General features: G+C 24.9%; 1 protein-coding gene across 1 annotated transcript; it reads right to left on the minus strand.

The window, feature by feature from the left end:
- Nucleotides 1-28,627: 28,627 nt before the first annotated feature.
- On the minus strand, nt 28,628-46,636 carry LOC147068680 (uncharacterized). The gene is made up of 5 exons (XM_085951880.1): nt 46,045-46,636; nt 45,157-45,969; nt 44,514-45,051; nt 43,655-44,279; nt 28,628-28,633 (listed from the first exon to the last, which is right to left on the minus strand). The coding sequence occupies exons 1-5, from the start codon at nt 46,634-46,636 to the stop codon at nt 28,628-28,630; spliced, it is 2,574 nt and encodes an 857-aa protein (XP_085808006.1).
- Between the last annotated feature and the right edge of the window lie 25,453 nt (nt 46,637-72,089).

Raw genomic sequence — 72,089 nt, forward strand, 5'->3', positions numbered from 1 at the left:
TGAATTCTGTATTTGTTTTATCATAAAGTGCAAAATCTGTATTATGCCATTGGAGCAATTGAATGATATGAAGTTTTTATTTCTGATACAGTTGTTATAAGTAACTACATCAATATATATTTTTATAAGCCTACGCTTTCAGAAGTCACTATGATTGGTTTAAAGCACAATCAATGATTTTAATCTTTTTAGTTCTGTTGTAGCTAGTGTCTATTGTGTATTTGTTACTTTCAGGTGTTTGTGAAATCACATTGCATTCATATATTTATAAAGATTTGATGCTGAATATTTATCTCAAGTATTATGATTTTTTTGTTCAAATAATTTTATTCACTAAAAAATAGGATGGTGGTGGGATTTTATTCATTATACTCATGATTTTTTATGATTTTTTCATCCAAAACTTGATTCAGGATATCTTGTATTGATTCAGTATCTTTTAAAGCCCCTTTTGTAAATTTTTTAGTATAATTTTATTTGTTTAGTCTATTTTATTTTATTTTATGCTTGTTGGGGTTCGTTATTATATAGTTAGTGTCTATGCTATTTTGTCATTTAAATTCCATTTAAAGTTTTTATTTTGTTCTCTAAACTTCTAGATTCTAAATTTAAGCCATTTATTTTATAGCATTACTTATATAATCATTTGAAAGTTATTTTAATCTCTACCAGATCTGCATTATTTTTAAAATGTGTTTTATTCATCTAAATATTGTTCTTTAGCCTAAATAATAAGTTTGATTTTTATTCGATAATATTCATTGCATTTTCAGGCACAATATTGAGCTTTTTTTATCAGGAGAAATTCCTTTTAAAATTGCTATTTTATATGAAAAGTATTTGCTAGACTCTATCGCCAATTTTCGATCCAATCAAACTAAAAGTAATTTAATTTTTTTTTTCAATTTTTGAACATATAATATTGGTTAGTGGCATATATTAAATATGGTTTGAAGCTTCTATTTTCGCCACCCTTAAAAAAACATTATAAATCATAATATTTCCTAACATTTGAAACAAGGTATATTTCCCATGCGAAAATATTGCACTTTTTCAAAAAATGTAATGCAATATCTTATATAATATATGATAAGCTTCAATAGAGTGATATGTGATATTTAAAAATTAAAATACAGTAATATTATATTTTTTTAAGGCTTGAAATATGATTATTTTAAAGGTTTTTGTTCTTTATATCAACTTGCTTATTTTCTCTTATGTATAGAATATTATTACTTTCGACTATCTTCCTCTCTTCTAAGTTATATTTCATTACTTCTCTTTAAGATATCTATTTATTCAAGGATCAATCTCAATTCCAAGAATTGTATATATTCCTTGATCTAGTTCGTGAATTCGAGGTTCCATAGATACTATTTATAATACTGTTAGCATACACTTCAGGTCGTTTGCTTAAAAGTCTTTCAGTTTTGATTTTATTTATCGTTTTAGAGCTGACTTTATATTTGATCCTTTTGTAATTAGTAACCTTTATTTTTTGTAAAGTTAAGTGAAAAAATATTAAATAATAATTTAATATGAAAAAGGTATATTTAAATTTGTGTAGTTGAACAAGTAGTTACGGCTATTATTGAGATAAAAGAAAAGAGAAGGAACTATATTCTCTTATAAATATTTTCTTTACTTCTTCTTTTGATCAAGAGCTCTAATTTTCTTTGAAATAATACAAAGACTCTTCTTTTTTTACCTTTTAGACCCTTTAAAAATATATATGTGTGGAATACGGTACCGTTGGTATAATTTAAGTTATTATCTATGATATGGGTTATTTTTCATAATAAATTATACTGTCTAGAATAGCTTGAGAGTCTATAATTGGAGCTATTGTATAAGAATTTTTATAAAAAAGAAAACCTTTAAAATGCCATCTTTAATTTTCTCGTGTTTTCACATGCATATAAATTAAGAACATTTCTAGGTTATCGTTTTCGATACGATCAGCATTTTTTATAAAGCATGGTTAGATCGACAAAGTAAAGATGTTCCTTATATACCCAAAAGATCACTAGGAAATTTTATCGTGGTGGATTTTATATGTAAAGATTTATTGCTTTTATATTTGTATTCTTATTAAGCAGAATAGATGAATCTATTGAGTAAAAAGTCTTGCATGAATTCCAAATTTTATAAGCACTTTCAAGGTATTTTTTTATGCTTTATCAATCCCTTATATAAATGAAGAATCCTAAAAAAACAAATTATATAAAAGGGAGTAATTTTGGGAAGTGAACTGTCAATCGTATTTATATATTGATTATTTATATTTATTAACACATATTTTTCTAATAAACGCAACTCATTGCACATGTCATTAGAATCATCGTAAATATATTGATAACAAACGTGTCTTCATTATGAGAAGTTCGTTCAATCTTTCGCATGGATTGCTGTTGGATAGCTTTAATTCTTTGAAAATCCTAGTATTTTTCTAATAATTTTTAATAGTAAAGAATAAACCTGTTTTGATTTAAGAGGAATATTAAACTCGATTCTAACTCTACACTCAAAAAAAATAAAATTCGCCATATTTGATGAATTTGGGGCTATTTTGTTTTTTAAATAGTCTAATTATGATAATTAAGAAAAAAACGCGTTGAGATCATAATACTTCATTTATCAGACAAGGGGTTTAAAATCCCGGACGAAGTAGAAGCATACATGTAAGATCTCTCACTTCGAAAGACAATATAACTCATCGCATTTGAATGAAGAAGTGTAGTTGATGAACATAGACCAGGTGAAGGTGTCAAAAGATTGAATCAAGAATTTGTGCAATATTCCTAATGAGCTAATCACGTCTATAAATAGATAAAATTCGAAAAAAGAAAATTAACCAATAAATAAACGTCAAAAATAATAAGACCCAAAATTGCCTCTGAAGATATAAATAAAATCTAAATTATAGCATATTTCAATACCAATAGGAACCAATACCTTAAATACTATTTCAATTAGAATGGCATCATGCTGCTAACGAAAAATCAAGAATTCGTGGTTCATAATTCTTAAACCACGAGAATAAAAATCAAACGAAGGAAGGAAGAAATAAATCAATCAATTACTCAGATTATTTAAATTCGATAAAAACATAAAAAAGCAACACAAACATCACAAAAACAAATTATTAGTTGTTCAAAGAGCTCGGTTGTTAGTTTAAAAAATCCATCTACAGTCAATAAGATGTATATTGAACTATCCAATTTATTAAATTTATAATCAAAATTTTACACAATAAGACCTTTTAAAATACTTAGGAAAATATAAATACGGGCATCTTTTTGTTTGACGGCGATTTATTTGAACTGAAATAAAATCATTATATAAAAATTTGCATTGTAACGAATGATTGTCACGTCAGAAATATACACAGTAGATAAAATTTAAATTGCCTGTATTCTGCTTCTAAATTGTTTATATAATACAGTATATGATTTTCAACCATAACTTTCCTATGTATGTTTTTTTTCTTCCAAGTCAACAAAAAATGGCATGAATAGTTGTTTTTAAACAGCAAGAATAATATTTTTTATGACATCATGATATTTCTTTATATATTTATCAACCCTAAAACACCCAAGATAAAAGTCACATTTATTATATATATTTTAAATACAATAGTACAATTCAATTTGACTCTATGAGATAAAAATCAACACCTAAACCCATAAATAATGTTAAATACAGAAAAAATTGATTTCTTTGATAAATTTATAAATTCGAAAGCTTTATGAATTAATTCTTTGACGCTTCAAGCGTGTAGAATGCCTCGATAAGTCTAAAAATAACTAAAGAAATTATTAGAACGAAGAGTTCATATAACTTATCTTAAAAATAAAAAATTAAAACAGTAAATATAATTTAAAATAATGAAGTCCTATGAAAAAGTATTGTTAAGCAATTTGATCACCAAATCTTCAAAAAAAAGAAACAAAGGAATTTCAAACCTCGACAAAAATTATGCGAACATAGAATTATTATATCTAAATAAAATACCATTTCTATCTAAAATCAAGATAAAAAGACGTTTTAAGAAAAAAGGAGGTAATATTTCACGAAATAACAAATGAAAATATAAATAATATTGTAAAGAAAACACCAATAACGATAAAAATATCACTAAAACAGTTGATTTTAAGATAATTTTACGAAGAAGATAATGCTCTAACTTATAGAAATAAACAGATTAAATTTTTATAACTTAAGAAGCAAATTCATATAAGAAAAAATATACATATAATATTGTCGCGGCCCAATAAAATTCATGGCAAAAAAAAAGATAAAAATACACTCATAAATATATATAAGGCCTGTAAAATAAAAATAAATATTTGATTTTAGAATTCAAACTTGACTTTTTATCGATTTGTCCTTTTCTTTTCTCAATATTGAACTGTATTATAAATGAAAAAACGGTTTATCAGAGTTTTCGAATGAAATATACAGCCGAGTATATGTTTTTTGACGTAATTGTCGTTTTTATGCTTTAAAATATTTCACATGTTTTATATAAATAGAGTCTAGTTATTTACTGTTCAGTTCATCATAATGTTTCATCGATATTAATTTTAATTTCGCTTTAGGCGTTTATCGGTTTACAAAATTATACGATTTTTATTAAATTCGTGCAGTTTATAAATACATATACTTCTAGCATCTATTTTCTTCGCTTTAAAAACGCACAAAAGAAAGAAAATTTTGACTTTTATTAAACACAATTATATATCAGGATAAACAATCCACTTTTTATTTATCGTTTTTAGACATTTAAAATATCTAAATACCGAGTAAAAAGTATTACTAGCAAATAATAATTATATTAGTCGAATTTATAAAAAGTTATTTACATTTATGCAAAATCTACTATGATAAATATAAGATTAATATAATATATTTATTGGGCGTATATTACAGATATATATTTATTCCTTTAAACACAGAAATCTATCAGTTTGTGATGCTTCTATATTGAAAAAAATTCTTTGATTAATATAACGATAGAATAATATATAGTGTTATTTTGAATATGTATTCATTTTTAAAAATAATTCACAACTAGGAATCTAGTTACAAAAACAATTATCAAAAAATACGCAAAAATATTTATATATAAATGAACGTGAAAAAACCTATCAAACAGTCGATGTATAAATTTTCTTTTTCTCCATTGAAAAACCAAAAAGCCGAATTAAAAATTGAACTAAGGATTAATATTTTTTCATTAAGTATTGTATTTTAATAGATAGAATAGATCTGTAAAAGCATATTTACTTTTTTATAAAGCGAATAGAAACCAGCATTCATTTTTTCGTCATTTTTTAATAAAAAAGAAGCTGAAAATTCATGCCTGTATACTTACAATATTTTTATAAAAACATAAAGATGAAATGTTCGGTTCTTCTATTAACAAAAATATATTTGATTCACCAATCATCGTCGCCTGATAATAACGAATCTTCTTGATGTTCTTCGCTGTTGCTTTTTTGAGGAAAGTCTCTAACTCGTCCATTAAAAATAAAAGTTAAATATACATTTATGAAAAATATAAACGTTGAAAAAAAACAAAATCCAATGATTTTGGAAACAATTTTGTGATTATAAGCCCATTGGCGAACCCACCAACATTCTGGGATCTGGTCAATAGTAATTGAGCTGATCTGAATATCTTCCTCAATATAAAATTCCATATCGATCGTATCTTCTACTCCATATAATTTAATATATTTGACAAGTGATTGATTTGAACTGCACAATCTTAGTTTAACAAATAAATAAGTTATTAAAGTATCAATCAATATAAAAAAATCATCTTTGAAAATCATGCTAAAGTGTAAATAATTTCTTTGATTTTTTACATCATATCGTACGAAAAATCCAAGTTTCTTCATATTTTTTTGTGTTTCTGGTACATCCAAATTTAAAAATATACGTTCACCTTTCTTTCTTATTACTCTAGCTGAAAATGTTGTTTTATAAATATGCCCTATCGTAGGATCGAGGATCTTCGTAGGTAAAATCTTTGGAACTATCTGCAATACATTCGGGCACATAAAATTGTATGCGATCAGCGATAAAAGAGATGAGGCGAATGGTATTACTGCAATGTTTATGATTAAGAACCGAAATATCAGGCGTGACTTCATGTTGTTGATCATTATTATTATAAGGAGTAACAATTTAAAATTAAAATAAATTTCTTTGATTAATTTATCTATTAACATAAATTGACCATTAATTTTGACAAATAATGCCTTTTTGCGAATATAACAGGTTTATTTATATCGTAATATCGTAAACAATTTTCAACTTATAGTTAATTGTAACTATTCATTTAGACCAAATTCAATTAAATGAATAATATTTGTTAAATTTAAATAAAAATTTATGTCCTTCATTTTCGGTTTAGATTTAGGTGATTATTATCATATGTAGTTTGTTTTTTTATAATAAGTTAAAATATAAAATCCAGCTTTGTGCTCAATTCTGCCATATCGGCTGTTCTCTAAACTTCTTTATTTCGAAAGAATATTGCGCCTCATCACTCTTATTTACATTACCAAATATAAGGTCGATACAATATCTAAAACATAAAATATATATTGAAATTATCTTCATTGTAATAAATTTTAATTGCTTTCTTTTCAAATTGAGGATTAAAAATTCAGATATTATTAAACTTTTGCTATTTCAACAATATTTCTTAAATTATTGCTTTGAAAAACAATATTGATGCTCACGTATCTTAAAAAATTCATTTAGAATTAAAAACCACAGTGAAATTAAACTGAAAATATCCTATAGAATGTATAAAAAAAGAAATTTTATATGTTATTGTTTTGTTAACCATATTTAGAATATAAAAAATATATGGAAAATAGATAATACGCCATAGATTTGAATTATCTGAATTTTTTCTTTTTGATATAGAAGTACGATTCTTCACTAAAAGTTTACAAGGTAATAAGTTTTATCAAAAAAAAATGAACAAGTAGCAATGAATGCATTAAAAAAAGAAATTTAAATCTTATATCCTAGGTTAGATTCAAATAGTAGCAAACGCAGCAAATATAATTTGCTTTTGCATAATTATACTTTTTGGATTGAAAAATATGCATTAAACCCCGAACAAGCAATGAGTTATATTATTTTCATTATTAAATTTTTGATTGTGAAACGGGCACGATATAAATGAGAAAAGAAAGAAATGTGCAACTAAACTTAAGTTTTTTTTCTTTTAAAACATGAAAAAAATTCTTTGTTTGCTAAAGCGTTCACTTAAACATCTATTTTATTATTTATTTTGATTTTTCTTAGCTTAATTTGATTTTTACCTATTTAATCTTATACAAGTAGAACTTTGGAGTTCTATTTAGACCATAATTCTTAATTCATTCGCATCAATTAAATCTTCCACAATGTATCTTCTTCTCTCAAGACTTATTAGTTCAAGCGTCTTCATAAATCCCAACGTTTGTGCGTATGCATCGGTTGGCTTTCCTAAATAAATTTATATTTTATACAAGATCCCGTATGAATAAGTAAATGTACATGAAAGAAAATAAATGTTTATAATATCGTTATTAGAGATAAATAAAATCTTTTAAAGGCTCTAGAATAAAAATATAAATTTCCATTTACGAACATAGTACATTCCTTAATATAGAATAGATCAAAGTATATAATTTACGAAAGTACATAAATAGAAAATCCCGCTTAAAATTTCAAGATCTATTTGTATCTTTACCGAAGTTGTGCTAGTTATAGCATTAAGTTGTAAAGCAAATCCAATTTTAATCTTTTATTTTAATCCTTGGTAGAATCGAATCACCTATTAATTTGAAAGATAATTATATTCAAAATAACTTGGGTTGCTGTTGGTTTAGAAGAGCTTTATAAAGTGGCCTTTATTCAAACCGAAACACCTGCTTGGATTCTTATGAAATTAATTGAATGAGAAATACCCGCAAGGAGGGTGGGAGTTCAAAGCCATAAAACGACTGACAAGCCGAGAAAAAAATAAGAGAGTGCTTTGTAAGAGTAATAAAATACCCCGAAAACAAAGTAACGCCTGTTCCGTTCAGAAAGCAATTGGGTAAGTGCAGAGGGATTGTGATAGCATAATTAACCACCGACGGAAAGTAGATGGAATCCTACCCCCCTACATATCGACTACTCCCTAGTAAAACAGATCTAAACTACGAGAATCAAACTGGTGAAAAGAAATATAAAGAACTATCATGAAGTTCATCATATAAGAAAATATTCTTAATAGCCACAAGCGAACTTCCTAAAAAGAAGATATATTCGATAAAATAAATAAATAAAAAGTAAATTCTTTCAGAATTAAAAATTCAAAATATCTTGATACAACAAAAAGATGACCATCTAGTTAACGAATAGCGTCAATTACAAGTTTACCACGATATTAATATAATTCAAATCCCGAAATCGTAATCTCTTGCAACACTGTTAATACTTCAACGTTTTTAATTGAGTTCTTCACGTAAAATATTTTGGAATAGAATATTTTTAAAAATTGCAAGTTATGTGAACAATAAGGAGCAAGATTACCTTTAATAAACATAATGATGATATATGATGAAATAATCTTTGACTCTACAACAGAAAAAAATAACTTCAATCATTTTCTAAAGTAATTTGATAAAATTTACTTACTTTACAGGTGGTTTTTTTTAATGCGAGCGAACGGAAATAACAAATTTTCAATCATGTGTTAAGTTGCTTCACTTCATATATTTGCTTATTCAGACTCGTGGATCTATTGAAATATTACAAAAAGATCACACATAATTAAGATGTTTTTAAATATTTTGATACTTGATACGATTTAATTATAACCCTTAAAATGGATAGAAGAGAAACGGGAACAACTATTTTATTTTTTGGTGTCTTCTTCTTTTTAATCGGATTTATACTTTTAATGGACAAAGCACTAATGTCAGCTGGAAATATATTAATTATAATCGGGACAGTCATACTTGCAGAAGCCAATTTTATGGACATTTTCAAGGCTAAGAATATCCATGGTGCAATAACTTTTATTTTTGGTGTATTTGTATTGTTCAAAAAGCATGTATTCCTTGGTTTTATTTTAGAGGGAATAGGCATTTCCATCTTATTTTATGACAAGTTGCCAACATTGAAAGGATGCGCTAGAAAAGTTATAATGAAAACGGTAAAATTTATTCGATAGTTCAATATTTATATCATCAAACCAAAAACATAAACTTAAAATAAATCACATTTCAACTTTTAAAACAATCACTTCTATTAATTTGCCGAAAATAGCTAAATTTAAATATTTGTGTAGAATAAGAGAAAAAACGTATTTCATAATGTGGTATAGTTTAACACAAAATACTACAAGTCGCATATAAATGAGTTACAGGTTACAGGTGCAAACAGAAACGGAGGCATGTGCACAATCAACTGAGTTGAGGAAGACACTTGAATTAATAACACTTGACGAGATAAAAACTATGGAGAAAGTTTGTGAAAAATATGTGATTTGCACAATAAGTAATACAACCATTGATAGACCATCTAATTTTTTTGCTTGGTTGAAAGAGAGTAAAAGATAATGAGATAAAACAACCAAAAATTTCTTTTTACTTTCGTATATACAAATATTTACAATAAAGCAAAAAGCATTTGTATTGAATTAATCATTATTTTTTTAAAAATAAACTAGCAACTATATCAACTCTTTATAATTTTTTTTTATCAATTTTTATTATTACAGATAGAAGAATAACATTGATAACACCTATAACCATTAATAAACAATACTCGTCCTACCAGTCTTTTCTTATTTAAAGACATATTATACCAAGTTTTCTGCACAATAATATCTTTTGGGTGTACGACTTGGCTTCTACTGGTTGATTTTAATTCTTCTTATATGATTTAGAAATATTTTGGAATTCCATGACTACAAGTAAATTCCAACGAAAAACAAAAATTCATAAAATTTTTCGTATAATATCTGATCTATGAAATTATATCTTTACTAACCCTTTAATGATTAAAGATTTAAAATATAGGAAAAATAAAATACACAGATGCAATAAAAATTCTTCAAATGTTATAGTTGAGAACAACAACTCTGTATTAGCATATTATGTAAGCAATCTGTATTGATTTCAAAGGCTGTAATACAAATAATATGCATTAACGTAAAATATAATATGACCTGAGCTGTATTCTATCATTAATCCAGTTGTGCAAAAATGTGTCTTTTCAAAAAAAATGATATGTTATTTATAATATGTTGTTATGATCATAGAGTTTAAAACCCTCTTTATTTCAATAGAGCAACTTAAAAGTAATTTTAGCTCCTAGGCCACAAATCAAGTAAAAAACGTAATTATAAACATACCAAACTCAAATAATTTAGAAAAAAAAATTTAAAACACGAACTATCAAAATGCACCTTATAGAATCAAAATAAAAGCATTTTGAGACACAAAAACACAGACAAAATATTTCATAAATAAATATAACAAATGATTATGTGGGATTTAAATGAATAAAAATATAACGATAAAGAAAGTAAATTATAAAAAGATTTTTTAGAGTCTAAAAATTTCTAGTAACAAATGATAACACTTGAAATACACAAAAATTCAGTTAATTTTGTGCAATAAATTGCATTATTTTAATAAAAGATTGCAATAAACTAAGATAAAATTATTCTTGAAACGTAAAAATACAGGCATTCGCATATTTTATTATCTTTTAGCCATACTTAGATAAATTAATGTTTATTAGCAAAGTAAAATATTGTATTTACACATGATATATGCAAAATATAATCAATTATTATATTTCTTTAGGATTAAGAACTAAAAATTTACACATTCACTATCATATGATAAAATATCATTAATGCTTATTTTCCAAAAAAAAACATATAAATTTAACCTTATATTTGATAGTTGCGACAAAAAAGAGCTATTATTAATAGAATATAGGGACTTATAAAGTGGTCTGTAAACAGAAGAGTTGATCAATAATCAAAGAAAGAAATACGGTGAAAAAACCACAAAGCGATAATACGAAATCTTAAAAAAATATGTTTTCCCTTCAGTGTAAAATAAAAAAAACTAAAATGTGTATGGGCATAAAAATCACACAGGAAATAATTTATTTACTTAATTTTTTGCTTCGTTGGCAGGGTTTTAATAATAAATCACGCCCACATCTAGAATGATATAATTTCTAATCAAATTTAACAATACGAATCACCATTTTCTAAATTTCAGAATTATGATTTTCTGTTATATTAAGATCAATCTAGCATGATATAAGCATTATAAAACTAGCTCTTTAAGTTGTTAAAAACCATCTATGGCATACATCTAAGATCGAGGCAACAAATACGGTGAATTTTATCACAGCATTATTAGAAATATTTTTATAAATTTTATTTAAATTTAAGTATTCTTAAAATATTTAAAAACATTCTGCGCGGTACAAATATTTGTATTATATGAAATGGGACTCGCCAACGAAATCATCAATATCTATTTTGCGCATTTACAAATAGAAATGACACTAAATTGTCTTTGTAAATTTACACATTCGATTATTCATAATTGAACGAATAAAATAAAATACATTTTTGTTTTATTTCATAGAAAATAATTATTTGTTTAATATAGTATTGAAAAATATAGCATCAAAGCTATTGTTGAATCCCTATTGAACCACAAATTATATATCCAATTACCGATATTATATCCTTCATCACTGCAAATAATTATGCTTTATACTTTTAGCACAATCTTTGTCATTAAAAAATGTAATTTCTGCTTTTTTATTTTGAAGTCTAAAAAATAAAAAGTATATAACAATAGTTAATACATACGAATTCTTTTGTCTAATTTACTTGTGCTCAAGAGAAAAAGATAGAATACCAAGTCCTATTCCAAGGGGAGATATAGACAACTAATAATAAATATCAAAAATTATTGGTGTGGTTAAAAATTTTTTTTTTGGGGTATAGGAAATGTAAACTATTGTCTTGTTTGTTTTTTGGTATATAAGAAAATTGCAAAAAAAAACTTTAATTGCTAAAGATATAAATCATAGAGAAAGCTAATATTTTTATAAATTTGCCCTAGATAATCAAATTAAGTATAATATATCAACCTAAGGGATACAATTTCAATATTCACTCAAAAATAATTAAAGTAATAAGATAAATTCGGACGAAATTGCTAAGTATAATTATATAAAGTTCTGCAGTTAAATCGTATATATTAAAGATATTATAATATCGCAAGAAGTTTGTGGTCTCATACAGTTGCAATGAATGAAGATTTCATAAAAAGACAGTTAAATGTAGTAAGCATATCAAAAATAAAGTACATGCAAAGATATTAGATCTTACAACAAAAACGCGTACCTGTAAAAATACAAAAAAATATAAACAATTAGTATAGTTTTTTTTCAAGACATTACTAAAAGTTTTATACATGCTTTAAGATTGTGAATAATTAAACACGAGGTACTGAATGTCGCAAATGCATGATTATACATGAACTAACAATCAAAGATGAAAAGAAATGTACATTTTTCTACAAATGATAGCACAGATTAAAAGGAGAAAAAGTAAAAAACCAGATAAGAGCATACTGTTCCTAGATAGTTTTATTTCAATAATTTTCAAGACCACGTTTACACCATCTCTAATTGAATTATTTATGGCTCAATGTATATATAAAAGATTAATTTTTGCATTCTTTTAGTATATAAAAAATTCATCTATTCTTTAATAGCATAAAGCAATAAACCAAATAAAGAAAATAATTTAAACTAGAGAATTTAGACTAGCTTTTTGCCACATAGGTTCACAAAAGAGTTAGAGCATTGAAGAAGATTTATGAGAAGAGGATATAGTAAAGTGACAAGTTTATACGTGTACACGAATAAGCAAGCAAGTTAAGATTCAGAAAAATAAAAAATTACAACGCTGAAAATGTCCCGTAAATGATATTCTTCATTACTTTCTTTATTTTTGGGACTTAAGTTTATACAATATTCTAGAATTTTAAACGAAAGTCTTTTTTACAATAAACTAGGCAAATAGAAAAAACTTAAAATGCACATTTATATGATGCTAGTCACGCACGTTCTCTATTTAAACCGAAATCATAAAAATAACAATTTTTTTTTAAATGAAAATTTGAATATTTTTTGTATTTACTGTATGAATGAATGTTTTTTTTGTCAACTTAGTACGAACATCAATTTAAAAAGGCGCTGTTTAGGCCACTTGATTTATATTTCAAGTTAGAATTTTTGCTTTATTCATTTTTTATATGCATCTGCGGTTTTGTTACCTACAAACTAATAAGTGCGAAGACTTTCAATATAAAAACTAAAATTTTTGTCGTTATAGAAAATAATTTTACGCTTATTAAATATTGATTAGAAAAAAAGGCAATAAAAATAAATAGCAAATAATATTTATAGCGGGTTGTGATGCTATCATCGAACAGTAAAGCTACATTTTTTACAAAGAGGTGTTTTTATGTAAGTATTGTGTTACGAAATAATCAATAATAAATTTTAAATTCAATGACTGCATGTCCTAGAATCTTAAAAAATAAATAGATTAAAAATGTCCTCAAATTTTAAAAAACATAAAAAAGCGCAAAAAAACATATAGAAACTTAAAAGGTTTCAGTTTTATGGCTTTCAGAGTGTGGCTACAGGTTGTATGACTTTTATTCAAAAAATAATCACCCAAAAATAAAATTCTAGAATTGCCTGTATAAAAAAAGATTATACGACAAAAAATACTGATAATTCGAAGTTCGAGGCTTTTAAATACATGAATTTCGCTTGGCTTGTATATAATTTTTTTTATCCATCTATATTGTGACGAGCGTATTATTTTATTTATAAACTACACAAAAAAATGAACTTTCTTTATGCACAAATTCTGTTTTTATATAAAAAACATGTAATTTATTAACTTATAAATTTTAAATGATACTTTCCATGTATATTTTGCTATATGAAAATACTATAATCATTTATATCCTCAGATGATAGAATAAATGCCTTTTTCAATAAAAAATTCAGTTTAAGGTTTTTAACTCCACTAACACGCGCAACAATGAATTATAAGCCATCGTGCACGATCATATAACATTTTAAATAGGTTATTTGACCAAGATTTTAAAATATATTTATCATCTATGCATAAATATTTTTTATATCCCTAAAATACATAAGATAATGAGTTTTGAAACTTGATTTAATTTAAGTATTATATACAAGCAATAATGTACGGAGTGTAAAATTAAAATTATCTTTTAGTAAGATGAATTAGAGGAAGTAATTTTTTATGGTGTCTTTGCTTCTGAAGTATTGCGATAAAGACAAAATTGAATATATCGGGAGCGACAAGACAGTGTAAAATACTATAGAACCATATATTGAATGCTTAATTCGTCATTTTTTCTTTACCACCATGAAAATAGTATTTTGAGAAAAGTGGCTGGTCGAATGAAGTTTTGAGCTTCATATTTATCTAAAAAGATAATATTCGGTGAAAAGAGAAAATTTAATCACATAAGATAGAACAATATATCCCATGAATAGATTTACCTAAAAGTGTACACAGAATTTTTTATGAGTCATTACAGTAACTGATTATTGTTAGATAAAAAATTTTTTAATACTTTAACTTGTTTAAAAAACTCTTTAGAAATACTGGAAAATATAACATGAACCAAACTTATAAAAGTAGTTTATTTTTTCGTTTTTTATATTTCATAATTATGATATTCATATATAGTTAGATTTGATTTTCTCATATTTAAATTTGTCAAAATAAAAGTTTAGTAAGGCAGTATATAACAGATCTACTTCCGAGTCTATGGATCACATCATCTTTAGAAAATTACGAAAATATTTTATTTAATAAAAACTCATACATTCAGGAATTCCTCTGTTTCTATTGTTTGTGCGTGTGCTTTTGCACCATTTGATATTCCTATAAATTTAATTACGACTTATGGCATTTTATTGCATTTTCATTCCATGCTATGACGTATTGCACTATTTGTATTTTATATCTGTACAACATTAAGGAGTTTTAATTTGCTAGTAAATCATATTTTCGGTATTTTTAAAAAAAATCAATCAGGCATTGTATCCGTTATTTGTGTCTTGCTATAGATCAAGTCGTTCTTTTTATCATTTCAAAGCCATCTAGTATATTATATAATAATTTTAAACAATTTTTCTCTAATTTACATCGTTATATCTGCTAGTTTCTTTAAATATTTTCATGAACTTAGTATCTTCTAATTTTATCTGATATAATGAAATTTTTTTAGCATAGCATTTTGTACACATATTATAACTATGTTCAATTTGCTTGTGTAGACATGGGGGAAACAATACTTTACATCTGCTTAGGGGTATTTTAATGTATTTAGTTTCCTCTTCACATTGTTGCTTTCTTTCTTTTCACCTAAAAACATATTTCTATTCATATTTAAACGACACTATGCATTTTATTAAGGTATTTTGCTGGCTATTCATCACCATCTTGACAATCCGGATATATTAATCATTAATATCTCTGAATGCTAAAAAGTTTTAGAAGCTGCTGTAAATATTTTTTCATTCCATCAAATTTTTTTCTTCTTTTACTCATTCGTCTTTATACATAGCCTGTATAAGTTGTGCTTAGTCAACAGATACAAGATTATTAAGGAATAGAGTCATTTGATACTTCTTCTATTTTAAATGCCGCTGATATAAATTGTGTTATTACTTTCTGAATTGCCTGTATCTTGTTTATAAGTAAAAGAATTTTTTTTATTATAGAAATTTTATTATGATAGTTTTTAGCAATTCTTTTTTGTAGAGACTAAATATTTCTTTGTCTGCTGGCTATAGATTTATAAATTATTCGGCTAAAACTTGGCTTATATTACTCTCTTTACTTATAAAATCCGACATTTTTTTTGTCCTTTTCAAATATTTACCAGAATATCATTTAATTTAACTGATTAATTAGTTAAAAATTCATATTATGACATGGTGTAAAATTTCCCTTAAAACTGATGATCTAATAATCAAAGAAATAGGTGTTTTAAACATTTGTAAGAAATATACATTCAAATCCTTATCATCTCAAATGTTTTACGTAATAAAAGTATTTATTGTCTTTGAAACAATATGTTTTAAAGCGATAATTTATCCTAATAAACTTGGTAAAATGATTTCATGAAAAATCAATATCATACAGTAGAAGCTATATTTAAATTATATAATAGCTAATTACAAAATTTTAATTTATTTAATGATTAAAAGATTCATTTTCGTGTGTCAATAAATAATTTATTGCAATTAAATATATATATATATATTTTATTGGGCTTATTTATTGTAAATTATTATTTTTTTCTAAAATTCTCCGATTTTTTTATAGCCATTTAGTGGGTAGAAATACACTTGATATATTTATTTCGAGGTAAATTTTGGTAGATTTTTTTCGTATAGTGCAAAATATTATTTTTTATTTGAGTAACGTACGAGATTTAGGGCATCATGTATATCCAACCAGACCCTAATCACGCATCTTACGATATATTTTAGTCAAAAAAAATGATGTATATTTTGTGTTAAAAAAGGCGCTAAAAAACACTAACAAATATATCCAGATGTACTTAAATATATTTTAATATTATTTTTTGTTATTGTATTTTAAGAGACAAAGTTTTTATAACTTTTTTTTGAGGTTTAAACTTTGCGACAAATTTTCTTTATTATTTAGATAATGTTTGTGATTGAACATTACTAAGATTTTCTTGCATAAATACCTTAGCATTATTATTTTTTTACCAAAATTATCGATTTAGTAGACGCTTTTTATGATATATTGTTAGTGATATGATCAGTCTTTTTTTATGCATTTTTAAAACATAGGCATACTTTTAGGATTAAAAAAACTCTCTTATTCAGGGCATATTTTCTTACTTTCGAAAGAGCAATAAATAATTTATTTAAATAGCATAAAAATTATTATGAAAAACCATAATATTATAAAACAAATAGAAAGAAAAAAACCTCTTAATTTGTTTTCTATCTATGATATATTTTTTTTATATTTAAAATTCAAAATAATAGTCATAAAGTTATATTTAAAACCAAAGGAATTTTAATAGACATTAATAAATTATAAAAATATAAATGAAGCATACTATTATTTTTTTGAAGAGCTTAAATAACAAGGTTGTATATAAAAAATTTATTAGGGACCACAACAGGGATGAAATAAAAGATTGAGGCTAAAATTTAGGTTAAAGCATCAAATTTAAATCAAATTTACTTTATTTATTTATGTTTTACTGTTTGAAAAGTTCACTTTATATGTTAGGAACTATTGCTTAACTGTTGCGTCTATCTGTGGGACTCCACAGGCACTTCTTATCACCCGTAATTACCGTGGATTGAACCCTTTCTCATAGGGGAGAGACATATTTTAGGGGGAATGTGATTCTATCTACTTTCTTCTCAAAAGTATACAAAGATACAAGCACACTATACACTTACTTATATCCTTGCTGACCGGTTTGAGATCTTTTTCCATGCTGGAGGCACAGTTCAACGACTTACACATCAACATTCAATTTATAATGGCTTGTCAATGCTTCATGGTTAGTCTTTTATTCTTCACTGGTCGCTCCCTTTTGTATTTTCATTTAGAGTAAAATTGTTTGAAAATTAGTGGGTGGAAGTGGAACCCGCGATCCCTCACAAGTGTCCGACTTGTAAGGACTCAACTATACCGCCCGGTTAGAGCAATAAAATAAATTATTTAAAAAAAACATACAATGAATTGATTCTATATTAGAATGGTAATAAAATCGTTCGCAATTATTATAGGAATATAGATTTCTAATTCCCAGATTGAAAATTGTGATTATCAAAGAAATATTTACAGATATAAATAACGCCACATTATTTTTAGGCTTGATTCAATTAAATAATTTTGAATTTTTTAAAATTATCAGAATGAAAACAGTATTTTATTTATTTACGATGGTACTTCGATTTCTGCGTATCATTAACACTAGTGCGGATGTTATTTCTCGCGACATAAAAATACTTTTTCAAAAAAAGTTCAATCATACAAAAACCTTAGATTTAATTTGCGCTAGATTTTATCTATTCCACATTTCAAAATATATTTAATGGTTTTATAAATCATTTATTGAGTCTTTCCAAGTTCTTTTTTGGTGATTTTTTCTATCAATTAATATAAATGCAGAGTCTCGATGTGATAAATTTTATATTTAGTGTATTTATTACATTCGTGCATCGAATAAATGTTTTTTAATATTTTTAAAATGTTCTGGTCGTATTTTTAGACAAACTTAAATCAAATTCAATAATTTAATCTTTTAAGTCATTTTTTTGTTAAAATTCTAAAATATTAATTTTATTCTATATTAATATGTCTTGGTTGCTTCTTTTAACAGAATTTATCGCCTTCTGAGGTAATTTCTTGCGAGTCTTAATTTTTAGTTTATGAAAAATATAAGCCTAAAAATGTTTTGATGATACAATAAATCAGAAATTGAAAAATAAAATAAAAATAACTTGATGTTTGCATTTATAAAAAAGATAAAATTCTAATTTCGATGCTTCAAAATAATTTTACCCTTCTTAGAGGGTAAATTCATTCTCACCACGTATATAACTGGGTTTTAAACGCGTTTTATGAATTTAAGATCTATGATCATTTATAAAAAAATCGTGTTGATAGTGATATCAACATTTTAGCTTTAATAAAATACCACCTAAATGCGTATATTGGGTACATCATACCCATTTTGATATAAGAAAATTATGATTTATATAAACATAATTATTATTTATTTATGGGTTAATTTTCTTTTTATCGATTTTATCGATTTAGACGTGTTCAGCGTGTTGGGAATATTGCACAACTCCTTGATGCATCTTTTGACACCTTCCTCTGATCTATCTTCATCAACTGCTCTTCTTCTCTCAAATGAGATGAGTTCAAGTGTCTTGCGGAGTGTGAGAGATTGCATGTATGCTTCTACTTCGTCTGGTATTTTTAACTCCTTAACATATTTTTTATGATATTTTGTGAACACCCCATCCCAAGTCATCACATATGGTATTATTCTTGTTTTACATTTGTAAATTAAACCAAGTTCGTTTGCCAAGATGTCATATTTCCTATATTTTTCATTCTCAACTTCAGTCAAGTTATCAAGGCTCGTTATACCTATTTCGATCAGCGTAATCATATTTTCTTTTTTATCGTATAGAAAAATATCAGGTCTATTTTGTTTGATTAAAATATCTGTTTTGAATATGATTTATATAAAAACTTTAATTTATAAGTAAATGAATCATTTCGGAACATTTCAACCAAGCGAAAAACAAAAAAACCATAGAAAGCATATAAGATTAAAGATCCAAACTTCGGACAACATTCTACTCTTTTAGATATAATTACAGTAGATTTTTTTTAATAATATAAGATTTTCGAATTTGAATCATATTTTGCAACCATATAACGAGATACACATTCAATTGTAATTTTTGAAAATTATTCGGTTCGATGTTTAAACAAATCCAAAAAAATTGTTTAATCTTGAAATCACAGATATAAATAGTATTATTTAATTCACTTAACAACAAAATCATGTATTAATCAGCTGCTTTTCATAAAATGAACAGCTTTTAACAATACTATGCATAAATTTGAACGAAATTTTACATTTAATCGTTAACTTTTGAAAAAATAATAATATGTTCAGATTTTAAAAACAATCGAAAATACCTGAAATATTATTCCTTTGATGAATAGTTGTTAAATTTCTTAAATCATTTATAATTAAGAATTTAGAGGAAATCACTATTTTTTATATGAAAAATAGATGCAATGTGTGATTTTCATGTCCTTAAGATGAATTTCTAACACCGTTAGCTTTTTATCGGGTTCTATTTTACTTGAAACTAGTAAAATATATAAATTATACACCCATGAAAATCAATATTATTTTCAGAATATCTAAAAGCATATAAAGTATATAATCACGCTTATTAAGAATTATGTAAATTTCAATCGCCATTTATATTTGCATTTCATTTGGTTTTTTACGTTTTGTATTTTAAACTCGATAAAAACGCTCCTAGTAATATCCAAATCTTAAAAAAAAATACAGGCATGCTTATGAATATATACTAATTTTATATAATTATTCGCTTAAAAGTTTAAAAATTATTTTATATCAGAGAATATATTTACAATTAAAAATTGATAATCTCCTGTGTTTATATAACTAAATTTATATAATCGTGCATGAGTTTATTATTTTAAAAGAATTGTGTTTTGTGTATCTTAAAAATATATGATGTTTTTTTTTGCGTTTAATCTATTTGCAGGAAAAAATCAGACATTTGTTTAGTATGAAAAAAATCTTGTTCAAGGAGAAATTTTTTCTATGCATGTAAAATGCATCTATTATGTTTAAACTCGATATTTAAATATATTTTCGCATATAGAGCATTAGTTTTCACTGATGCAAGTTTGGATGATTTATCAGTTTGAACAAAATACAATTGATTAAGAGACTATTAAAATTTGTATAACAAAATGTAGGAATACACCACAAAGGCTTTGTTGTATAGAAAAAAGAGAATATAAAAAATTGTATTATGGCTTACATATAATACATTTATAAAACCAAAGTTCAAGTAAGACTAGCATATTTTCGATATAGTTTGCAGGAAAAAATTATTTCTATACATTTTAAAATATATTTTGCGTAAATAGCACGCCAATGTATACGAAAATTGTGTATAAAAAGTGAATATGCTTAAAAATTTTTATGTAATATTTGTCTTGCCCCTTTAATATAAATTAGTATATGAATGAATACAAAGATAAGAGAAAAAATCCGTGAAATTATATAAAAATTGTCGTTTTAAACTTATTAACAACTTATTTTAAATGTCACTTCTGGCTCTTTCATACATATTATTTAAAATATACAAAGTCGAGTGTTAGAATTCTTGTTTCAATAAATAGATATTTAGATTTTAAAAAAACGTTTTTAGTTTATCTATAATTTCATTTAAATTTTCACTCGCTTGAAATATTATATAAGAAATAACTACTATATATAAAAAGCTTCATATTCTCTTACGAGAAGAAGTTTCTTATATGCACGCACAAAAAAGAAATTTCTTAGCTGAATCTTGCATTTATTTTTACTATATTTCGTGTAGGCTACTTTATGGTAATTTTTTCAATTTTTGAAACAGTTTTTTACGTCTGAATGGCTTCTTTATATTTTATTTGGATTTACAAACTCAATGTGCTACGCAAATAGCATAAAATTATAACCTAATAAAATGGATTTTCATAAACATAAAATGCAATATAAATTCTTTACTATATCTATAATATACTTATTATCCAGTTACTTTTTACTATAAATAAATTCAATTGTCTTTATTGTTTTTATTTTTATTCCTGCAAGATTCTATTTCTAAGCTGTGAATCTGAACCTAATTTTATATATTTTATTAATACAATATATTATTATACCCTTAAAATCATAATAAAATAAGATTATATTTTCTAATAAATATTTTGGCAGACTTGCAGTATTTAAAATTTATCAAAGGTTTTTTAAAACAAAGCAAAACTACCCAAACGCTTTTTTATTACAGAAATATTTTTTCAAGGCAATACGATTTCTACAGCTCATTTTTGTTTCGGAATTTGATAAAGAAAAAACATACAAAAAGCAATATGATCATGAAAAAAACCAATAAAAATACTTTCATTTTCTTACTGACGACGTTCTTGTCGACAATTTCTTTTTTTTCAATCGATGATGTTTTCATGTCACTAGTTAAAGTTTTATCGGGCACCTTATTAGGTGTTTTCCCGTCAAAGACCCCAGTTCTATTATTTTTAGCTTGATTTTCCGCCGTTTCAACAGACTCAGTTATAGGTGTTTCCCCGTCAACGATCTCATTTCTATTGTTTTTTTTACGATGAACTAAAGTTCTATCAGACTCCTTTATAGGTGTTTTATTGTCAACGATACTATTTCTATTAGCTTCTTTTTCAGTTTCAGCCGTTACAACAGACTCCGTTATGGGTGTTTGCCCGTCAAAGACCCCATTTCTATTAATTTTAGCTTGATTTTCTATGGTTATAGCAGCCCCCGTTACGGCATTTTTATTTTTTTCATATTTTGATGGACTAGTTGAGATTTCAACTTGTTTTTTTTTGGTATTTTTTTTTCCTCTGCGTGTATATATTTTATTATTTGCATCAACTGGTTTTTTATTCGTGTATATGCAAGTGTTTTCCAGACCTTTTAAGATTAGAAATATAAATTCTTTAGAATTAATAATCACAGTTTCGCTATTTTCCACATCGTACTTTAGGCCTATATCAGTTTTTTTTCCACATTTATTTTTTCCTGTAATTTTACCGGAGAAATGTGATATACACCCATCTAAACATATTAATGGTGCGTAAAAATCGGTTTTTTTTTGAATACATTTTGGGTTGCCGGTATATACATCCCTATTGATATTAAAAAAGACAATTTGTTCCATAGTGTTATTCTCGTAAATTGGATGGTCATATATCTTAACGTATAGAAAAATAGTCTCTTTGTGACGATCTTCTATTGTTAAGTTATGATATTGCGAAATTATGCAACATTCCATAAATTTTCTCACATCCTGTGGGATTATATTTATATATTTCATTTCATTTACTTGTTCAGTATCTTCTATTTGAATACAAATATTATTTTTTCTACTAAATAAAAGATTATATGATTTTTTATTATTTAAATTCAATATCTTCAAACGAAAGTCATCATAATAAAGTATTCCATTGGACTTTTCTTCCTTTATGGTCATATTTTCTGGAAAATAAAAATCCACTCCAAATTTTTTTTCACCGGGTCTCAAACCGATATCACTGTCAAATATTTGGTAGAACTCAGATTTATCAGAGCCAACATAACGTTTTTGATCTTTTTTGAAATAAGGCGGATCGACTGGTACTTTTACGTTATTCAATGATTGATATATTTTTCGCTCAAAATCATGATGTATTTTACAAACTATACCTATACACTTGTGATTATCCTTGATTGTATATTTTATCAATTCACAATCAGAAAATTCGATAGCTTCGGGTTTAATTGGATATATAGAAATTCGGTTTTCAGCATAATTGTTACCTTTATAGTAGTTTGGTCGGTTTAAAGCCATAAAATTATAGATGTTTATTTCATTTAAGCTTAGAAAATTTACACTGCTAACATAATATTTATTCAGATCGCGCCCATAAAATTTGTTTTCAATATTAGAAGTTTCTTCCAAAAAATCACAGGGCAGAAATCCCATGCCACTTGAAGTATTAGAACCCATGCTAGACTCTTCAAGTTCTATATTTTCATCTCTCATCACATCGTCTGTGCCCACTTCTTTCCTCGAAATTATTCTTGGAGTCAGAAGAATCAAATGTAACAATATAATTTCAGAGATCAATCTTTTGCTGTGCGTTTTCATCTTTTTTTATAAATCCGTCGTTTTATTTTTTCTTGTGTTTATTTTTTAGATTAACTTTGGCAGAAATTGAAATGAATATAGATTGAGAGGGAACAAATTTACAATTTATATTTTTAAATTTCTTATCGAGATAAATAACGGGGGTTTTCTAAAAAAGGAATTATTTTTTTCTACCCGGTGTTTTGTAATTGCCATATAGGAATTAATATATTGATATCGTGTGTAAATTATAAATTTAAAAGTGTCTTTTTTGAACATTTATTGCTGTTTAACTGTTCTATACACAACAATCATTACAATTTTCGTAGATAAAACTTTATTTAAACAACACATTTTTAGAACTTGTAACTAAAAAATCAAGTCGATGCTCTAAATCGAACCATAAAAATTTTATTTCCTTCGATTACCAATAAAATCTGAATGCTGTTCATCTAAAATATCTATTAAAATTTGTTTCGACATAAAACAAGAATAATTTAAGGACAAAAAATATATTTGATCATTTAAATAAAATCACATTATAATGTCAATTTATTGTGAATAATATACAATTCACTTTAAATATGAGAGAGAAAATCCATGACTAACATATTCCTATTTTTTGTAATGCTACTATCATTTAATAAAGGAGTATCAATGGTGCATATATCAGCAAATTGGATTTCAAATGTTATGATAATCTCGAGTCGCTTCATTTTCGAAACTTTTAATTAAAGCGCATCAAATTGGTTATAAATGAGCACTTTTCTGATTATAATTTTAAAACAGCTTTTTTCGTTATCGAAGATAATGATTTCCAATATTCCTACATAACAACTGGAAGTAGATTTTAAATGGTTTTATATCAAGAAAAAATATTAAAATTAAAGTATTTCTGTCAAGTTTGTTCAGTTTCTTTAAAAAGCAACACTTTTTTTAATTATCTTTGACTGTCATTTTTAATTTTAATAACATTTTTTAGCTTGAAATTAGATGAATGGAAAATAATTTTAATTGTAATTCATGAATTTAACTGTCTATAATACAAATAATTGGGCTATAATACAATATTCTGGCGATTAATAAATTCTACTTTTTATAGCTGTATATATTTTGTTATATATTGTTTCTTCATCATTAAAATAATTGAATTATTTCATCTAATATCGTTTCATTAAAAAATGAAATGGTTTCTGTAAAGTTGAACGGCCAGAGATTACAGGTAAAAAAATTATTTACTTTCAATATTATTTTAGTGGTATTTAAATATTATGTAGTGTTTTTACTGTATATTTTAGAATTAAGCCTTCAGAATATACGTTATCTGTATTGAAATATAAAATCACCATTTAATTAAATTTTCGTGTAATTTACAAACATACAAAAACCATATTCTTCATAAAGAATTGTTGCGAGGCCTTTTGTTTTTCCTTATATTTACTTTTATCGAACTATATTGGCTATAGGTCTCAGTGTTATAAGTTCCTGCAGTAGAAATATTAAAACATAATGGTTTTTATGAACTGAGTCGTTTAAGAAATATAAAATAAATTCACCCATGCATGATACCTTTTTAAATTATTATTCTTGTTCAATTTGAATTGAAATATTTTTTTATGAAATAATAATTACATTGTGCCTTGTGCATAGAATAATGCATAAAAACTACTAAACAATAATAAAAAGTTGACTTTTGATCACTAAAAAATATCAAATAAAAGGTTTTAATATAAAGAAATAGATTGAGAAGAAGGTAAGATAAATTTGTCTTTCTAATACCAAAAAAATTGTAAGCTATATAATAAGTATTATAATAGCCGGATTTTGTACGAAATAAATAATATGGGCCTACAAAAATTTAATCATATGGGCTACTTTCACCACGATTTAAAAATATAATAATATATAGAAAAAACTAGAACTAATTTTATTTATTACCTTAGATCTCAAAAAAAAGTCATATTTATTCAATTATTATGCATGTTTATGTTATACTCTTTTTGTCAATGAATATATAATTTTTTTAATATTTAAGCAGACTTTTATTACACTTTATGCTTTTTAGGGGTTTTCTGTGATTATTTATATTCTAATATGCTATTTTTTTTCTATCTAGCATATTTGGCCTTAAAATTTTTATAGTATGATAATTTGCGTAATATTTTTTTGCTTTTTTACTGTATTAAAACCCTGTTCTTTTAAATTAATTTATTCCTGTACTTCACATTTGTTTACGTTATATTTGACACAATTTATAATTTATTTAATTTTATTTTACAAACGTAAATATCTTTCTTTGAATAAACATGTGCCAGTTTTTACTTTAAATCACTAAATATCAATTTAATCCGATTCTAAAAATAATTACAACGTTTTTGTATTTAAGGTTTTTTTAATTTTTCAAATAAAAATAACAAACAACAGAATTTAAATTATATTTTGAAATCTAGTTGATTTTGATCGGCACTTTGAATTCTGTACATATTTTATCATAAAGTGTAAAATCTGTATTTTGTCATTGGGGCAATAGAATGATATGAAGTATTTTTTTCTGATACAGTTGTTATTAGTAAATGCATCAACCATATATTTTTATCAGCCTATGATTCAAGAAATCTTTATGATTGGTTTAAAATACAATTTATGATTTTAATCTTTTTAGTTCTGCTGTAGCTAGTGTCTATGGCGTTTTCTTACTTTCAGGTGTTTGTGAAATCACATTTCTATCATATCTTTATAAAAATTTTATGCTGAAAAATTATCTCAAGTATTGTGATCTTTTTGTTCACATAATTTTATTCTATGAAAAATTGACAGGTGGTGAAATTTTATACATTTCATTCGTTCTGCTCTCGATTTTTTATGATTTTTTATTCCGAAACTTGACTCGGGATATCTTGTGAATTTTCGTATCTTTTAAAGCCCATTTTGTCATTTTTTTTTGAAGTTTTAGTATAATTTTATTTGTTCAGTTTATTTTAATTTATAAATTCATGAGGTTCGTTGTTATATGGTTAGTGTCTATGCTATATTTGCTATTTAAATTTTTACTTTTATCACTAAACTTCTAGATTCTAAATTTAAGTCATTTATTTTATAATATTACTTATATAATCATTTTATAGAAATTTGTATCTCTACCAGGTCTGTATTTTTTTTAAAATGTGTTTTATTTATCTAAATATTATTCTTTAGCAAAAATAATAAATTTTATTTTATCAGATAATATTCATTGCATTTTCAGGCTCAATATATAGCTTTTTTATCAGAGGAAATTCCTTTAAAGATTGCTATTTTTTATGAAAGATATTTGCCAGACTCTATTGCCAATCTTCAATCCAATCAAACTAAAAGATAATTTAATTTTTTTTTATTTTTGACTATATAATATTGGTTAGTGGTACATATTAAATATAGTTTGTAGCTTTTATTTTTGCCACCCTTAAAAAAACATTATAAATCATAATTTTGCCCAACATTTGAAACAAGGTATATTTCCGTTGCGTAAATATTGCACTTTTTCAAAAAATGTAATGCAATATCTTATAGAATATATGATTAAGGTTCAATAGAGTGATATGTGATATTATAAAATTAAAATACAGTAATATTATATTTTTTTAAGGCTTGAAATATGATAATTTTAAAGGTTTTTGTTCTTTATATCAACTTGCTTATTTTCTCTTATGCATAGAATATTATTACTTTCGACTATCTTCCTCTCTTCTAAGTTATATTTCATTACTTTCTCTTTAAGATATCTATTTATTCAAGGGTCAATCACAATCCCAAGAATTGTATATATTCCTTGATCTGGTTCGTGAATTAGATGTTCCATAGGTACCATTTATAATACTGTTTTCATATACTTCACGTCGTTTGCTTAAAGGTCATTCAGTTTTGATTTTATTTATCTTTATAGACTTGACTTTTTATTTGTTTCTCTTTGTAATTATTCTCTTTAATTTTTGTAAAATTAAGTAAAAACAAAATATTAAATAATAATTTAATATGAAAAAAGGCATTTTTAAATTTGTGTATTGAACAAGTAGTTACGGATATTATTGAGATAAAAGAAAAGAGAAGGAACTATATTCTCTTATAAATATTTTTCCTGCTTTTTCTTTTGATTACGAGCGTTAATTTTCTATAAAATATTACAAAGACTCTATTTTTTTTCTTTTAGACAATTTAAAAATATGTATGTGTGACATACGGTACCGTGAGTATAATTTAAGTCATTATTTATGATAGAGGTCATTTTCATCATAGTAAATTATACTGTCTAGACTAGCTTGAGAGTCTATGATTGGAGCTATTGTATAAGAATTTTTGAAAAAAAGAATTAATTTAAAAGGCCATCTTTAATTTCCTGTGTTTTCCCATGCATATAAATTAAGAACATTTCTAGAGTATCGTTTTCGATACGATCAGCATCTTTTATAAAACATAGTTAGATCGATAAAAATATAATGTTACTCGATCATACAGTAGATTTCGCATAAATTTTATTGTGGTGCATTTTTTTTGTAAATATTTACTACTTTTGTATTTGCATTCTTACTAACCAGAATATATGAATCGATCAAGTCAAAAGTCTTGCATGAATTCCAAAATTTATAAGCACTTTTAAAGTATTTTTTATGCTTTATCAATGCCTTATATAAATGAAGAATCCTAAAAAACAAATTTTATAAAAGAGGGCAATTTTGGGAAGTGAACTGTCAAGCGTATTTATTTATTGATTTTTTATATTTATCAACACACATTTTTTACTACACACAGCACACTGCACATGTTATTTGAATCAGTTAAAATATATTAATAACAAATGTGTCTGCGTTATGAGAGAATCGTTCAATCTCTCGCATCGATCGCTGTTGGATAGCTTTAATTCTCTGAAAATCTTAATATTTTTTCGATAATTTTTAGTGGTAAATTTTAAACCTGTTTTCTTATAAGGGGAATAGTAAATTTGATTCCAAATCTACACCTAAAAAATCAAATTCGCCATATTTGATGAATTCGGGGTTATTTGGCTTTTTAAAAGGTCTTTTTATGATAATATAAAAAAACGCGCTGAGATCTAAATACTTCATTTATCAGAATCAAGGAGTTTAAAATCCCAGACGAATTAGAAGCATACATGCAAGATCTCTCACTTCGCAAGACAATTAACTCATCGCATTTGAAGGAAGAAGAGCAGTTAATGAATATAGGCCAGGGGAAGGTGTCAAAAGATGTATCAAGAAATTGTGGAATATTCCTAATAGACTGAAAACGTCTATAAATTGATAAAATTGACAAAAATAAAATTTACCAATAAATAAATAAATTTTTAAATGTTTTTCAAATAAACGTCAAAAATAATAAGACCAAAAAATTGCCTCTGAAGATTGAAATAAAATCTAAATTCTAGCTAATTTCAATACCGACTAAAACTAATGCCTTAAATACTATTTCAATTGGGATGACATCATGTTGCTGACGAAAAATAAAGAATTCGTGGTTCATAATTCCCAAACCATGAGAATAAAAATCGAAGTAAGGAATAAATAAATCAATTAATTACTCTGGTTATTTCAATTCAATAAAAACATAAAAAAGTAACACAAATATCACAAAAACAAATTCTTCGTTGTTCAAAGAGCTCGGTTGTTAGTTATAAAAATCTATCCATAATCAAAAAGATGTATATTGAACTTTATAATTCATTAAATTTTTAAAATTATGAATCATAATTTTGAACAATAAGAATTTTTAAAATACTTAGGAAAATATAGATGCAGGCATCTTTTATTTGGCTGCGATTTATTTGAACTGAAATAAAATCATTATATAAAAATTTGTATTGTAACGAATGATTGTCACGTCAGAAATATACACAGTAGATAAAATTTAAATTGCCTGTATTCTGCTTCTAAATTGTTTATATAATACAGTATATGATTTTCAACCATAACTTTCCTATGTATGTTTTGTTTCTTCCAAGTCAACAAAAAATGGCATGAATAGTTGTTTTTAAACAGCAAGAATAATATTTTTTATGACATCATGATATTTCTTTATATATTTATCAACCCTAAAACACCCAAGATAAAAGTCACATTTATTATATATATTTTAAATACAATAGTACAATTCAATTTGACTCTATGAGATAAAAATCAACACCTAAACCCATAAATAATGTTAAATACAGAAAAAATTGATTTCTTTGATAAATTTATAAATTCGAAAGCTTTATGATTTAATTCTTTGACGCTTCAAGCGTGTGGAGTGCCTCGATAAGTCTAAAAATAACGAAAGAAATTATTAAAACGAAGAGTTCATATAATTTATCTTAAAAGTAAAAAATTATAACAGTAACTATAATTTAAAATAATGAAATCGTAAGAAAAAGACTTGTTAAGCAATTTGATCACCAAATCTTCAAAAAAAAGAAACAAAGGATTTTCAAACCACGACAAAAATTATGAGAACATAGAATTATTATATCTAAATAAAATACCATTTCTATCCAAAATCAAGATAAAAAGAATTTTTAAGAAAAAAGGAGGTAATGTTTCACGAAATAACAAATGAAAATATAAATAATATTGTAAAGAAAACACCAATCACAATAAAAATATCACTAAAACAGTCGATTTTTAAATAATTTATGAAGAAAATAATGCTATAACTATTAGAAATAAACAGATTAAATTTTTATAACTTAAGAAGCAAATTCATATAAGAAAAAATATACATATAATATTGTCGCGGCCCAATAAAATTCATGGCAAAAAAAAGATAAGAATACGGTCATAAATTTTATAATGCCTGTAAAATAAAAATTAAATTTTAGAATTCAAACTTGACTTTTTATCGATTTGTCTCTTTCTTTTCTCAATATTGAACTGTATTATAAATGAAAAAAACGGTTTATCAGAGTTTTCGAATGGAATATACAGCCGAGTATATGTTTTTTGACGTCATTGTCGTTTTTATGCTTCAAAATATTTCACATGTTTTATATAAATAGAGTTTATTATTTACTGTTCAGTTCATCATAATGTTTCATCGATAATAATTTTAATTTCGCTTTAGGCGTTTATCGGTTTAGAAAATTATACGATTTTTATTAAATTCGTGCAGTTTGCAAATACATATACTTCTAGCATCTATTTTCTTTGCTTTAAAAACGCACATAAGAAAGAAAATAATGACTTTTATTAAACACAATTATATATCAGGATAAACAATCCACTTTTTATTTATCGTTTTTAGATATTTAAAATATCTAAATACCGAGTAAAAAGTATTACTAGCAAATAATAATTATATTAGTCGAATTTATAAAAAGTTATTTACATTTATGCAAAATCTACTATGATAAATATAAGATTAATATAATATATTTATTGGGCGTATATTACAGATATATATTTATTCCTTTAAACACAGAAATCTATCAGTTTGTGATGCTTCTATATTGAAAAAAATTCTTTGATTAATATAACGATAGAATAATATATAGTGTTATTTTGAATATGTATTCATTTTTAAAAATAATTCACAACTAGGAATCTAGTTACAAAAACAATTATCAAAAAATATGCAAAAATATTTGTATATAAATGAACGTGAAAAAACCTATCAAACAGTCGATGTATAAATTTTCTTTTTCTCCATTGAAAAACCAAAAAGCCGAATTAAAAATTGAACTAGGGATTATTATTGTTTAATAAGGTATAATATTTTAATAAATAGATAAAATCGGTCAAAGCATATGTACTTTTTTATAAAGAGAATAGAAACCAGCATTCATTTTTTCGTCATTTTTTAATAAAAAAGAAGCTGAAAATTCATGCCTGTATACTTACAATATTTTTATAAAAACATAAAGATGAAATATTCGGTTCTTCTATGAACAAAAATATATTTAACTTACCAATCATCGTCACCCGATAACAATGAATCCTCTTGATGTTCTTCGCTGTTGCTTTTTTGAGGAAAAACTCTAACTCGTCCATTAAAAATAAAAGTTAAATATACATTTATGAAAAATATAAACGTTGAAAAAAAACAAAATCCAATGATTTTGGAAACAATCTTGTGATTATAAGCCCATTGGCGAACCCACCAACATTCTGGGATCTGGTCAATAGTAATTGAGGTGATCTGAATATCTTCCTCGATATAAAATTCCATATCGATCGTATCTTCTACTCCATATAATTTAATATATTTGACAAGTGATTGGTTTGAACTGCACAATCTTAGTTTAACAAATAAATAAGTTATTAAAGTATCAATCAATATAAAAAAATCATCTTTGAAAATCATGCTAAAGTGTAAATAATTTCTTTGATTTTTTACATCATATCGTACGAAAAATCCAAGTTTCTTCATATTTTTTTGTGTTTCTGGTACATCCAAATTTAAAAATATACGTTCACCTTTCTTTCTTATTACTCTAGCTGAAAATGTTGTTTTATAAATATGCCCTATCGTAGGATCGAGGATCTTCGTAGGTAAAATCTTTGGAACTATCTGCAATACATTCGGGCACATAAAATTGTATGCGATCAGCGATAAAAGAGATGAGGCGAATGGTATTACTGCAATGTTTATGATTAAGAACCGAAATATCAGGCGTGAATTCATGTTGTTAATCATTATTATTATAAGGAGTAACAATTTTAATTTAAAATAAATTTCTTTGATTAATTTATCTATAAACATAAATTGACCATTAATTTTGACGTATAATGCCTTTTTGCGAATATACCAAGTTTATTTACATAAATATCGTAAACTATTTCAACTTATAGTTAATTGTAATTTACATTTAGACCAAATTCAAACAAAGAAATATTTGTTAAATTTAAATAAATATTTATGTCCTTCATTTTCGGTTTAGATTTAGGCGATTATTATCATATGTAGTTTGTTTTTTTATAATAAGTTAAAATGTAAAATCCAGCTTTTTGCTCAATTCTGCCATATCGGCTGTTCTCTAAACTTCTTTATTTCGAAAGAATATTGCGCCTCATCACTCTTAATTTACCCTACCAAAAGTAAGGTTAATGCTCATTCTAAAGGGTAAATATATATTGAAATTACTTTTGTATATGAAAAAAAGAAATTCATCACTCTGATAGAAATTGGCGTGGCAAGTATTGACAATATAAATAAGTTGAAAAAGAAAAATTGAGAAAATATGACCTGCTTTCATCCGAACTGTCATTAATATACAAATGCAAGACAAAGATTATCCCATATGTTATAACATGGGACGGTGTGGTGACACGATATCATAGAAGGTACCTGAAGGAACTGGATGTCACGAACTAGGTTGAGGCATATATTCAAACCTTGGGATTGAGAAAAACCCTTGAATTAAGTAGTCTCGAAAGAAGGAGGGGTATTGAAGAAGACTTTGGAAGGGAGAAGATAGCCGAAAGTATAAATACGCTGTGCGTACAGAGAATCAAGCAAGCTGTGCCTGAGAACAAAAACTAAAATTACGACTATTTATTTACTCCATAAATAAAAAATAAGTTAAATACTAGAAATTAATATCCGAAAAGATAATAATAATTTATAGAACATATATGGCAGATAATCTACATTTGAGAAACTCATCTGACATGCGTTTACTTTATATACAGTTGTATATAATATGTTTGAAAAAACCTTTTAACAAAATACATTCTTATATGTTTCCATTTTTTTTGATCGATGAAATAGCTAACGCTAAAAAATGAAGTTTTAAATTTTCATTGCAAATTAGACGTTGTGGTTAATTTATTTTTTATTATTTATGGGTTAATTGATTTTTAGCTTTTTATAGTTGTTCAAGCAAAACTTAGTATTGCTCTTTAGAACTAATTTGGCAGATAAATTTTCTACCTCATCATCGTTACAATCTTCCTCTTTCCATCTTCTTCTCTCAATACTTAGTAATTCAAGTTTCTTCCTCGATTTTATTGTTTGTGCGTATGATCCCGCTTCAGTTGTCACTCCTAACGCCATAATATACGATTTACGGCATTTTGTAACCACCCCATCTCAAGTTATGACATATGATCTATTAAGGTTAAAAATATATTTTTTCATGTAAAAACAAAGAAAATTGTAAATACGCAAAGTTTTTTGCTGAATTATTTTTTATTCACCGGGCAAAATGTCACATGTAAATTTTTTTAAAATTTATGGTCAATATGTGATTTTTCTAAAAGAAAAATTAGAACGTGGAATATATTTCTATTAAATAGAGCCAATGGTTTTGAAAACATTAGATGCATTTTAAAAAAATAATTTGAAGAATTGTGAAATGACAGTAAAGCATAGATGCATACAGGAAGACTAACTTAAAATGTTATTTCTTGATTTTAATTATGATAAAATACTCCAGAAGCTAAAATCGTTTGATTTCAAATTCAATTAACCATTTATTGATTCCAATTATGGTTAATTACTTGTTTTTATTTTATTTTTAATTGTCATTTAGAAAATGTGGAATATACTTGAAAAATATTCATTTACACAAAATAAAGATAAAATGTGCTAATCATACATTCAAACATATTTAAAATATGAAAAATATAGATTGATATATAAAATATTGTGAATCTGAGGGGTTGTATGTTACCATAAATTATAATAAAATTAGATTACAGAAAAGTTAGAAATCGAGATCACTAATGTACACAAAAATAACCAAAAATATATTAATCTACTATTCAGTAAAAAAAATTTATTTGTAGAAAAATTCCGTAAAAAAAAGCTTTTGATGTTATAATGTTACTCTTAACACATACAAAATTCTTTAGATGAAAATAGTCGTAGTAGATAATATAATTGAAAATGTTTAAATATATTATAATTAAAAAAAAATCTTCATATGATATAAAGTATGATAATATCAGTACATCAAATAAAATTTAACCATAATATTTACATTAATTACACACGAAATTCTATTATATAAACAATAGTAATTGGATTATGCAGTAATTATAATTTAAAAAATGCATATATTAATTTAATTTAATATAGTGTTTTTAGTTATCAAGGCTGGAGTGTGGAGTTATAATATAGGTATATTTTAAAAGAACAATATTATAACATATAACAACTATTTGATAAACCCTGTTATAAAGTCCCCGAATTTTTTCAATGATAAATTTCTGTATTTAATAGTATAATAAATATGTCTAGAAAAAAAATACAAGCATCGGTCTTTACAAGGCCATGATTCGTATATTTATATACGTTCATTCAGCGGCAAAATTCCCAAAAAAATATTGAACAAGCTAGTTTTAAGCGACAATTATGTCTGTATCGATATGCGCAAAAACACAGAACCCCAAATAACTTATTTATAATCCATGTAATATGGATAAATGAAGCTCGATATAACATAAATATAACATTTATTGTGTTTTTATGGTATAAAATATACAATAATGCGAAAAAATTACAAAAATATAGTTATTGTATGCTGAGGATAACATTTAATTTAGTTGTATCCATAAAATTATTATGAAATCATCAGATAATAGCGCGCAAATTTTAATATTAGATTTTCTTAACTTTGGATAAACTAACATTGCGATGCCATCTCTATTTCGAAAAAATAATTTTGAGCAAAAATTTATTTTTTTATTATATTTTTTATAAATAAAACAGTAAATAAGCGTCAAAACAAATAAATGATTTAATATTTTTTTTAAATTGTCAAAAAATAAACAGAAACGAATTTACTATTTAATACGAATATTAACTAGAATTACTTAAGCTCGCTGCTTAAGTTACCAATAGAATCCATATACATTTAAATACTATTGAATCCCAGATCTTCCTAATTTTCATATACGTGTCTAAATTTTTACTACTATATGGTTTTGAACTCTTTGGATTTGGGCTTAAACTTTTCAGTCACAAAGATATTATGATTTGTGAAATATGAAGGGATTAAATTACTATTTCAGCTAAAAGAGTTATTATGTATATTTTTGAAACGTTGCATCATTGGAAAAGTTGAGCAGTATTTAAAATAAAATTACAGACTTCCTAAAATTGAAAATTCAAATAATAAAAAGCTACGTATCTAAGTTATATAAATTTTGCTGATATTCAAATAAAGTATGGAAATTTAATTTGAACAATAGATTTTTATCACTTTTTATATTAAATAAATAATTTTGATTTTGTGAAAATAGAAAAAATATGAAGAAACTAAGGAATTGTATAATTTAGAACCGCAAAGACTCCTAAAAAAATATCACGAATGATTTCTATCATACCTGTACTATAAATTTAAGTAAACTAATTTATAAGACAAATAATAATTTATCATTTATATTTTAAAAAAAGAGAAGGGGCTGCATAAAAGTATACTATTTCTGAAAAAATTAATCTAAATTTAGTCCGTTTTGTTCATATATTTATAAATTTAGACGATTAGATTCCTGTGATCAAATTTTTCTCAAAATATTTCAAAAACCACATATATAATTCATCAAAAGCTATGTTTTTAATGAATCTATAATTATGTAAAAGTAAAAAAACATTTAATACAATATCCACAGAAAATAGCCAAGAACTAGTGCATTTTATCAATTGTTAAAAAATTATTTAGAAAAAATCATAATTTTACTTTATTTTAGAATTTAGATTGATTAAAAATATATTACCGATAGTATCGTCTGCGAAATTCTTAACCATTCAAAATAGTGCTAAAAAGAATATTCAATACAGAGAATACGACATAATTATTTTTTTTAAGGAATATTTTTTGTAAGTTTCCTAAAAATAGATCTCTAATAAAAATTCATTTTCATGTGCTATAATACAATTGAAATATAAAATTTTCGGTTATTTAACATTAGAAATTATAATTCAGGGCCCTCCATACGTTATTTTTTTGTCTAATTCATAAAAAAACAATAATTTTTGCGTCAAATCTATAAAAAAAAAGTAAAAAACAGTGTCTATATTTGAAAGAAACAAATATGAAATAAAGACAATGTCAAAAGGTAATAATAAAAATATATAATTTACTTTCTGAACGTCCGAAGACTTTATAGACCACAATAAAGTATTATCAGAAATGATTCTCACGATCTGATTTGTCTTGGAAATATTTTACTTTGTATATGGAAGTTAATTAGTTTTTTTCTGTTTTTACCACGTAAAAATACAACATGGTCTTATAAACTTTATAATATAAGGTGTATTGATTATTTCCAAATAAAGCTATATTTTCTTGGATTATATATAAAACCTTTTAAACTTTTAATTAAACAATCTTTAGTGCCTTTGATAATATTATTTATATATTTTTTTCAAAGTTCATGACCTTATAGAATGAATTATGATTGTTTTTTTTATAAAATTATATAATCAGAATTTATTATTCATAATTTACCGCATAACGACGAATGTAATAAAATATCTAGTTCAAAGCTGTTTTATATTTAAATTATACTATTTTATCCACAAAACAGATTAGACCTATACTTTGACGTTCGTTCATTCTAAAATCATATGTGCTTTATTATAATCTTTTTTTCACCTAAAAGGCGTTAAAATATAGAAGAAAACAGCCCTTTTATTTTATGAGCATTCCCTTAGCAGCATAGAATACCTTTTTGGTCAATAAAATCTTGATGAAAGAAAATAATAAAACTGCTTAGAAATGCTAAATTATAATCATATAAATGTAATGATTTGATGAATTTGTGAGAAACCGAGAAAATCATGAATTCAAATAAAAAAAGAAAGCTTGCAATGTTTTTTTATCATATTTAGGCTTTTTGGTATACAATGTTGATAAAAAAATCAATCTGATCATTATAAAATGACTTAAAAATACCAAAAAACATGTAAATATAAAGAATATAATATAAGATGACATAATAAGGTGCGAGATTCTACATGATCATATATAAATCACTAAAATACATTTATCTGCTTAAAATATATTTTTTTGCGTAAATTCTGAAATTTATTCCGACCAATTTTATATAATTTTTATTTGGCTTACATACAAGTGAAAAAGTTGGCAGTATATGATATTTTTTCTGTTTTTTTATCATATTATATTTTAAAAGGCAAAAAATAAGGCTTTTATCGTTATTTTCTCTTTTTAACGGAATCTACAGTTTTAAAAATAGCTTTTTTTGTCAGTTTATAGTGAAAAGTAAATATTTGACAAAAACAATTTTATATTCAATAAGCGACAACATAAGCCCTATTTGAAAGAATTATGTTTTTTATTTAGGACAAAAATATTAAACCTTGTAAAATCAAAGAATTATATAATTTATAGCACAATGATCCGGCAAAAATATATGTTAAATAATCCATTATCTTTCTTAATAAAACTAAATAGACCTAATTTTAAATATAATAGAATTTTTTTAAAAGCCACGACCTCATATTGACGAAGAAGACACTCATATATTTAAGTAATCTTTTTCAGTTTTTAATTATTTTTTAAAGTCTTTTTGTAACTTCAGAGCAAAAAATTATTTTGATTAGGTGGATTTTTTTAAAATTTTGAAAAACCAATCCGTAAAAAATTATAGAAAAAAAAACCATAATATTAATTATTGATGTCTAGCTCTAAAATAAAAAATCGGCCTTAGGCAGTGTTTATATAAACAAAAAATGTTATCAAAAAATATACTATATCTGCTGTAAACATATCATACTTATTTTATAGTTTCTGAGTTATAATACTTAAATACCTATAGAAGGCATTGATTTTTATTTTTGGATATTAGTAACGAAGCACAATAGTTTTTCGAAATTTCTTTCCTGATATTATTTCATTTTTTTTCTTTTTAATTTTTGCAATATGTAAGCCAAAAAAATATTTCAAGTATTATTGGCATATTGATAAAAAAAATGTAGCCTGTTTTTTTAATAGAAGGTCAAGTAGTATAAAAAACCTTCATAGATATTTTTTATAACAAAGACACGAAGAAAAGTGAAAGATTAAACATTTTTAGCGCATTAACCAATATTTAAATTGATAAATCATTTTTTAATCTTTGAGTGGAAATTATTGATTGCTGTTTTTACACAAACTATAGATAATTTTTTATTTTAGAAAATGTACATCTAAAACTATTTTCGAATATAGTCCATATAAGGCAATCATGATTATAAAATATCAAAAGAACACTTGATCTGTTATAGAAATGTGAATAAAGAGTATTAATAATCTGAAAATATTGAAAATAAGATTAATAAGCAGATGAACTTACAATTATTTACAAATTAAGAACTCAAATATTGCCATGTGTCATAACTTAGGATGGGGCGGTTACAAAATATTTTAAGTTGATTATTAAGGAGTGTGGACTTCCAACTAAAACGGAAGAAAATTCACATACATAGGATTGATGAAGACACTTGAACTAATGTGTCTTAAGAGAAGAAGATGCATTGTGGAAGATTTTAAATATGATTATGGTGAAAGAAGTATGGTCTAAAGATAATTTGAAAGATTACTTGAATAAGATTTGATTAGTAAAAAGCAAATTAACCCAAGAATAACGAAATGGAATATCAAAATAGATGTTTAAGTGAGGGCTTTAGCGAAATAAATAATATTTTTCATGTTTTTAAAGAAAAAAACTTAAGTTTTGTCGCTGATTTCTTTCTTTTCTTATTTATATGCGGCCAGTTTGACAATCACAATTTTATTAATTAACATAATATAATGCATCGCTTTTTCGGGGTTTAATGCATATTTTTCAAACCAAAAAGTGTAATTATGCGAAAGCACATTATATTTACTGCGTATGTTACTATTTAAATCTAACAAAGTTTTAAGATTTAAATTTCTTTAATAAATGCATTCATTGCTACTTGTTCATTTTTTTGATAAAACTTATTATAGTAAAATTTTCAGTGAAGAACCGTACTTCTATATCAAAAAGAAAAAATTTAGATAATTCAATTCAATGGCGTATTATCTATTCGCCATATATATTTTATATTCTATATGGTTAATAATACAATATATATCGAGTTTCTTTTTTTATAAATTATGTAAATTTTTATAAATAAACTTGGTTTTTGTCTATAAGATATTTTCGGTTTAATTTTCACAGTGGTTTTTAATTTTAAATGAGTTTTTTACGATACATCAGCATCAATATTGTTTTTCAATACAATAATTTAAGAAATATTGTTATAATAGAGAAAGTTTAATAATATCTGAATTTCAATCCACAATTTGAAAAATAAACAATAAATTACAATGAAAATAATTTCAACCGGTATTTTTTATTTATGGAGTAAATAAATAGTCGTAATTTTAGTTTTTGTTCTCAGGCACAGCTTGCTTGATTCTCTGTACGCAATGCGTATTTATACTTTCGGCTATCTTCTCCTCTCCAAAGTCTTCTTCAATACCCCTCCTTCTTTCGAGACTTATTAATTCAAGGGTTTTTCTCAATCCCAAGGTTCGAATATATGCCTCAACCTGGTTCGTGACATCTAGTTCCTTCAGGTACCTTCTATGATATCGTGTCACCACACCGTCCCATGTTATAACATATGGGATAATTTTTGTCTTGCATTTGTATATTAATGACAGTTCGGATGATAGCAGGTCATATTTTCACAATTTTTCGTTTTCAACTATGTTTATATTGTCAAAGCTTGTGACGCCAAATTTCGATCAGAGTGATGCAGTTCTTCTTTTTGTCATATACAAAAATATCAGGTCTTTCATTCGATAACTTGGTGTCTGTTTTAATTCTTGTATTTACTTTGATCTCCGCGAATTCGTTTTCCATTATTTCTTGTATACCCACTTATTAAATATAATTTATTTTTAATTTATATTTTATCTAGAATATTCATAAATTTTCATGTTTTCATTCTGAAAATAATTACCTAAATCTAATATAATCCAATATTTGAGCGTTTACGGCAACTTATTGGTATCAACTATATGAAAACATATCTTTGTCCAAAATAGTGTTAGTTTACACAGCAATAATGCATACAAACTCACAAATATGAGTTTAATCAGATGCAGTCAAATTATTATGACTCTTGCACATACTTGTGAATATTGAGCATCAATATATAAATGAAATTAGTTTATTCTTTTCTATGCTTAAATCAAAGAGATGGGTCGATCTTCTTCATTTATCAACTTTTCCCAAAACCTACACATCATTGACCATATGCCATCTTTTCTTCTTGACGACGCGCAATTTACTTTCATCATCTTCGAAGATCATGTTTAGATCGAAGATTTTATTTTTCAATCACAGAATATTATCAAGATTTCTCTTCTAATTCTCTTTTTAGTTACACAAATTGTTTTTCTTGGGATTTAAAGTTCTTTTATAATTCTTTATCATTATCACTAGATAACATCATCACAAATATATTTCTAGTTTCTTTCAATGAACAAATATAATTCTTTTAATTTTTTGACTCAAAACTAAGTTTAACTTCTTGGCAATTCTTCTAGTTGTATCTTAATTTTTCATAAAGGTAGTATACCATGATTTTTACTAAATTACAACATAGCGTGTTCTCTTCTTTTAAAGGTGCTTCGTGCAAAGCCCCATCAAAAATAATTATTCATTTCATATCTTTTTTAAAATCCGTAATTTAAAAAAGTCGACAAGTAATAGAGGGCACAGTGAAGACTAAATAAACCCTTGGGTTTTCTCTATATTAATGTCGCTTTAGGTATGTAGTGTAAACGTTTGACCTAGCGCCTTTATTAAAAAGATTTAAGGTTTGAATCATCTAGCTCAAAGATATTAGTAGATTACGAAGCTGGTAATCAGTGCCGCCTAGCTGCAAGGAATACAGAAAACACTGATAAGCAGACCCACAGTATAAGAAAACCTTCAGCTTTAAGCATACACTGATCGGCGTGCTGAAACCACTTAATTCTATTACAAACGGAAGTGCAAGTAATCACAGCAAATATTGTATGATAGAGATATTTCTCGAATCGGTGACTTGTTGACTGATCAATATAATACCTATAAGCAGGATTTTAAATATAACACAAGATATTTCCATTTTTTGCCTCTAATTCAACGCATATATAAGTGCTATCATTTTGACAATAAATATCATTTAGGCATATAAAATTACATGAGAAAAGTTCCTTTTATTTTGTGAAATTGAAGTTGTTTCTTAATTTATTACGCCTTCTATATCAGGGTTGGTAAATACGTTTCAATATTTCTGTTGCATTGAAGATACTTAGATAAGTGTAGAGTTATTATACCTTGTGTAAAGTATATACTTCTATTGTTGAGAAATAATATTATGTAAATTCTTGTCTATTATGTTTGAACTTGTCGAAATGTACTTGTCTGTATTTATTCTATTACTTGATGGATATTTAGCTAGCTGTTCTATCTACAGGCTTATTAGATTATTTTTATCTAATATACACACTTCTGCCATACCCTTTAAACGGTATTTACTTGCGAAAAAGGCTACTAAGAAATTTAATTATGAAATTTAGAAGTGTATGTATCAAATAAAGAAGAGAAAGAGTTTATTTTAATGCCTATAATATGATTTTCATGCATTACCTATATAAGAAATAAAGAATTTCGTATCGTTAATGCAAAAAATTTTTAAATAAAATAGGAAGGCCTGATAAATGGTTATTCTGAAGGCTGTAATATGATTTCTGCTTGATTTTATACATTCACATTACAAGAAAAAATGATAATTTTATTGTTTATGAACTTAAGGAATGTTTTATGTCGATAAAAAGTGGGAACATGATTTAATCACATCCTGGAGTATGATTATGATTAATTTTAATGGCATTTTTTAAAAAATTGTTTTTAAATTATGAACATACTTAGTATTATATGAAGAAGATTCAAAATAGTTATTGTGAATGCTGGAGTATGATTTAAAATAACTTTTATAGACACACACCAAGAACTTTTATAAATACTTGTTATTATAAAAAAAAATAAAAAATAGCAATTCTAGAATAGTTATCGATTTCCAGTAACTTTTATAAATATACTATAAAAAATTTCAAGGACATTTATTTTGGCTTTATATATTTATGGGTTTTGTTTTTTTTATTAATTTTATCTATTTAGACAAGTTCAGTCGATTGAGAATATTGCACAACTCATTGATGCATCTTTTGGAACCTTACCCTGATCTTCTTCCTCAACTACTTTTCTTCTCTCAAATAAGATCTGTTCAAGTGTCTTGTGAGTGTGAGAGGTTGCATGTTGCTTTATATTCGTTCGAAATTTTTAACACCTTAACATATTTGAAATACTTGGTATTAAATAAAAAAAGAGGTTATTCTAAAATAGTAGTTTATTTGCTATAAAACTTTTATATAAAAAGCCTAAGAAATTTTATTAATACTTGCTATTGAACAAAAAGAATAAACAATAGCTATTTTAAAATCATAGCTGATTCGGAATAACTTTTATAAACATACTATTAAACATTTTATAATTACCTGTTATTGTGAAATAAGAAAAAAAGACATTCTAAAACAGTAGTTGATCTCAATTAGATTTAAAAATATTAACCTTTTTTACTTAAGTATTTTAAGATCGTATTCCTTACCTTCAAACGGGAAAACGGCTTCGACGACAAGACATCCAGATTCCGAGAAATCAAGGTCATTTGGGTAATATTTTTTACCTACTTTTACGAGATATTCATTGTTGAGCTGAATAAATCGTTTTTCACCCATTACAATGCCTGAGTTTTTTCTTGTTTTCTGAACAAATGCGTTTAATTCTCTTGCATCGCTCATTTCTTTGGTTTCTTCATCTTGGTTTGTATTCAAAATAACGCAAAAGTATTCCCCTGATTGGAAAGGGAAATCCACGTCTTTAATTTTTTTGCTGTATAGTATTTCATCCTTACTAATTTCGATGTTATTTATGATTATATATCCACTTTTCATGATTTCGTGGACATTTTCAGGTTTTAAAATTCGTATAGCAGTTATTTTATCTTTTTTTGATACTTTTTCTGATTCTTTGATCTGTGAAAAGTTTGGTTTCCACGATTCTTCGAAAACATAATCATTTTCATTTTTTAGCACAATTTCCAAAAGATTACATTCACTTTTTATAATATCAATAAATTTTAGAGTGTTTTGATGATTATTTGATATTATATATCCTTCTCTTAAAGTGGTTTTCAAGCTTATTTTATTTGATTCTCTGAGAAACCTGAAAGCAGTTATTATATTTTTTATTTTATCGAATGGATGATCTGTTATTTCCCTACCTTTTGGGTATATTTGGTAATGAACCGAGTTGAACTCGATATTTTCGTGTTTCTTTATGTCTAGATATAGATTTTCATTTTCAGATTTTTTAATTATTTCTTGGAATGAATATTCAGAGAAGAAAGGGGTGAAAGGTGCCATTGTTATTGAAAAGTTTATAAGTATTTGTCCTAAAACTTTGTTTCTTCCGTTTCTTATTTCTGTTCTGTTCATTCTTATGTACCATTTCGATAAATCGTCGATAAACGTAAGAACTTGTGCCATAATGTTGTTTAAATGGTAGTTTTCCATTTCTTTTTCGATGAAATTAAGCAAGAAATTGAATCTATAAATTATCCATTCGTCCATCATCAAAGATCCTTTTAACGATTCATCTATGTTTTCTTTGTTTTTGCTGTTAATATCTATTTTATCAAAATCATTTCCTATTTTCTCGATAATATTATCAATTTTCGATTCTTGCTTTTTAATTGCCTTCTCAACCCTATCATTGGCGCTTTCGATCAAACTATCCAATTTTTTAATTTTAACAGCCTGTCCATCGAATACCTTTTCCAGAATTATTTTAGATGTATTATCTGTATTCTTTACTGCCCCGTTTTTTTCAATTTTATGAGAATCAAGGAAGAATTTAAGGATATTGTACCAAGGTATCATCAAACCCTTCAAAACGTCTCGAACCCTGCTTTCCCCAAACTTCATATTTTCAGCAACAACAACTGGGCTGGAAATAAGAGAAAATCGCAAACAATCACTCCCATACGTTTCAATGATTTTTGATGGATCAGGATAATTTTTAAGTCTTTTACTCATTTTTTTACCATCTTCTGCAAGAACAATTCCATTTACGATAACATTTTGGAATGCGGGTCTTTTAAAGAGTATCGCAGAGATTACTGTTAATGTGTAGAACCATCCTCTTGTTTGATCGACGCCTTCGCCTATAAAATCGGCTGGAATGTTCAATTCTTTATTGGTGAATGGGTAATGGGCTTGTGCATATGGCATTGACCCTGATTCGAACCAACAATCTAGAACTTCATCTACTCTCTTGTATTTTATGCCGTCTTTTATTATTTCGATGCTGTCGATATATTCTCGATGAATATCAGTATTTTTGTATATACTATCTTTTTCATTTTTTATTTTTTGTGTATTATTAGCTACTTTAACGTTGTCTTTTTCGTTAATATTTTCAAATTGATTACATAGATTCCCGAAGAGTTTAGTATTACCCAATTTTTCAAGCTCAGAAATACTCCCTACACACAAAAACTTTTTATAATCTTTATCTGCCCAAATCGGGACAGGTGTTCCCCAAAACCTATTTCTCGAAATACTCCAATCTTTGGCCCCGGCTAACCAATTGTGAAATTTTTTGTACTTGACACTTTCAGGCACCCAATTTATTTTCTCATTCTGTTCCATTAAATCTTTGGCAAACTCTTTAACTTTAATAAACCAATTAGGAATAACCTTGTAGATTAATGGTGTATCGCTTCTCCAACAAAATGGATATCGATGCAATATACTCATTGAGTTAAAAAGAAGATTACGTGTCTTTAAATCGCTTACTATATCCTTGTCACAATCTTTAACATATCTTCCTTTAAAAATACTAACTTCATCCGTGAAACTTCCAGAATCATTTACAGGACATGGAACTTCTTCGTTTTCTTGGATTATATTATTTTTAACAAATGCATTGTAATCTTCTTCTCCAAATCCAGGAGCACAGTGAACTATTCCCGTTCCTGAATCTTTGTCTATGAAATCCCCATGAATTATCTTAAAATACCCCTTATCAACACGAAGTTTTTCATAAAATGGGTAGGGTTGGATATATTCCAAGTCAATTATATTTTTCCCTAAGAATTTCGATACAACTTTCCCTTTTTTCTTGTTGAAAGCCGTGTTGAAATACTCATCTACCCTCTCTGAAAGAATTATTAGATACTCTTGCTCGCATTCTACCAACGAATACGTAAAATCTTGATTTATTGCTAGTCCACAGTTCGATGGAAGAGTCCATGGCGTAGTTGTCCACACTAAACAATATACATTATTAGAATCAATATTTCTTGCACCTTTTTTACATGCACCATCTCCATTGTAAATTTCACCTTGTGCATTAATTTCTTTACCGTCACTAAATAAGATATCAACATCCTTAATGCTTAATTTAAATTTCAAAATTATAGATATTTCATTCACATCCTTATAATTCTGATTGGCCTCAAAATTTGATAAAGGCGTTCCACATGCTGTACTAAAAGGCATAACCCTATATCCTCGATAAACTAACCCTCTTTTAAAAAATTCATTAAAAATATACCACACACTTTCCATAAAAGACGTATCCATCGTTCTATACCCATTCTCAAAATCAATCCATCGCCCAAGACGATTAATTATTCCTTCCCATTCTCCCGTATACTTCAAAACTATATCACGACATAACCTGTTATACTCTCGAATACCTACCCTGTTAAGAACATCTTCTCGACCTCGTATTTCATACTTCTGATCTATTTCATATTCCACTGGAAGGCCGTGACAATCCCAACCGAATCGTCGCTCAACTTTGTAGCCATGTTGAATAAAATATCGGGTAACTGTGTCTTTAATTGTTGAGGCTAGGATATGCCCATAATGTGGTAATCCTGTCGCGAATGGTGGTCCGTCAAAAAATGTATAGGTCGGTCTTTCTTCCATAAGTCTGTTAGATGTATCAAAGCATGAATATTGCTTCCATTTTGATAAAATCTCTTCTTCTGTACTCGTAAAGTTGAAATTGTTGGACATTCCTTTTTTATAGGGGTAGATTTAATTTATTATATAGTGGTTTGTTGATTCTATTGATTTTAATGTCAAGGCGATTTAAGCAATAACCAAAATAATAACACTTGAATGAAATTAATAAATATGTTAAGGTTATTAGAGCAAAGACAAAAATAATAACTCTTGAATGAAATTAAGAAATATGTCAAGGATATTTATACCAAGGACCAAATATATCTCAGAATGAAATTATTAAATGTGTTAAGAAGATTTAAGCAAAGACCAAAAAAATTAATCAAGGAATTTTAGTGATAAAGAATATATTTTTATCACCGAAATCAAAAATAATTATAGAATAAAACAAATGCATGATTTGATTCTAGTAAAATAAAATAAAAACATCTTTATCACTGGTATACGATAAAAATAAACATATACACATACACATATAGTCATAAAACGATAAGAATTATGTTCTAATCATTGTTTGAAAATCAAAAATTCGCAAAAATATAGTTTATTATCATTTGTAAAAATGTAAATTGATCAAGGTTGAAAAAAAATATAATTTCTGGGTTTATGTAAAATTTGTTTTCAATGAATTATAAAAAATGTTTATGTGATAAAGATAATTTGCTGACATGTTAATTCAAAATCAAAATAGCAAATCATTTTCGAAAAAAATTGGGGGAATCAATAATTGAAGCGAAAAAAGTATAGCATACATTTATGTAAGCTAAATACCAGGCAAAAAGTTTATTAATTAAAGTATTGGGTTGCATGTTTATAAAAATAGTCAAACATTGTTTTTTTATCCAAACTATATAGCAGTCATTAAACTTATTAACATTGCTGCATTATTTTCTTTGGAAATTAGATAAAAAAAGGTTGCAAGCTGTAACACAGGTGTATTTTATAAGCTAAATTAGATCAAAAAAATAATCTTAAGGGTCAGTAAGTTTTTGTAGGCATAATACAATAAGAGTCATAAATGTTGCACAACTATAGTATTTAGCTAAATTTAAGATAAACCTCTACATTAAAATATTCAGCTATTTCGTATGGCTTTCAGAAACATCATGCAATTTTTTTATACTTTGTTGAGAGATTAAATAATATTCTTAGAAATACAATCTAGTTTCCAATATTGATTTATAGGCTGCTAAAAAAAATTCAAATATTTAAATCTTAATTTTTGTATTATATTCATACTAAAAAAACATGCTCTTAGCATAAATTTTTAATAATATCATATGGTTTTTCATGTGCTTAAATTTAAAAATAACTTACTGTGATGTATATTGGCCTTAGGGAACATGTTTTTTCTATAGTTAAAATGAATAAAAGTGCAAGGTACCATTGTATTCAAACACATCTTCTTCGGTGTTGTATATAAATTATCTATTCATGGATATAATCGAAGACAGGTATTGTATGTATCTCGTGATATTTTACTATCCAATAATATTATTTACCTTTTTATTTACTACTATTTGAATATCTATCCCGTTATTGATATATTTCACCTAAGATACATATATTTTGTATTTTTAGTTTTTATTTTTTAATCCAAATAACCATTATACCCTCCAAAAATTCATTTTGTTTATTTATTTGACTTATTTTAAATATAACATCAGCTGTCATTATTTATTTTCAAATAAGAAGTTCTGATATTATAAAGCTATAAAAAGATTTTCAACATTAAATTTGCATATAAAAGAATGAAAACTAAGATAAATGATTTTTGTTTGAAAATATTATTTGTGTCATCGATACGGAAAAATATCTACATTAAAAATCATATTACTTTAATTGCTTGCAATTGCGTTTGGGAATCAATTTAAGTTTTTTCTGCGCCGTAATCAAGTGTATGCTCAAAGCAGAAAGTCAACCTTTACTAAAGTTCTACAAAGCAGTGTTTGCAATATCCCTTAAGCTAAGCAGCCTATATTACCAGTTTAGTAAATCAATAAGATCTCTGCGGGTGAATAGTTCTAGCCCTAACTGTATAATTTGAAGATTATAGGTCGAATTATTAAAATGTTAACCCCGTGTCAGGATAAAAAAAAACTGATTTAAATATCAGAAAAGAGTGATAAAGGAATTTTAACTGCAAAATATGATCAAAAATATCTAAAATAAAAAAAAATTGGTTGATCAAAAATTATATCTTATTTCAAAATAATGGAATATCTACGTAATATATCGAAGTTTTTCTTATATATTAGGCCGTAAAATATAGAAGAAATTCATTTTAGAGAATGGCAAAAAACAGTAAAATTCATATAGAAAAATGTTTTTTCAATGAATCTATATAAAATGACACCAGTTACTGGGATTTTATGATTTAACCGGCGGGATGAAAAATATTTCTTCGCTTGCTTATTGAAAGTTAATATCATAATAGCTTTTTATATAGTTATTCTGGATCCTTTCCATTGGTTTTATTTTCCTCTACATATGCACCTCGATTTCATTTTTGCTCAATTGGTAATTAGAATAGATGATTTTTTATTATTCATCTTCAAGTATTATCAATTTTGGCCACGGCACTTAATTATACATAAAATTATTCTTTTGAACTAAGAAACGCACCAAGAGAAGTACGGTGATGGTTTAAAAAGGAGTTCTTACATCCTAGCTTGAAATCGGAGAATGTATATTATGGTTAAAGATCTTAACACTATTATTTAACGTTAAAAACCATACTCTAGTCTTAAAGGAAAAACATGCAAAATTATTTTATTATAAAATACTCAGCCAAATTAATTTATTATAAAATACTCAGCTAAATGTATATATTATATATTTGAATTTCCTCTCTTTATAGATGACTAAACAGAATTACGAATAATAAGTTCGATTTTTTTGGTAGCATATAGTTCTAAGATTATATTATATATATTATTCGTTTTCCGCATAAAAAACACAGATTTCTCGAGTAATGTGTCTAATAATTAAATATTAATATATCTAGATGATAAGGCATATAAGAACATAGCTAATTGTAATTCTCCAAAATAAATTTTGTTCTTTCTACTATAATTTATCTTTTGATACATCTTTCGCGTTATTAGCGCCTTTATTAAGATATTAAAAATTGCATTTTTTTTCTCGTATATTTAATTTGTTTCTTCCTCTTTAACTTAGGATTTATTGAAATGCTATGAATAAAGAATACTTACGAGTTAATTGTATTTTTATGTATGTAAAATAAGCTTCTGTTGACAATATGAGTTTTCGGTGATTGTAACAATATGATTGTGCTAAATAATTGTGATGGTTTTGATAATAAATTAGCATGAAGATAAAAGTTAAAATTATGCAGGAATCAATATGGGCGTGAGTTTATAATAATATAATATTATTCTAAAATTTCAACTTATTCCCAAAACAATATTTATTTTCATCTTATGCCTAGCTGCAAGGCAATATCAATCCAAATTTTAGTCACAATAAAATTTAAAAGTCAACATTTCAGATTATAACTATTTGTAGATATCTAAAATAACCATAGAAATGCAAAATATCGGCAAAATATAATGATTAAAAATAATAATATAAATTGAAGAAGCGATGCTGAACTAAAAAGCAAGATCCATTCAAGAAGGTCACTTTTTAATAAATCTAATGTATCTGAAACAATATAAGTGTTGTGCAAGTACCAAGAACCACTGTTAACAATATCGAAGACGCAAATATAAGAAATATTTGTTAATAATTAGAAAATATTCACTGAAAGAAACAATAGCACATACGGTGAAGACAAAAAAAGCACATGTATATCCCAATGAACTTTTAAAATAATTCTTTCTTCATAAATGTAAGTTTATAAAACAGGAACAACAGAGCAAATATTGAATCTTCTTTATTCCATAAAACAGTGAATTAAATAAAGCAAGGGTACAATAAATTAATGAAACTAATATTTTTATGCTCTTGAGGGCATTTTTGAATTTTTATTTGAAAACATAAAAGTTCATAACAAATACCACAAACAAATACACATTTTATTATTACTTGTTATGATCTATGTAATTATATATCTGTGGTAGAAGATTAAGTTTACGTAATATTTCGAATATGTTTGCATATATTTTGAGTAAGGACAGCTGAAACGTATCTATATGACACGATTATCGAGATAATTCCCCCAATATTGTGGAGTTTATAATCACCTTTCTTTTGCTTCCCGCACCGGGCTTGCAAACCCAAGTATTTTATAGAAAAAAAATATATCTTTCAACACTTAATTATAATATTAATAAAATGAATTCATATAAAAATTATTATATTTTATTGATGCAGGTTTCGGGCCTCAATTTTCCCCGTATATAGCATCTTTTTTAAAAAAAGTTATGCATCCCTACATAAAATTATTTTTTTACTCTTATTATAATCTCTAGCACATTTACTAGTATAATGCAAATTTTTAACGTATGAATATAATTTTTTAAGAAAAAAATAAACACGATTTGTTTCGCCAACTGTTTTATCCCATAAATACTATATAAATTATTATTAATTCTTTTTGTAGGTAATTTCTCCATTCTTTCACTGCATAGTGATTTAAAAAGAAGCCTTTAAAGTGCAAGTTTGTATTAAAGATAAAGCAAACTATCCACCAATTTCTAAATTTGTTTCTAACAAACTTTTTTTTTGTATTTTAGATTTAATTTGGTTAATTCACAAAAAAAAGCTTTTTCTTATTGATATAATATTTTTTGCCTGTTCAATTTCACATCTTCTGAAAGATAGTGAAATCGGTCGAATTTAAATAGAGCAAGAAAGTAATTATTTTCATAGATGTAATTGAATGTTTTTTGTCTGAAAAATGATTAGCCAGTCGTAATATCCTAAGTATTTTTTTCTTATGAAAACTTGAATTGGGGCTGCTTCGGACACAAATACATCTATATTTATATCTGTTATATTTTTTCAATCTTTTCACTGCATCTTAAGTATTTATTTAGCTCAAACTCTTTTTTTAATGTACTTTATAAAATAAAACAGCGAAGTTGCCTTATTTTCACATTTTATGTTGTATTTTTGTTTTTTTGGATTGGTTGAACAATTTTAATTTATGCTGGAGGGTTTATTTGTATGGAGTAAATATTTTATTTATATAAAATCCTTTATTTTATTTGCCTCTTCATGTATTTTATTATTGATTTCAATGCACAACGATTTTTGCATTATTTTATATTTTTTTGTCGTATTTTGAATATTTATCGATTTTTATTTAATGTCATGTATTCTTTGTATAACTCATGAAGCAAGCCATTATGTTTAATAAAATCAGAATATAGAGTACTCTTGAGCGTAAAAAAATTATTTCATAGATTTCTCGACATATAAATTTAGGGATGTTGTCTTATTTATAAATTTAACATGCATGATCGGATATGTTGAGTTGCAGTTTTTCACATATAGCGAAATTACGTTCTATTGTTTTCTTCCGACCTTTACAATTAATTTTAAATGCTCGTTATTTAATTTTTCATTCCAAATTTTTTTTACATTCCGCCTTTAAGCAAGAAAAATGTACATACAGTAAAACTATTTTTATTAATATTTTAAAACATAAATTTTGTCTTAAATTTGATTCATGCATTAGACAAATATAAATAGAAATTATATTTATTATATCATAGCTGTAATGTATAAACCATTGCAAGAACAGAATGTAAGCGATATAAATTTTATTTATCTAGTATGTTGGAAGTGAATAACATTATAAACAGTATCAACAAGATTTATTATGTTAAATTATAATTTAAAACAAAATTTATAAATAGAAACATTGTTGCAACTTTGTTGTTAAAGTTTTTTTTTCATAAATTAATTAAATCAGAAGTTCGATCCATAAATATCTATTTTTAGTGCAATATAGTTTTTTAATGTATTTTTAAATTTATTTATTCATCACCATTATTCAAACCCTATGGAATATTGAAAACCGTCTTTTGACCATTTTCCTGCTTTTTAAAATAATTTCAACAATTTATTTTAACCTAAGTAATATTTTTTTTCATTCATTTATTCTCTATCTTCATAGTTCAGGACTTTTTACCAATCAATCCTTGACTGTCTAATTGCAAAAAATTTAGGTTATCCTCTACGAAATGATGTTTAGATCAGGCAACAGCTACCTTTTCCAATATCTTATATGCCAATTATTTTATTTTTTGCCCCTTTTCTTCATAAAATCCATTTAGATATTTCGACAAATGACGTGTTTTAGATTTTGACCCATGTTTTTCTTAATTATCAAGATAACGCTGTGAACAGAAATCCTGAATTTCCCATAAAAACAATTGTTAAATTTTGTAGTGTAGAGTTAGGATCAAGTTATATACTCGTTTACAAGAGATCTAAGTGGATTATTTACTTCAAAAAAATATTAGATTCGAAAAGATCCATAACCATCTGTAAGTGTTTTTGCACAATATTGAACGACTTTTAAATAACGATTAATATTATAATCGCACAAAATTTGGAGGAATATACAATAATTTAAAAATATGTGCAATGTAGTGAATTTAAAAATAAATGTGTGTCAATCAAATATAAAAAATCACGCCATAAATATGTTTGGAAGGATAATGCACGAAATTATCATATTTCAAATTTTATGTACTTTTGAAAATGTTCACATATAGACGGCAACGGCGAAAGCTACTAACATAGTTATAAAAGTGCTAATTAAATTTACAAAATAAAAATCTAGTTGCTGAATCGATTCATCAAATCTGATCATCAACAATACAATACAAATCAAAAATAATCATTTTATAATGTCAACCTGCAACAATCATGCTTTCGAACAGTGAAATGGAATTCTAGAATCTATATTTAGAGTCAATCAAACGATGAAAATTTTTATGCTGATTGCACCAGTAATGTCAGCAACTAAAAATTTATAATCTATCCGATTTGAAAAACGTTAGTAATTACTGTGTGTCTTGTTTTTTTATTCTTCAAAAAAAAATTTAGCACATATTACATAATATCCAAGCAAGTTATTTTAGATAGTGCAGTTTCTGATGATAGTAATTTTACTCATCAATTCTCGAATGACTATAATTATAATTAAGCAGCGAATCCCGCGATCTAATGTTTTTAAATGATTCAACACAAAAATTTATAGATTATGGATTCACGCGCAGAAAATACGAGCTCGTGATCAAAAAAACGGTATAGTGATATAAAAAGAGTAGAAGTTATTTGTTTTGTTTTAATTATCTTCCTAATTACTATCAGGGATTTAGCATAAATAAAATTTATAAAACTAAACGATTTATTTAGATTTCTTCTCACACAATTTTCCATAGAATACAAGAGAACAGTAAAAAGAGACGAAGCTATAAAAAATGAAAAGCAGGAAAGGTAAAAATTATTTTAAACAACATAATGGCTAAAGTAATATAGTCAATAAAAAATATAATGTGGAAAATAAATTAAAAGGTCAGAATATTTATAATAAGAACCAGAAAATAAAAAATTCAATTTAATAATGCTATTTTGATATAAAAAACGATAATAATACAACCTCTTAACGCTATAATACTGTACTTAGAAAAATTAAACTTGAACCCTATTCAAAATATAATATTTAAACCCGAAAGAAAACTCAAGCAGTTAAAAAAAAATACAGTATTAAGGAAAATGTCATGAAAAGACGTTCATTTTACATAAAATTTAAGCACGATATACCTGGATTGTATCAAAGATACTCTTTTATATTTTATAGTATTTTTTAAAAAAGGTAAATTAAACATAAGAAAATTTTGCGCTTAAATTTGCTTTGCAATAATTGAACTACCCACATACCAACATTATATCCAAATGAAAAATCCAATAAAAAATATTTTAAACTGCGAAAACGAAAATAAATGCATAAAATAGATAGAATAACTGAAAAATTTAAGAGCAAAATATTTTGAGCAATATAAATATATTATTTGTTTTTTTTTCTATGCGCATAAATAGTAGCCACAATATGATTCAATTGGGTTACTTTAAATCTACAAGCACATAAATCATTCTAAATATGTGCACAATACGCTAACATTCTTAAAACAGGATTTTAATGAAAAAAAGTCGTCGATGAATTAATATTAGCAATACATAGATCATAAGAATCGAACCAAATAATAAAACATAAAGGCTTTCTATAAATTTCATTTTTTGTGCATTTTTATTTTTTATAAAAAAAACTATATATTTGCTATATAACATTAAAACACTCTTTTTTCACATTTTATACGAGATTAACAAACAAGAACGCATCGCAAAATGGGCATGTTATTTTTTTAAAGCCTTTCTACCTTAGTTATTAGAATATCAATTATAGAAAACACAAGTTTAAGTGTATTTTTTTTGCATCAAATCGTAAAAGTCACATGATAATTTTTTTCAGCATACAAGAAAAATGAATTTAAATTTGAAAACTATAATGGTTAATATAAACAAAGAAGATTTATCTTACATATATTATTTTGAGTAAAATTCCAATTTTTTTTTAAACTTTTGATTTTATGCCGACAGATGATTCACCTACCATAAAATAGTTTATATTGATTGATTGCAAAATATAGATGTTTATTTATATTTTTTTTAGATTCTATTACTTAATATATATTTAAGTAGCTTAATTCCGATTTTTAAGCTACCTGGATGTTTTTATAAACTTTATATTGACAAAACAAAAAAAAACAGCCACAGAGTTTCATGATCGTATAAACGAAGTTTTAGAAAAATGCTTTTCTGATTAGACCTATTAAGTTAAGTTTACTTTAAAATCATATTATTTTGCTGTCTTTATGAAATAAAAAATCATATTTATATAGTTAAGATATGTATAGTAAAATAAACAACTATTGCTTGATAAGTTATCATACCAAGTACAGCTAAAAACTATAAACTTATTAAATTGGAAAAAAATGTTAGTTTAAAAATGATTTTCATTATAACCAGTCAAAACTACGATCACTAACCACCAGTCCCCGAATATAGATATAAGATGACAAAAATTTATTTTTAATTAGTTTTTAGAAGATTTTCCAGGATTAGTTATTTGTTGCTAGAATTTATATATTTTTTTCAAATATAAAGGATTTAAAAATATGCAAATACTGCGGCATAAATACAATCAATATCAAAGTTATTGCTAAATACTTAGATTCATAAAATATATTCAATCTTTTATACATTTATACACAATAAATATATGACGTTCAAACAAATAGCATTTGTATTTGTAAAAGACCTTGAATATATTGAACAACATGTGCGAAAATATATAGCCTATGTATAAAAAATGTCTTAAGTTTTCAATCTTAACACTCTCACTTTTTTTAAAACAATGGTGATTATATATGGTTGTATGAGAAGTGCATAGCACGGCATGGAAATAAACAACATAATATAAGAAATGTCTACACAAAAATCTTCAACTAAAAACGCTCAATTATCTTACGTCTAAATATTTTACTATGAGTTTGAAAAATGGGCAAAGTAATATTTATAAATAGCATATCAAAATTTTTCAGCGAGATAGAAATAAAATTTTGCATTTAATTATTTATTCTGAAAACACAAATTGTATTTATATGATAATTTTCGCAAACAAAAAATGTTAAATTAGTATGTATTTCAAAGTAAAAAAAATGACAGCAATATATAGTTTATGCATGAGTAATTACTGTTATTTTTTATTAAAACTAACATTTTTAATGTTTTTTTGTGCTTTTTTAGTTGAGTTATTCGAAATCGCTGGCGATGAAACCATTATAAAATAATTCAAGCTTTTCTTAAAAATGCAAATACCAGGTTCATGCCCTTGGGGAATTTTGTACATAAATATAAAAATATTGCTTGTGGACACTTTTCGTATCCTTATTTTAATTTATCTAAAAGCTAAAAACTGAATTAGATTATTTCTTTTCATTTGAAAATACCAGCAAGATAGATATTGGTGTGTAAAAATTTCAAATCTCTATCAATAAGAACAATTCTGCACCTTTTGTATAATCTAAATAGCTATCAAAAAATATCATACTGTTAACCAAAATGTTTAAATTAAAATAAAACAAATTTATATAAAAATGATTATATTACTTAAATTAAAAAAAATTAGAATGTAAGAGTTTTGAGCCTGAAGATACTTCGCGGAATACTGTATGAATGAGGCGCTAAAAAAATAATGATTTAATTTGTAATATAGAGCAATCTAAAAGTTTTTACCAGAAAGCACGTATAGTTTCCAGTAAATAAGCTCTAAACCTAATAGATTGAAAAAAACTTTAATTTATACAAAAAATCGAAAGGTTTTCATGCATGATATTTTATTTATACTGAATTCAAAGGTGAATATTGAATCTTTTCGTCTGATTTATGGGCTAAAAAACCTTTTAGTGATCTGTCTTATATCTTTGACAGAAGAAAAATCATTTCGTATGTTCTCATTTAAAACAATTTTTATTTGTTCTTTTTTTGATATATTAAAATAATCTTTATATTTAAACGTATGATGTTACCCTAGAATTGGCCATCTTATAAATGAAAAGAATTTTTGTATCCTAATTATGCATTGTATTTATATTGATTTATCTATTTTTACAATCAAAAAGAAAATATATTGTAAAAATGTGATAATTTGAATTAAAAAAAATGAAATAGTATTTTTTTTAGACAAGACACATAAATTCATTATTAAAACACATTTTAGAGTGAAATATAGTAATTAATAACATAAAAAAAGCTCCAAAATATCAATTTCTAATACTTTTATATCTATAGATTATAGTACAAGTTTGGTATTTTAAGTACACAACTGTGCAAATTTTGCTTGTTTTTATGTATTACTAATTATGAAATTTTTATTTTTATTTATCCTGAAATGCATTGAAGTTAATATTATCCAACCATTTAATAATTTTATTTATCCAGATGTTAAATAAATATCAGAAGATTGCATAAATTAGAATTACACAATAAACTATAATTGAAAAGATTTTAGAAATACTCTTTTATTGGTATTTAAATGTGCACTATCGGTGTATTCGAATCGTCCGAATCATTATCATGCCCGGGACCATAATCCACGAGCTTATAGAAATAATTTCCGTCGATATATGATGACCTGACATCAATTTTTCGCCTGCTAAAAATAAAAGCACAAATGAACATCGCCATAATAACTATGCATAAAAACATCAAAGGTATTTAACCAAGTCAGATTACATGATATGTTTTTTGTTAGCATTTTCTTCTGCATTGTTTCCATGCTTTTCCTCGCAACAATGACTTTTATTTATTCTATTTTTACCTACGGGTGAGGTTTTTAAATCGGTGACCTCATTGCTATAATTTATAGGTACAGATATTTGATTCTTTTTTGTATCTATAGTTTCTATTGGAACCACGATAAAAAGCCTTAAAAGGCTATTCTCTGTGCTCTTATCAAGGTCTCTAGTAAAATTCAAAAATACTAATATTATATCAATTATAATATAAATCATTTATTAGAAATTTAATGTCTCTTTTATACATGAAATTATCCAAAGAATGTTCTTCCAAAAACAAATTAAATTTTTTTGTTTGTATAATTTCTCTTATCCAATTTCAAGTCCTAAATCATTCAATGATAACCAGAAAGTATGAAAGAAATATTTATAAATATATATCTGTCATCATTATGGGTGAAATAGTAGATTGAAAATAAAAGTATAATTAAATAAATCTAATTTACTATTTTGATTTAAAACATGATGTAATTACAGACACTTATAAACAAAAACTGTGCAAATAAATATATAATAATGAATATATTATTTTTTTTAGAGGGATTTGCCTCGTTTTATATATAAATTTAATGGATAATTACTTAACAAAGTATACCTTTTTCATCTATGGGTATATGTTGATGCCTCGTTTTATATATAAATTTAATGGTTAATTACGTAACAAAGTATACTTTTTTCATCTATGGGTATTGGTGAAGCGAAGTTTTGTTTTTCAAAATAATACACACATTGTATAAATATCCAAAATTCTTATTCAAACATAAAAATATGTAAAGCTCGAAATTACCACTAAGCTTTGAATATATAAGTGACGATGCTAAATTTATAAAGAATTTATGTATGAATTTAAAAAACAGGCAATTTTGTATTTTGTACTATATAAAACACTGTTTTATCTGTTAAATAGAGAATAATGGGGTTTTATAATATTGAACTTATATATATTTTACCCTCTTTTTTTGTTTATGTTTTAAATTTTCCCGGGTATATTGTCTGTATGGTTTTTTAGCATTTAATATGCGCTAATTTTTTTTATGTTAAAGGGTTTTTGTATAGATTACCAGAATACATCAACAAGATATTTTATTTATAAAGGAAAATATATTCCGCATATAGAAAGTATAAATGAGTAGATGTAATTTTTTAGCCACATAAAATCAAACAAATGCTAAAATTTTGTTTTTATCTATTTGTTTAATAAAAGAATCTAAAACTTGCAAGAATATATTAAAAAATGTTTTATTTTCGGTAATATTATTTTCTAAATCTCAAATATATACTGAATTAAATCGGTTGTTTTTAAGAAAAATATGCAGCACATATAAATATAATTTTGCAAGATCTCTGCATATAATGTTTTCATATTTGCGAGTTTTAGAAATATGCAAAATCATATAACCGTTTTCCCAATATTTCAATTAACTTTCTATTACATTAAAAGTTATTTGCATTATTTAGTTTTTTATGATATAAGTCCATCAATTATTGTATTAGATCAACTATAATTTATATTTAAGGCTACAAGTACAAGGCATTGAATAATGTGCGTGTGAAATACGTAAAATAAACCTGATTCTTGACTCTAAGAATTAAAATGTGATTATATCAATACAGGATTTTAAGAAAATAATCAATTATAATTAGAAAACAGGAAATGATATATTTTTTAGGGAATATATGAAAAATAAATCGCTTAACAACACTCAAATTTGTTAGCATCTAAATACGAATTTTTTTATGCACGAAGTCATGATTAAATTAGGCAATATCAGATATACTATAAAAATAACATTTAATGCGTAACTTCATTATTGAATTAATCAGATTCGTATAATTTGATTCTTGGGTAAGAAATCAGATGTTTCTGATATACTTCAAGTAAAAACTAAAAGTACACGTTTGCTTTTGATTGTTCGTAAATGTATTATTTATAATTTTACAATTTTTAAATGTAGTAAAAAATGTGTTTTAGAACGAAATATAATTTTAAAAACCGAATTTGAAAGCACAAGAAAATACTGCAAATTAACTAAGAAAAAACATTTTTGATTTTTTTTGTATATCTCTCGAACTACCTTTCTAGAAAGTTTTAAATAAAAAAATGTAAACATTATTATATCTATGTATCTGTATTAAGAGATTTATGATTTTATTTCTATCCTGAATATCGTTAATTTGATTTTATATCAATTTCATTGTTAAAATAATGGTTTGTGTATTATAAAGCATAGAAAAGCGCATATATTTAAATTTAAGCGTTTAAAAATAACTTTATATGAAGTAAAATAAGTTTAAAAAATAGTTTATTTTTGCTTAAGTTAAAAATAAGATCATAAGAATTCATGAATTTTACTATCCTTATTTAGATAGCTTTTTCATTCATCGCAAATAAAATATAAGGTGTTGAAAAATTTACAAAAAATATTATTTTAAAACTTTAGCATGTGATGTAAATAAAAAAATATAATTTATTAAAGATGATAACGAATTGAAAAAAATATAAAATTTAAAAAAACTTGCATTTAATTAGCAAAATCTTATTTTTGCAGTAAATTGTCAAAAATGGAATTCGCCCGTAAGAATGCAAATAAACGTTTTTGTATGTCATAAATGGTATGTGTTTAGTCTGTTTATATTTAAATATTTTTTTAATTTTCTTTTTTTGATTTGGACGAAGGAAAACAACAAAATTTGTATACGTTTAGTATATCAAGTAAGGAATATATTTACAAAATTTTCTATTCCGCATAAATATCAAAAAAATAGTTTCTGTACACAGCAAGTAACAAACTGTATTGCATCATATTTTTTGAAACGCTTATTTGAGACTTATTCCTGCTAAACAATGTATTTTTTTTATTGTGTATTATGTTACAAGTTTTTTTTCTTTAAAGAATTTTATAATATAAGAAATGAAACAAATGATATCTAAAAGTACTAGTTTTATAAAAAAGATACATGGTTTTATAAAAAAATCCTTTTAAATTTATTATGTGCTATTATTTTTATGTAATAAATAGGGTTAATAATTTAACTTATCGTAATAAATGTTTGTCTATAAGTCTGATATATTAGTTTTATATAAAATTTTATAGCTTTAAATTCTGGTTTTGATTATTTCTATAAAGATATTTTATTTATAAAACTTTGAATTTCGTTGTGTTTTTTGACCGAATAACAAAGATATCACCAAATAAACTTGATGTTTTTTCTCAATAGTAAAATAAAAATGATTGCAAATTTCTGAAGATTTCCTTTATTTTTTTTGCAAACATATAATTTTCTATTGTATTGTTGTCATGTTTATCGTTACAATGGGCGTAAATATACTTTTAGCTCATTCGTATTAAACGAAAAAGTCATATTTCTGTAAAGTTTTCACAAATAAAAAATGAAAAACCTTCGTATGACAGTGGTCGTGTAATTTTAATGTTTTTATAAAGACAATGTTAAATGTTGTTATTTGTATCTCAAGAGAATGAAAAATTGTTTTTTGCATATAAATTTAATTGCGTAATTATTCAGATGTTGTTTATAAAAAGAAAGAATCTTTAAAAGTATAAATAAACGGTCGGTTTCGTGCCTAATTGCTGTTATTTTGCATAGATCATATGATAATAACGTTTAAACAATTAATTATAATTGATTTTATATTAGTTTAATATAATTAAGAAAAAAAATACGTAATATATGCAATATTTATTCTATTCATAAAGTTTTGAGTTGATAAATGTGATATTTTTGTTTAAAAATATATATAGCTAAGAAAATATATTTTCCTTAATATACTATGTGAAGGCTTTGTAGTTTTGTTTCAATGCTCGAAATAATCTATATTAGACTGTTTTATATGCGCTGCTTGTACATCGATAAATATATGATCGAATAGTCATTACTCAAATATGCATTGATATCCAAAATAAAACTTGTGGTTATATTATCATTATAAATCAAAAACATGATAAAATATTTCAAGATCACATTTTTTTCGGAAATTTCTGTACTATACAAATGCATAAATGTTTTTTATAATAATAACACTCAAAAAGACAATTTTTAAACCAATAAATGTATAAAAATCCTTAAAAATGAAAAAAATAAACTTGAAATTTTATTATCAATTTATAACAGTGAATTACTTTTTTTATACTTTATTAAAATTAGAAACATCAACCCCCTTTCTTCTTTATTATCTTTAGTACATTTAACAAAGAGGATAAAATTTCACCTCTGCGCTATATCTGGCGATATGTATGTCTATATGATTATATAGTTGATACTTCAATCTTATTCTTCTTTTTATTATTCAATATTTTTGAAATTTTTCTTTTAATAATATTTTGTTGATTTATAGCTTTTTTTTAAGTTCAAATATGCTTACACCATATAAAAAAACATTAAGAAACATTTTTTCCGCTTACCAGTATATCAAAAAATCTTTACAATGGTATTTTGGGCCTTGTTCTTTGATTGAGGTGATGCATGATTACATGTAAACGATAAATTATTTTGCCTTTTATCATCTTCTCTTTTTATAGAAAAACAATTCTACCGCATTTTTTTATATTAAAATAAATTACATCATGTTTACGATACGTGCATATTTCAGTCTATTAAAATACCATTAAAATGCAAAACTACTTAAAAGGGATATTAAATTCATTTTTAGAAATATTTATGACATGCTTATTTTCTTTAGCAAATTTACGAGGTAAATTAGTATTTTAGAATTTAATTCAATATTTAATAAAAAACACACGATTACTTGCTATACACTTATATTTTTACAAAGTTCTCTATGATATGATATATAAATTAAAATTATAGAATATATTTACACTTGAACTAATCTCATTTATCAGAAGAAGAGCAGTTGATGGCAATGGATCAGAGGAAGGTGTCAAAGGATGCATTAGGGTGTTGTGAAATATCCCCAATAGACCGAATACGCCTAGATAGATAAAATTGATAAAAAGAAACTTAAACCATAAATAAATGTATTTATTATGTTAAAAAAGACTGATAGACACCCAATATGTAGTAATTTCGATATTTTTCCTTTATATTAAAATGACATTAAATATTACCTAAAATGGTCATTTCAATGCGCAATAATTTAAGTGTTCTGTTGGTAAATACTGGCTTTCAAAATAATTCATTACAACGTGACTATTTTCAGTAATATATATTAAAATTAATCTGTAATATTCTTTTTATTATATTTTATTATCACATCAGTGATTCAAAGAAAATAAATAGCAAATTAATATTTGATATATCAAACTAACTGACTTTAATAAACGTATTTTACTATAACCGACATAATCTATATATACTTAAAAAAAACCTTTGTTTTATAAATTTAAACAAAAAATAAATATAAATAAAACATATAAAAATTCCGGGCTAAAGGTTTTTATCATATATTTTTTGGTAAGCTAATGGTAATATTAAACATAAAAATGTCTATTTTTTTATAGTGAGCATTTTTCATTTATATAGTCGAGATTTTGCATTCTATAAAGAAAGGTATGATATGCCAAGAGTTTTGTATTTTGAACCTAAAGTACAATAAAAATTAATTTATGCTATATATATAAAAAACACAATATTTTAATCTCATTTTACGATTTACACTTTAGATAAAAAAAAGGTTTATTTATTCCAAGTGGGAACTACCATTTTTTAAATACATGATACTTCAAGGTATTTATGATAAATTTTGTAAATTAAAATTCGAATTTTTTATTCTATAAAAATAAAATATCAGAAGAATTATGACACATTCAAAATTAAATTCATCCCCTATCAGAAAATACAAAATAGATACAAATGCTGTGTTCTCACATTAAAAAAACAAATATCAGAAAAAAATCAATTAATTTAAAAATTTATGTTTCTCCATTTGCACGAAGTGTTTATAATCAGTTGTATGCATCATAAATATGAATTTTATTGGAATATACGTTTAGTGAAACATATGAGATCAAAAAATATATATTTAGCTTCTAAGTTTCGCTTCATCTTATATAAAAGTAATCAGATGGTTATCTTTTACGAAGAAAAAGTTTGAACATGTATAAATTTATATGATATTTTTAATTTCTAATATTTTTATTTCTTTTTATTTATGTGATAAAGTTGTTTTCTTTAATCTTTGATTTAATAATTGTAAATGGTGTCATGAGAAACGTAATTTTGCTTAGAAACGAACAATTGATAATTTAAGAACAATTTATCAAGTTTGCATAAAAATATACTAGAAATTGATTTTCTTGATATAACTAATCTGCAACGTACATTGAAAGAATTTGACTGGCTTTATATTCAACCAAAAAATATTTTACCTAAAATGATTTTCATATTGATTTAGATACACATAAATACAGTCGTAAAAGGAAAAATGTGTTTATTTTATTTCTTCAAACAAGAATAAGACCTACGTGCGTTAACGGCTTTTATTGGCTCCAATTCATTAAAAAAATGGTTATTCTGTAGTTCTAGCATACTTTAGTTGTACTTTTATGCCTAGTATTCCATAAAATATTCAATTATCATATGACTCAAAAATTTTTATATTGATATTGCAATGTTCTGTAAATTAAAAACTCTAAACCTCTGATATTAAAAGTATTTGTATAGCTGCAAAAAGAGATTTTTTAGTGGTGTAAAAAGTCATTTGAGCTGAGCTCGAGTAAAAAAATAGTAAAAAAATTAAAAACCTTAGGTTTTATTAAATCTCTAAAAGGTATGATGGGGATTTTGAGGAAAAATTTGTCTGAGCAAGAGTCTTAAAAAACCAAACTCAAATATTATGACCTGTTGTATACATTGGGCACAAAAGCTTTCCTAATTTTGATCTTTACACTTGCTGATAGGGATTTTTAGTTTTAAAGTAAGATGAACGGATTTCTACGCTTAGTTGTTGCAAAAACAAATTTTTTCAATAGATTATAAGACAAAGTTCATGCAATCCTTATAATGTAGAATCACAATTTTTTGTTTCTTAATAATTTATATGTAACTTTAAAGCGGAATTTTATTATTTTTTTCTGCACATATATGTGATTAAAAAACTGATTTTGAGGATCTCGCTTCATAATTAAAAAATAATATAAAAAAATTTCTTAGGTGGAACAGTAGGTATATAATATCAAACTTTCATGATAATGTCAGACAGATTTTGAACCTTAAAATTCTTATTCAAATTAATTGTACTGCTTAAAAAATATCAAAGCAATGGATTAAAAAATCGTTCGTTACGGCTTCAAACTTACATACCTATATAAAATATAAAAGTACATAGCACGTTTGCAATATGGGAATACAAATTTTAGAATGCTTTAAATAGGGTCTTTATATATATATTAAATCCATGCTTTTCTTTTTTTACTTCCCTTTCAAATATATCAGAAGAATACAATACCTATACACCACTTTTTCACGAATTTTTATATTGGGGAGAAAAAGAAGTAAATACAGATTTAATTTTTGTAAATTTATTTACATTCTGCTAAGTTTCTACATTGTATTCTTTATGTTTTTCTTACTCTTATCATTAAAGATTATATAAAGTTTTTTTTATAGTAAATAACTGGTATTTAATTTTTTTTTGGCTACATCATATTACCAAATGTATCTGTACTAAAAGATTTATAAATGGCGTGATAAATGGCCTTAAACATGCGGTTTTTGTAGTATAATACAAATTTTCTATTTTTAGATTCGCTGTTACCCTTAAGTGATTTTCTCTTTTTTTATTTTTGTCATAAAGTAACTAAATATTTTTTTTAAATATTCTCACAAGCGCGAATATGTTAAAAATATCGCATTTAACTTTCTACTAAAATTAATTAAACTGATATTTTATTATAAATAATATAAGTATAGAACACAGAGTTTCATCGTACAAAATAAAAATCCGTATATAACAAAATATCCACAAAAAAAGCACAATTATGTTTTTTATTTATGCGTTTTTACTGCAAATCTTTATAAAATATATTAAATATCGACATAAAAATTACTTTTTCTTGCATTATTTTGTAAAAATTAACAATAAAAATATGTTTCTGCATGGGCTATAGATTATTGCGGTAAAACTATACATTTTAGGTGTATAAATATAACCTTAAAAATATAAAAAGATTTTATAATAATCTAAAAAATGCAAAACCATTTTGATTCATTTAAAGAATTTTTTTATGATCTTTATGTTTTATTGTAAATATAAAATTTAGAAATTCCGATTATACCTACAAAAAATGTAAATTTCTTTATAAAATACATTAAACTTAGATCATAGACAGCTCATTCAATGCTTAGTATATATAATACACCCAAGGATAATATTTGTGATTTAAAAACTAAAATTCTGCTTTAACTAAAATTTATTTTTATATTGCACTATAAACTTACGAGATACACACGGGTGTGAGAGTAAGAGCCTAAATACAAAATATAATTTTTTTTTATAAATTCAAACCATTTGCCCTTTTGAATCTCATTAGATTTTCTAATAATTAATATAGAGTCGTCCTGTTTGTAGAAAAAATACATATTATAAAAGCTTAATATAACAGAATGAGTGTATTTAAAAATTGTAATATTCATAATTATAACTAAAAGACACGAAAATTTTTTTATAAATAGTTAAATGAGATTATACTCTGCTTGTATCTTTTGAAAAAGCAATACTTTGTGCAGATATTAGCTTTTTTCATTTTTTTTCATAAGATGATTGATAGTCAGAAAAAAACATAAATCCAAATCTTTAAATTTATGAAACTTACAATATTCAATATCAATCCATTAATTTTATGCATAAAAAAAATGTTTCCATTTACGAGGGAAAAAGGCAAATAAATAATTATAATTCATAATATACAAATTAACATACTTTGAATGTTATAAAGCAATCGAAATTTTATTTTTAGCATCTAATTTAGAATAAATAACTATCCTATAACGGTATAGAGAATGAACTGGTATCAACGATGCCATAAAAAATTGTACACGTAAAAATATAAATATTTTCAGCTATACAAACTATAATCGTATCATCTACAATTTCGCATTCTAAGGCAAAAAGAATATTCCACAAAATGTAAATTTCCAGCCATATTAACAATTCAAAAGAAATTTTTATCTAAGCATATAAAAATATAGATTGAAAGCCCTATTATTAATTAAATGTATATTTTGCAAGCATTTTTATATCTTAAAGTTTATTCAATTGTGTTTTTAAAGATTAAATTCAATTTTAAATGCAGCATAACAAGAGATCATGACAAGATTTCAGAATATATTATAATTGACATGACAAAGTTTATACATATTTGGTTCTTTTAGCAGATGAAAAAAAATATTTTTGCCTGTATTTAATCATCTATAAAAAATTTGTCTAATATGTTCTAATATATATTTATTACCAATCATAACTAGCGCTTGCCTAATATTAATAAACCATGATTTAAATCTTGATATGAATAGAATGCAATAAAAAACCTTAGAAGAATATCTAAAAAGAAATATGGTTTTTATCGTTTCTGATTTTCCTCGGGCATATTTTAGTTCAACAGCTGTCAATATCAGGTACAAATTATCATGAAGTCATCTAATCAGTTTTATTCATTTCATTTCTGATTCAATTTAATATTTTCTTTAAAAAAATATTTTAGTTATCTATTTCTCATTTAGATGTAATAACTGCCATATATATTTTTAATTTCAAATATAAAGATTACTTTAGCTGGGAAATTTTCTATTAAATTAGAACAAAACATTTTAATCTAAAATACTATGCATAAAAGGCTTTCGTAATTTTAATTACTGAAACCCCTAATAAACAATTATCTACCCATGTATATATTCGCAAAATTATAAATATTTTATGTTTTAATGCATATTCACTATCAACAAAATAAAAAAGACCAAATAGAGATAAGTACATATAGTAGATCATTTTTAAATATAAAGCGTCTCTTATTTGGGGTAATTTCGCAATTTTGAAATGGCTTCTAGAATTATGAATTTATAATAAAATAGCGAAGAGGGTCAATTATTTTTATACACAGTGATAATAATAGTCTCGTATTTTATATCAAAGCGTCTGGAAAAAAATGCACATGTAGGCACTAGCTAAAATATTTTTAAACGCGAAAAGATGGAATTATTGTTTAGATTATCATAATTATAATCTAAGCAATTTATAGATTTGAAAAATTATTTATTTTAGGTGCGTATTATATTGCATGCATTTGTACACATCTAGCATAAAATGTAATTTTATGTTTCAGAATGTTTTTGGTAAGTTTTTAGCAATCGAACCACCTATTAAATAGTAAAATGTTCTCCACATTTTTATGTATAGTTTTCTTTAATATAAACGTAATTTGATCATATCTCCTTAAAAAAGATTGTTAAATATATATTTTCTATTCTAAAATTTTTTTTTGACCTCAGGAATGTTTCTGTTTGTAGGTAAATATTTTATGTATTATTTGTGTAGAGAACATATATCAGAACACATAAAATGAATATTCGGGAAAAATGTATTTAATCAAATAGCTATAAACGTTGAAAATATACCATACATGAATCATTGGTATTCTGTAAAAATGTTTTTCTTTTAAAATCTTAATATAAAAAAAACAGGCACTTATATTTTAGAACATTAACATATTATGTTTTTTTATTGTGAATTCGTCAGATAATAACAATAAAATCCAAGCGACTCTTATTTATAGAAAATCAATAGACTGGGCTAAGTTGTATTTATACTGCTATTACATTCAGAATTTATATATATTTTTATCCACAAAGAGAAATTGTAAAAACGAAATTTTTATAGCATACAATTTCTCGGGCTATTCAGCATAGTTTTAATGTCTCTTTCATATATTATTGTATTCTTGTGAAAGACAACACCTTAAAAATCAAATTTTTATTTCTTAACATATGTTATTTTTTGGGATAAAACGTAATTACAATAAATATAAATCTACTGGCATCATATTACATTGTATCATATCCGCACGTCAAAACTCTTTTAAAACAAAAATAAAAAAAAACCCTTTATACATAAGAAAATAGATCTATTGCATCAAATCCTATAAAAAACAAAATAATGAACTGTTACTTGCATTTCCATTTTCTAATAATTGTATTTTGTTTTAACATAACAGATAAGATAATATATTATTTAAAAATTAAAATGGGTAATTTTTTATTGTAATTGTTCATAAACATTAGTTTATTATTTTTATAAAATTTTTGACGAGTGTCGATGTATTTTTATATATAATTAGCGCATAAATAAATTACTTAGTGTATAATCTTTATATTTTTTCTATCAGAAAAAAAATGCTTAGTTCCTAATATATTGAAAATTCATTAATTAAAACACTTAAAAATTATTTTCTTGTTTTTTTCTTTGATGTTCATGTAACTTTAAAATAAGATAATCTAGTTCAGCATTTCACCAGACTTTAATCGTCTGTTCATTGTGGTTAAGTAATAATTTTGGTTTTAGGTGATATAATAATAATTGATTTGTACTCGTATTGTTTCATTTGTTTAATAGTATATACTTGATATGCTCGCTTTTTTCTATTATTTTATCAACGAGCTTTTAAGTATAACCCTAATATTATATTTATTATATCAAAATATGAGATAAAAAATAAATGCAATTTAAATTCTTAAAATATATATAATACTCCTAAATCATAATTATATAGAAAACAAACAAATATATAAAATAATGAAATAAAATTTGATCATTACAACAGGTTAAATTTAGAAGGCATTTTTTCTTTTATGGCTAATTTATCATTCTATATATTCTTAGTTCGTAGTAAATATGTTACAATGCTAATATATAAACATTAAATAATTTATTATGAAACAAAATGTATTAAAGTAAGTTTCTGATTTAAATACAAACAAATGTTTGCATAAACAAGATGCAAAAAAAGATTCAAACTAACAAATATATAGAAAGATTTGAAATGCATTTGAAGATGCAAAACAAGCCTTTTTGCAGTAAATCGAATGAGAACATCATGAAATCGCCCGAATTCAATAAACTTTGCACTTTCTTCGATAATAAGAAAGACGAAGTAAAAAAAGAGTCTGAAAAATGTAAAATAGTTGATGTTGAAAATTCTTTTTGTGACACAAAAAGTGTCAATTTGAAAGAAACGGAAAATAAAATGCAGAAGGCATCCGAAACATTTATCATAAAGACCAAAACTAATAACGGATTTAGAAGGGGTTTAAAAATATGTGAAATGTTGAATGATAAGCTGAATTTCTCTTTAGAGGGAATTAAAGCCTTTTTCAAAATTCCATATTTTCTAAGAGATTAGGAATACAAAAAAATATGGCAATGGTATAAATAAAAAAAAGTACATAATATTCTGGTTTTTAATAAGTTTAAAAATAATAAAGCTTCATTATTTCAATTATTGTTTTATTGCTTCTTGTAAAAGGAATCCTTTTATTTGATTCAAAATGAGCTATATCGATCAAATGTCAAAAAATAATATAATAAATAGTCCTTAAATAGCTAGAAAATACTTGTTCAATTATCAAGTATTTTTCACCATTAGATCTTGCTTGATAATAAAAATTATGCAAACATTAGATGCATTGAAAGAATAAAAATTTATACTTAAACAATCAAAATAATGCTGTTAAGGAGGCCTCAAAACACCTTTAATATGCCAATCAAGTTCCTATAAAGGATTTATAAGTATATAATATAGCACAGAACCAATATACTGATACTTCTTGTAATTATATGAAGTTTGTATGTGTATTTTGAATTTTTGAATAGATTATATAAAGGAATTTTTTCGTTCGATGAATAGGAAGATCAAATTTGTATTGCTATATCAGCTCGAATTATTACAATATAAATATGAATAAATAATAAACCAAACTTCTTTGAAATAAAATGAAGTAAAATTTTTGTTTTAAATATGTATTTAGAGCGATTTTAATATAGTAAGTTTAACAAAATTTATATTAAAATATTTCTCGTATAATAAGAAGTTAGGAATGCAAAAAAGCTGATTTACACTAAAAACAATCTAATCTCTATATGCATATAGAGTAAGAAAAAAATGCAGAAGTTGATATCATATGGATTTCAAGTGATTTGGTCAACGGATAATATTGTGACTCTTCAGGTGAAGCGTTTATAATTCTGGCCTGTACAATTAGAGTAACTGAAATCTTTTATATTAAATAATATTCATCTAGTTATACTACGTAGAAATTCTTTGTTTTTTTTTGGACAGAAAAATAGAAATCTAAAGATTTCAATTTTAAAGTTGTTATAAAGATTAACATGTAAATACCAAACTTCTAAATAAAATGATTAATTTCTTGTTTGTAGCTTGCCCCACTGACTCGTTCTATTTGTGTTGCAAATTTTATAGACTTTGAATTGATTTTGATATTTCAAAAAAATCTTATGCATCACTATCAAATTTCATATTATATTTGTTGCGATAAAAATATTTGAATGGTAGTCTTTGCAAAATTAATATTTTTCCCAACGAAAAAGATCATATGTTTTTTTACTTTATGGATCAGCTCAATAATGTATGGGCAAAATTTAAGTTTTCAACCACGATAAAATAAGAAAATAATAATAAATATAACAATCGTGGTAAGTTATATTACGCAAATACTCATAAAGTTTCGTAAACATTGCAAAAGGGAAAATCAAATTTTATACAAATATAAAATCCATTTTATTTGTAAAAAATATCTGATTTATAATAGGATATTGCATTTATTTTGTTGAATTTTTCTAGTTAAGAAAATTTTATTTTTACTATAGAATCTTAGACTTATTCATCTTTATAGATCATCATCTTACATAATATTTTGGCGCATGATTATAATCAAATCCAAAACAGAGTTTATATCCGATCAAATTTTTGCAGTGTAATTTTCTTGTTCAATTTTTTGATTAAAATTCTTAGTTATACGACTTTTGGTATTTTGAGATTAAATAAGTAATATAATGACACATCGTATTTTTATTATTTATAATACTT

Source organism: Rhyacophila brunnea, unplaced genomic scaffold, assembly GCF_057557595.1.
Source record: "Rhyacophila brunnea isolate RB1 unplaced genomic scaffold, BYU_Rbru_1.0 scaffold_28, whole genome shotgun sequence".
Classification (NCBI taxonomy): Eukaryota; Metazoa; Arthropoda; class Insecta; order Trichoptera; family Rhyacophilidae; genus Rhyacophila; species Rhyacophila brunnea.

Excerpts from the sequence above, each read along its gene's own strand:
- LOC147068680 (XM_085951880.1), bottom strand. The coding sequence starts at position 46,636 with ATGGAAGAAAGACCGACCTATACATTTTTTGACGGACCACCATTCGCG. Across the intron at positions 45,970-46,044 it reads TAAAGAAATTAATGCACAAG|TGTGGACAACTACGCCATGG; the intron begins GTGAAATTTACA and ends TATATTGTTTAG. Across the intron at positions 44,280-44,513 it reads AAAATTGAAAAAAACGGGGC|ATCTTTGATGATGGACGAAT; the intron begins AGTAAAGAATAC and ends ATCGTTAAAAGG.